At 36.0% G+C, this 72089-nt stretch overlaps 3 protein-coding genes and 1 long non-coding RNA gene across 7 annotated transcripts; all 4 read left to right on the top strand.

Annotated features, from left to right (window-relative positions):
* Window positions 1-16212: 16212 nt before the first annotated feature.
* Window positions 16213-48107, top strand: LOC114282885 (GDSL esterase/lipase At1g54790). The gene is made up of 6 exons (XM_082870123.1): window positions 16213-16775; window positions 17032-17232; window positions 17769-17935; window positions 18451-18721; window positions 45977-46248; window positions 47751-48107. Exons 1-5 carry the CDS (start codon window positions 16502-16504, stop codon window positions 46240-46242), a joined length of 1179 nt encoding a protein of 392 aa, XP_082726249.1. The 5' UTR covers window positions 16213-16501; the 3' UTR covers window positions 46243-46248; window positions 47751-48107.
* Window positions 29502-30069, top strand: LOC145790920 (uncharacterized). The gene is made up of 4 exons (XR_014330314.1): window positions 29502-29585; window positions 29707-29730; window positions 29812-29889; window positions 29979-30069. It is a non-coding gene; the product is annotated as an uncharacterized LOC145790920 (long non-coding RNA).
* Window positions 31031-31862, top strand: LOC145790376 (uncharacterized). The gene is made up of 4 exons (XM_082868109.1): window positions 31031-31048; window positions 31102-31280; window positions 31386-31467; window positions 31556-31862. The coding sequence occupies exons 1-4, from the start codon at window positions 31031-31033 to the stop codon at window positions 31661-31663; spliced, it is 387 nt and encodes a 128-aa protein (XP_082724235.1). The 3' UTR covers window positions 31664-31862.
* A 3699-nt stretch (window positions 48108-51806) lies between the features above and the next one.
* On the top strand, window positions 51807-57239 carry LOC114282877 (GDSL esterase/lipase At1g54790). 4 transcript variants are annotated; one of them, XM_082870124.1, is made up of 6 exons: window positions 51889-52014; window positions 52481-52624; window positions 53470-53670; window positions 54228-54394; window positions 55539-55809; window positions 56652-57239. In XM_082870124.1, exons 2-6 carry the CDS (start codon window positions 52591-52593, stop codon window positions 56912-56914), a joined length of 936 nt encoding a protein of 311 aa, XP_082726250.1. In that variant the 5' UTR covers window positions 51889-52014; window positions 52481-52590; the 3' UTR covers window positions 56915-57239. The 4 variants fall into 4 exon arrangements, with proteins under 4 accessions (XP_082726252.1, XP_082726250.1, XP_082726251.1 ...); XM_082870125.1 differs by having other exon boundaries at window positions 51926-52014; window positions 52478-52624; XM_082870126.1 differs by lacking the exon at window positions 52481-52624 and having other exon boundaries at window positions 51807-52014.
* The last annotated feature ends 14850 nt before the right edge of the window (window positions 57240-72089 follow it).

The following is a 72089-nucleotide window of genomic DNA, read 5'->3' on the forward strand; positions in this document are numbered from 1 at the left end:
AACACCATTGGCCTTGATTTTACAAATTGAGCTTTGAATCATGTTAAAGTATGAGTTTTGATGTGTTTTCTGGAAAATTAGCCCAAGAGGATCGAAATTTATGGTTTAAAACTTGGTTTTGAGCTTGAGGTTCAAATCTGGAATTTCCAGAATTTGGACTCAAGCTCGAGCGAGGTGATTAGCGCTCGAGCGTGGAAATCGTGCTCCCAGCATTTTTGTTCTGTTTTGAAGTCCGCTCGAGCGGAATAATTGACGCTCGAGCGGGACTTTGTGTCTCATGCTCGAGCGGGTGTCGAGCGCCCAATTGAGCGTGATTTTCACATATCCAGCACTTTTAACTGTTTTGCAGAACGCTCGAGCGGGTAAGTATACGCTCGAGCGGAAACCTCTGTCTGCATGTCCGCTCCAGCGGAGTAACCTACGCTCGAGCGTGACCCCTGTTTTCTGAAAATTCTGAAAATGCTTTTAAAGTGCATCTTTGCATCCTCATCTCATCCTAGGCATTATTAGGCCTAGTTTAAGGCATCTTAATGAAGATATAGATGTAGAACCACACCGAGGCAAATTAGGATTAAGTTGTTATCTCTCCCAACTGTGTAGCTTAGTGTGTGTTCGATCTGTAACTGTGTAGGGTTGGCGACTGGGGATGTGCTCTAGCTTTACCGTAGCCCAGAAACTCTGTGAGTAACAATTGTGCAAAGATATGTTCAAAATGATTATCTTCTGAACAATTGAACTGTACTGCTTTCTGAACTGATACTGTTAATTGAATGAATGTATGTCCTATATTCTGAACTGTATTGTGGCATCCTTAGCAACTACTGTTTACTGTTACTGTTACAGAGATCTCTGTCGGTTCCCTTGCTGGAACCACTACTGTTACTGACTGATGGCCATATTTACTGTTCAGTCTTTTAAGACCTACTGTTTACTGTACTGCTATGCTAATGGATGTACCACATATGACTGAATGACTGTTATACTGAATTAATTAACTGTTTTCGTTACCGTATGGACATTCATTCTTAACCTTTTTACGCATTGTGTTATTCACTGGGCTTTAGCTCACTGCTCATATATATATGTAGGTGTACAGGTACCAGACCGCAGCTAGAAGTGTCGGGGTAAACTCCAGTTTTGTTGAGCCAACCTATGTGCCTCAATGCGAGGTTCCGAGCCTGTCAAGTTTTGGCTTAGGGGTATTTTTAATTTCCCCCATTCTGTCTTTGTAACTGTTTTGTTTACTGTAATGTACTATTTAATAGGGATTGGGTCCCTGAACAGAATGATTGTATATGTGTACATACTGTTTTGTCTGACTGTATATATTTGAATGAAAAGTCTTTTTGTATACAGACTGTCACAGCTCATTAGACACTGTTTATTTACTGTATTGGCTTCCGCCAGCCCCTGTACTCTGTATTTCTGTATTACTGTTAAGCAAGCTTTCGGTAATCTTGGATTACTGGCCGATTATGGTGTTAAACCCATAGGGGCGGGTTTGGGTCGTGACAGAGTGGTATCAAAGCGATACTTACCACGAGTTATACCGCACACACGTGTCCAAATGAGCTATAGGGTGTCTTAGAAATGCAAATAGGGTATCACATGAGCATGATAAGTGTGTGGCTATGACATGACTGAATGTAACTGACTGTATGCTAATGTGTTAATTTGTTTAAACAAATGACTGCCTATGTTGATAACTGTTATAACTGCATATAGCGAAATGGATAATGAGAGAACTGCAAATGAATCTGAATCCTTATCCTCTGAGGCAAGAATGGCAACACTAGAAAGAATGATGGAACTGGTAACTGAAAGACTGGAACAACAACAGAATCAACAGCCCCCACCTCCTCCTCCGATACAGCAGGAACAGAATGTGAATGTTAATGATGGGGACATAATTGCTCTCACCCATAAGTTCAGCAAAATGAAACCACCATCCTTCCTGGGAGGCCTTGAACCGTTAAAAGCTGAAGCATGGGTTCTTGAGACTGAAAAATTGTTTGAGGTTTTTCCGTGCTCTGAAGCACATAAGTACTGTTGGCCACCTTTACCTTGTAAGAAGAAGCTAGAAGGTGGTGGATGCTTATCCGTAATGAAAATACTGTTATGACTTGAGCTCAATTCAAAGGAGCCTTCTTCGAGAAGTATTTCCCTCAGTGTGTTAGGGATAGAAAAGTGACTGAATTTGAACAACTGAGACAGGGCACAATGTCTGTTGTGGAATATGAAACAAAATTTACTGAACTTGCCCGTTATGCACCACATATGGTTGACACTGACTACAAGAAGGCCAGAAAGTTTGAAGGCGGCCTTAATGTTACAATACTGGACAGAATTAATGTTTTGAAGCTACCGAACTATGTAAATGTTCTTGACCGAGCCTTGATGGCTGAATCGAACATCGAAGCACTGAAAACTGAAACACCAGCGTCTGAATGGCGTGGTAAAAAGCAGGGTTTTAAATTCAAGAAAGGCAAGCATAACCCATTGAATAAGAAACAGAATACGGGGTCAACAACTAGCCCCAGCTAAGGGAGTGGTTTCATACCACCCTGTTCTGAGTGTGGCAAGAAGCACAAAGGGGTCTGTTACAAAATATCTGGAGCCTGTTACAGGTGTGGCAAGGTGGGCCACATGGTTAAAGACTGCCCCTCTGCTCCACAAGCCAATAGTAAAGCTGCACCAAGCGTGACAGCATCAACTGTTGCACCAAAACCGAACCCCAAAGCTACCGAGAAAGAACCTATGAGGCAAGGCCAAGCGTTCGCCCTAGTACCGGGAGACGTGCAGAATACCGAGACCGTTGTGTCAGGTATTCTCTCTATTTGTACTCAAAATGCTTATGTACTGATTGATTCGGGGTCTACGCATTCGTATGTGTCGCATGTTTTTTCGCGAAAACTGAATAGACCATTAGAACCCATGAATTATCTGTTAGCTGCATTGGGGAATCTATGACCTGTGCATATATGTACCCTGCTTGTGAAATTATTGTTGGAGATGCACATTTGTTTATTAACTTACTGCCTCTGAACATTGATCATTTTGATGTAATATTGGGAATGGACTGGTTAACGAAATACCATGCTACCATAGACTGTGTAACGAAACAAGTAATTTTCCGTCCACCGGGTGTACCCGAATTTGTGTTTAATGGGGTCGGAGTAGTACCTCCTCCGTATTTGATTTCATCTGTGAAAGCTGTTAAATTGATTAGAAATGGGTGTAAGGGGTATCTGTGTTCTATATTGACTGTATCTACTGATGATAATGCTAACGTGAACAGTATTCCTATAGTCAGAGAATTCCCAGATGTATTTCCAGATAATCTGCCAGGGGATTTGATTGACAGGGAGATTGAATTTACCGTTGATGTGATTCCGGGAACGCAGCCAGTATCTAAAGCTCCTTATCGAATGGCTCCAACTGAACTGAAAGAATTGAAAGTGCAACTGCAAGAACTGCTAGATAAGAAGTTCATCAGGCCTAGCACTTCGCCATGGGGCACTCCTGTTTTATTTGTAAAGAAGAAAGACGGCTCACTGAGACTGTGTATTGACTACCGTGAACTGAACAAGGTAACTGTGAAAAATAAATACCCATTGCCACGTATTGATGACTTATTTGATCAGTTACAGGATGCTCAAGTGTTCTCTAAGATCGAACTCAGATCAAGATACCATCAGTTGAAAGTTAAACCAGAGGACATTGACAAAACTGCTTTTCGAACGAGGTATGGACATTACAAATTTTTAGTTATGCCTTTCGGAGTTACCAATGCACTTGCTGCATTTATGGACCTCATGAACAGAATCTTTAAACCATACCTTAATGACTTTATTGTAGTATTCATTGATGACATACTGATTTACTCCAAAAGTATAGAAGAACATGAACATCATTTGAGACTTGCCCTACAGACCTTAAGAGAACAGAAACTTTATGCTAAACTGTCTAAATGTGAATTTTGGCTTGATCATGTTATGTTTTTGGGGCATGTTGTTAGCAAAGATGGAATTTCTGTTGATCCGCAGAAAATTGAAGCTGTAGTAAACTGGCCTAGACCAACAAATGTGACAGAAGTCCGAAGCTTTTTGGGACTAGCCGGGTATTACAGAAGATTTGTCAAAGATTTCTCCAAAATTGCTTTGCCGTTGACTCAGTTAACTTAGAAGGGGATATCGTTTGACTGGACTGACCAAAGGGAATCTGCTTTCCTAGAGTTGAAAACTCGACTTGTGACTGCACCGATTCTTACCCTACTTTCAGGTACGGATGGTTATAATGTATTTAGTGATGCTTCTCATAAGGGTTTGGGGTGTGTTTTAATGCAGAATGGGAGAGTTATTGCTTATGCTTCCCGACAACTGAGACCGCACGAAAAGAACTACCCGACCCATGATCTGGAACTTGCTGCAGTAGTATTTGCACTGAAAATCTGGCGTCACTATCTGTATGGGGCGACATGTGAAGTATATACCGACCACAAGAGTTTGAAATATTTCTTCACACAGAAAGAACTGAACATGAGACAACAGAGATGGCTAGAACTGATTAAAGACTACGACCTAAAGATTTTGTACTATCCGGGAAAAGCCAACACCGTTGCCGATGCACTGAGTCGGAAATCGACTGAAAATTTAGCCTGTTTGCTTACCGGGTAGAAAGAATTGCTTTATGATCCTGAAAAATCTGAAATTGAAATTGTTTTACGAGAACAAGGTGCTGCTATTTCTGCTCAACCAGCACTGATTGAAGAGATTAAAAAGAAACAGCAACTAGATGACTTCTTGAAGAAGATCATCGAAGAAAGGGAAACTAGACCAAGACCGGGTTTCAAATTTGAAAGTAATGTACTGAAATTTCAAGAAAGACTGTGTGTACCGAATGATACTGAATTGAAAAGAAGAGTTCTGCAAGAGGGCCACAATTCAAAATTTTCTATCCATCTAGGGAATACGAAAATGTATCAAGATCTGAAACTGAATTTCTGGTGGCCGGGAATGAAGAAAAAAATTGCTGACTTTGTATCGAAATGTCTTCCTTGCCAACAAGTCAAAGCCGAACATCAACGACCCGCAGGCTTATTGCAGCCCTTACCGATACCGGAGTGGAAATGGGAGCATATCACCATGAATTTTATTGTGGGATTGCCTCGCTCCAGTAAACGTATGGACTCAATTTGGATTATCATTGATAGACTGACTAAATCTGCTCACTTCTTACCTGTTAAGAGAATTTATAATGCGGACAAATTGGCTATACTCTATATTGATGAAATTGTTAGACTGCATGAAGTGCCTGTGTCCATTGTTTCTGACAGGGATTCGAAGTTCACATCAAGATTTTGGCAAAGCTTACAGACTGCATTGGGTACCAAATTGAGACTGAGTAGTGTTTATCATCCTCAGACCGATGGCCAGTCAGAAAGGACCATCAAGACTCTAGAGGATTTACTGAGAATGTGTGTCCTTGATTTTCAGGGGAACTGGGAAAGCCATTTGCCATTAGCTGAATTCGCCTACAACAACAGCTATCATTCAAGTATTAGTATGGCGCCTTTCGAGGCATTGTATGGCAGAAAATGTAGATCTCCGATTTGCTGGGCAGAAGTTGGAGATGGGCCTTTACTTGGGCCCGAGATTGTATACGAAACAACTGAGAAAGTAAAACTGATACAACAGAGACTGAAAACCGCACAGAGTAGACAGAAAAGTTATGCTGATGTCAGAAGACGGGATAGAGAATACGAAGTGGGTGATCACGTGTTTGTGAAAGTGACACCGATGAAAGGCCAGACTCGTTTTGGAGTCAAAGGCAAGTTAACACCGAGATATGTCAGACCATACGAGATTATTGAGAAAATCAATCCGGTGGCGTATCAAGTTGCGCTTCCTCCTGAAATGGAGCATATGCACAACGTCTTCCACATTTCTATGTTGAGGGACTACCTCCGGGATCCCTTCCATGTAATAGAGCCTACTCGTGTAGTGCTGAGTGATAACTACACTTACAAGGAACGGCCTATTCAGATTGTAAACAAACGGATCAAGAAATTGAGAAACAAAGAGATCCCGTTAGTGAAAGTTGACTGGCAAAACCATGGTGGCGTATATGCCACTTGGGAAAGAGAAGACGACATGGCTAAAAGATATCCTGAACTGTTTCCACTGAATCCTGTTTTCTTCCAAAACGAAGGTAACTCGAGTTTAGAGGACTAAACTCCTTTTAAGGAGAGGAGACTATGACAAGCCTTGTCACTGTTTACCGATTAACCACTGATTACTGCTAAACTGAGACTGATTGTGATTGATAACTGAAGTTATTGAACTGATTGAAATACTGAACTAACTGACTGAAATCTGAAACTGATTGATTGACTGTATCTGTTTAAATGCATTTTTATCTGTTGCTTGTTAATTGATTTGTTCGTGTTTTTATGGTTAATTTGCGAATTGAAGGCCTTATCGGCGGCCGAATCTGAAATTGATTGATGTTCTATGATCGTTAGAATTAATGTGAATTTATAGCATATTTATCTGATAACTGATTTGGTATGATTAAATTAGGTTAATTATTGATAAATTGCACAACTTAGACTTAATTGCTATTTTGCCATCCTTAGTGGCCACTACCTAGGACATCTTTGAGCCTTATTTCACTCAAACAAAAACATTTCCTCAGCCCCTTTGTCCTTGCTAGCCGACCAAGAGAGAGTGATAATGAGAATAGTGAATTCAACATAAAGATTTGGCTTGAATCTTGAAGAATTGAAAGCTTAAGTGCATAAGTGAGCCTTTAGACTTGTAATTGAGGAACCTAGGTATGAATTTCATCATTATTATTGTGTATTTAAGGTCCTTCTAGCATGGATCATGGTAGTTTAAAGAGCTAAGTCAAGAATTGGTTCATTAATGTTGGATTGGAGCTCATTCCATGCATGCATGTTTGAATTGTTGAATTTTGAGTTGATTCCATGGAGAATTGTCTCATGCATGCTCATGGTTATGTTAAGTCCATGTTTTCATCTTGTTTTTGTAAGAGTTAGCTCATTTGAGCTTGTATTTAAAGTTTTGAAATGATTTAAATTCATGCATATTTGCATGTTCTTCATATTCATGAAAATTGGTTTCAAATTGAGTTGTTTGAAACACCATTGGGCCTTGATTTTACAAATTGAGCTTTGAATCATGTTAAAGTATGAGTTTTGATGTGTTTTCTGGAAAATTAGCCCAAGAGGATCGAAATTTATGGTTTAAAACTTGGTTTTGAGCTTGAGGTTCAAATCTGGAATTTCCAGAATTTGGACTCAAGCTCGAGCGGGGTGACTGGCGCTCGAGCGTGGAAATCGTGCTCCCAGCATTTTTATTCTGTTTTGAAGTCCGCTCGAGCGGAATAATTGACGCTCGAGCGGGACTTTGTGTCTCATGCTCGAGCGGGTGTCGAGCGCCCAATCGAGCGTGATTTTAACATATCCAGTACTTTTAACTGTTTTGCAGAACGCTCGAGCGGGTAAGTATACGCTCGAGCAGAAACCTCTGTCTGTATGTCCGCTCGAGCAGAGTAACCTACGCTCGAGCGTGACCCCTGTTTTCTGAAAATTCTGAAAATGCTTTTAAAGTGCATCTTTGCATCCTCATCTCATCCTAGGCATTATTAGGCCTAGTTTAAGGCATCTTAATGAGGATATAGATGTAGAACCACACCGAGGCAAATTAGGGATTAAGTTGTTATCTTTCCCAACTGTGTAACTTAGTGTGTGTTCGATATGTAACTGTGTAGGGTTGGCGATTGGGGACGCGCTCTAGCTTTACCGTAGCCCAGAAACTCTGTGAGTAACAACTGTGTAAAGATATGTTCAAAATGATTATCTTCTGAACAATTGAACTGTACTGCTTTCTGAACTGATACTGTTAATTGAATGAATGTATGTCCTATATTTTGAACTGTATTGTGGCATCCTTAGCAACTACTGTTTACTGTTACTGTTACAGAGATCTCTGTCGGTTCCTTTGCTGGAACCACTACTGTTACTGACTGATGGCCATCATTTACTGTCCGATCTTTTAAGACCTACTGTTTACTGTACTGCTATGCTAATGGATGTACCACATATGACTGAATGACTGTTATACTGAATTAATGAACTGTTTTCATTACCGTATGGACATTCATTCTTAACCCTTTTACGCATTGTGTTATTCACTGGGCTTTAGCTCACTGCTCATATATATATGTAGGTGTACAGGTACCAGACCGCAACTAGAAGCGTCGGGGTAAACTCCAGTTTTGTTGAGCCAACCTATATGCCTCAATGCGAGGTTCCGAGCCTGTCAAGTTTTGGCTTAGGGGTGTTTTTAATTTCCCTCATTCTGTCTCTGTAATTGTTTTGTTTACTGTACTGTACTGTTTAATAGGGATTAGGTCCCTGAACTGAATGATTGTATATATGTACATACTGTTTTGTCTGACTGTATATATTTGAATGAAAAGTCTTTTTGCATACAGACTGTCACAGCTCATTGGACACTGTTTATTTACTGTATTGGCTTTCGCCAGCCCCTGTACTCTGTATTACTGTATTACTGTTAAGCAGGCTTTCGGTAATCTTGGATTACTGGCCGGTTACGGTGCTAAACCCATAGGGGCGGGTTTGGGTCGTGACAACTAATGTCATCTCTGCACAGCATCCCCTTTTTAGTTATTTTCGACCCTCCAGACTCACTAGTACACTCTGTTTTACCTAATTTTGCTCCTACAAGTCTGCTCCTATTTATTTAGCCCTACTCAACTATTATTATGGATCGTCATGATACCTCCCATCTGATTTATGTTCTTCTTAATGGTTCCAACTATATTCTGTGGGCCCAAGCCATGTCTTCCTTCCTCAAATGTAAGAAGCTCTGGTGTATTATCACCGGGGATGTGACCCAACCGGTGAAAGAAATCGATGAAATTGTTGCTACATATGAAGACCGACTTGAAGATTGGGACAGTAAGAACTACTAGATCATTACCTGGCTTCGAAATACCTCTATTCCCTTTATCAGTCTTCAATTTGGTCGTTTTGAGTTTGACTCTGTTACCACTCTTGCTAAAGACATTTGGGATTTTTTAAAAGAACGATACCAGACTACTGGTCTTGCCCATCAGTATCAACTTCAGAGTCAACTTCACCGCATGAGCCAAGAATCCAACCAATCAGTTAATGATTTTCTTTCTCAAATGTATTTTGTCTAGGACCAACTAACTCTCTCAGAACCGGCATGACCTTACCTTGAAGCTGTTGTTTTATTCACTACATATCATAATCAGCAGCAGTTGGTTCAATTTCTCGTGGCTCTTACTCCCTATTTTGAGCCCGTGCGTGCCTCTCTTCTTCATCGTCTTCCGTTGCCCACTCTTGAACAGACTATTTCTAAGCTAATATATGAGGAGACTCGTCTTGGTACTCCCTAAACTCATCATGTAGACTATGTTCTTGCCACTCCTCAGTTACGGCCCTCACCGACCCAGCGATCCACTACCTGCATCTATTATCAGAATCGGGGCCTTCATTCAACTCATCTTCTGGTTCATTGCCCTGTCAGATCCTACCGATACTGCAACAAACTTGGTCATGCTCATCTGCAGCAGGATTGTTTTTACAATCCATCTCAGTTATCTTCTACTAGCCACTCCTCTCGTGGTGGCTCTTCTAGGGAGAGCTCTCATTGTCCTAGGAATCAGTCTTTTCCTACTCATCGCACTGCTGCTGTCGCCTTTGAGGATTTCTCTAAGTCTCCTGCTCCGTCTACCCCTCTTTTTTCTCAAACTGATGTAAAGGCCATGTTCAAACAACTTATCTCCACCTTTGGTACACCTCCTCCTACTGCTTTGTCTGTGACTCTAGGTAACCCTTCTTGGTATTTTGACTCCGCCTATTGTAATCATATAACTTCCAGTTCTACTATATTTTCTTCTATCTCTTCCTCTACTCATATTCCCTCCATTGACACTGCTGATGGTTCTTTCATGTCAGTCAGTCATGTTGGTATTGTTTCTACATCTCCTCTATCTTTACCTCGAGTTTATCATATCTCTGCTTTAACCTTAAACCTTATTTTTATTGGTCAATTATGTGAGCTTGGTCTAACTGTCACATTTTCTGCTAATGATTGTTTGGTGCAGGACCCTCAGACGGAGCAGACTATTGAGATCGGCAAGACTGCAATTGGCTGCAAATGGGTTTACAAAATCAAGACTCATTCTGATGGCTCTATTGAACGCTACAAAGTTCGTCTTATTGCAAAGGGTTTCAACCAGGAATATGGCATTAATTATCATGAGACCTTCTCCCCTGTTGCTCGCCACTGGGAGCTCTTTCAGATGGATGTCAAAAATGCTTTCCTTAATGGTAATCTTCTTGAGGAGGTTTATATGCAACCTCCCCTTAGGTCTACCTATCCAACTCATAAGGTTTGCAAACTATAACGTGCCCTCTATGGTCTCAAGCAAGCCCCCCGCGCTTGGTTTGCTAAGTTCAGTTCCACTATTCATGACTTCGGATTCACTTCTAGCTCCTATGACTCTGCTTTATTTGTTCAGACTACTACTCATAGTACCACTCTTCTTCTTCTTTATGTGGATGATATGATTATCATTGGTGATGATGCAGCTAGTATCCTTCGCCTCAAAAGTTTTCTCCATCGTCAGTTTGAGACGAAGGACCTTGGTACTCTTAACTACTTTTTAGGGCTTGAAATCTTCTATGATTCCACTGGTTACTATTTGTCCCAAGCCAAATATGCATCTGATCTTCTGGCACGTGTTGGTCTTACCGATTGCAAAACTACTTCTACTCCAGTTGATCATTAGATTCGTCTCACTCCTCTCGATAGGGATCTTCTCTTTGATGCTACTCTTTATCGCCAGCTCATCTGCAGTCTCGTCTATCTCACTGTGACTCGTCCTGACATTGCCTATGTTGTTCATCTTGTTAGTTAGTACATGTCGACTCCTTACACTCCACATTATACTGCTCTACGTCGCATACATCGTTACCTCAAAGGTACTCTGTTCTATGGACTTCACTACTCTGCTTCATTCTCTCTTGAACTGTGTGCCTTTTCTAATGCTGATTGGACTGGGGATCCTACGGATCGATGCTCCACCACAGGTTTCTGTTTCTTCTTAGGAGATTCTCTTCTTACTTGGCACAGTAAGAAACAATCCCTCACTGCTCGCTCTAGTACCGAAACTAAATACTGAGCTCTTGCTGATACTACTCAAGAACTTCTCTGGCTTCGATAGCTTCTTGCTGATATGGGTGTTTCTTCTTCTGGTGCTACCTTTCTCTATTGTGACAATCAAAGTGCCATTCAGATTGCTCACAATGATGTTTTCCATGGTCGCACCAAGCATATTGAGATTGATTGTCACTTCATTCGCCAGCATGTTACACGCGGCACTGTTCTTTTTCTCCCTATTATTTCTACAGATCAACCTGCTGATATTTTCACCAAGGCTCATCCTCCTGATCGCTTCAGTGATCTCGTTTCCAAACTCAAGTTGGTTGATGCTTACCATCCTTGAGTTTGCGGGGGAATGTTAGTATATATTAATATATTGTATATATTAGCTGTCAAACCTTTAATGATGTTGTTTGGTTTGTGCTTCTTCTTTTGGTTCTTTCGACCAAAAGCCTCTTTGAACACTCTCTCATCCTCTATAAAAGAGAGTCTCTCTGAACATTGTATACACACTGAAAACACACATTCAATATATCAATACACTCAATTTATTCTCTCTCTCTACCGACTAATCTTACAAATATAACTTTTGCAAATAATTTATTAGGTAGAAATAGACTTTTTCAAAAGTTGGGAATGCGTGATTTTAATTTTTGTTTTCTGATTATCAACTTTTAATTTAAAATAATCTCCACCAAATTTGCAGCTTGGTGGGAATTTGTCCTCAACTTGTTTTGATTATTCAAATCATTCATATTATATGATTTATCAAATATATCATCAATAAAAAATAATAAATTAATTGGATTATGTAAACCCTTAATAAAATTATATTTATTTTTAAAAATATAAACAACTAATATGATTTTGATAATTTAAAAAATGTAATTTAAGACTTGATCATAAGTTATGGGTTCGTTTGGGAAGTGGATTGACTTTTTGATTTTTTTGATTATTTTAGCCTGGGGCTAAAAAGCCTAGTTTGGGAAAGGCTTTTAGCTTTTTTGGTTTTTTTTGTGAGAGAAAGAATGTAATGATTATGGGTTGGATGTGATATTTTGTCTTTTTGGACTAAAAAACTTATTTTATTTTTTGTGACTAAAATAGTCAAAAAAATTTCAACTTTTACTTCCCAAACGAAGCCTATATATGTTTAATTAATTTAATTTTTTTCTTCAATGATATATTTGGGAAATCACGACAAACTCTCACAACCCTGCGTAACAACCACCTCGAATAGATTAGCAAATTTGGGCGTTGCCCAAGATGAACACCTTGTTTTCCTTGAAACACCACCAGAAGAAACTAGTTCCCTGCTTATTGAAGACATGATTGGTTGTAGTGTGTTGAGAGACTAGTATCTCTCGGTTTGTTTCTGGGACTTGTTTCCTTGTGTTGCTTTAATTTCCTATAAATCAAAAAAAAAAAAAAAAAAGAACTCCCCCCAAAAAAAAACATATTTGGTTGGGGACCATTCTCAAAAAAATGTTCATTCCAAATTAAATTAATAATTTTAAAATACTTGCCAATTTCTTATGATATATACATAGAAAAAAAACTAGATAAATTTATATAAAATGACTAAATTGAAATTGAATTTAAAATTATATAAATTATTTAAACTAAAATATTAAGGACCAAAAAATATAATTTATCCTAAATCAAACTACCAATTAAGATGTTTTTTAATATTAAAATGGTTACTGGGACATTATTCAAATAAATTTATTCTACTAATTTGGTGTGTGGATGGTGTAATTTTTTTTATACTATAATGGGAAAATTACAATACAGTGGGACAGAAAAAAATTACAAAAATATATGGAGTGCAAGTGATATTGTAATGGAGTATAAGTAAAAAGTTATGGGGATGCTAGTGTAACTTGCACCCCTCCATGTTTGTGTAAAAAAAAATTGTCCTACTGAGATATAATTCCCCCTACTATAATTGAATAAAAAAAAAAATCTACCTATAATCCAATTCCTTTATTACTGTAACATTTATTTGTAATTTTTCATATAAATAAAACTTTTTAAGGTTCTGAAATATTGGATGAGTTTTTTTGTTTAAAATTTCTGATATTAAGATTTTATAAAATAAATGATATATAATATTTTCATAATAGTTAGGGTCACTTAATATTTTTTTACAGAAAATTCTCAACTATTCATAGAGAAATTTAAACTTGTCACAGAATAATTTATCTATGTAACAAGTTAAAAAAAATTAATAATATTATTGACGGAATTTAATTTGGATGTCAAATATTTTAAAAAATATTACAGAGAGCTTGAGAGCTTGGTTGATAGTGGGTTATTTTGGAAAATTAGTTAAAAACTAATTTTTTGATTTTTTTTTTAAATGTATAAAAAAATAAGGATTTGGGATGCTTGTTGCGTCCCCAACATAGTAGACACTGTAGTGTTGTCCTATGGGCTTATTTCGTAGTCTGTTTTGATAATCTGAACCGTTCATATTTTAAAGTACATCGAGTAGATTATACCTGTAAAAAATTAACTTAATCGGATATCGTTAACCATTTCATCCACTCATATTTGTATTTATTTTAATACATTAAATTACAGTGTTATTTATTTTTATATATACAAATGTGAATGGATGAAAGGGTTAACGATATCCGATTAACTTATTTTTTATAAATATGTTCTACTCGATATATTCTAAAATGTTAACGATTCGGATCATCAAAATGAATCACGAAATAAGCCCATAAAGCAGCACACAACACAACAAGCATCCTAAATTTAAAAAATAAAGAGATAATGTAACCAAAGATAAATTAAAAGCAAAAATTTAACTTTTAATCATATTCTCAAATTGGCACAGTGTCACCCAAATTCTCACAACAAAAATGTTTGGAATAACCAAAGGTAGGAACTCTCATAACTCTCAAAATGATATAGGTTAATTATGTATTTTTTTTTTCTTCTCGTTTTTTTGTTATAGAAAAATCCTCCCTACTCTCCCGCAGGTTCAAGGCAGCGCCCCTTGCAGAGATTACTAGGGTGTCCTGTTAGCCGTTCCGAGCGAGGAGACTATAACCTAAGAACTTGTCTCGATCTCCCAAAACAAGCTCCGCTTAAGTCAGGATTCGTACAGCGGGGGAGTATTGAACCCACACCAAGTGCTAATTAAACAACTTAAGGTCCAACCTCCTAACCAACTATGCTTCGCCCAAGGAGACTATAAGTTGAGAACTTGTCCCGACCTCCCAAGACAAGTTCTGCTTAAATCAAGATTCGCACAGCGGGGAGCTTTAAATCCACAATAAATGTTGATTAAACAACTTAAAATCTAACTTCCAAACCAATTATATTTCATCCAAAAAATTAATCCAAAAACAAAAAATTAAACACGTAACCTTAAAATTTAAACCCCAAACCTTAACAACAACCGTACCCATCCTTAGATTTTTCTTCCCGTTTCTTTCCTTCCTAAACCAATAATAAAAGTCGTAGGAGTTGTGCTTTTTTTTTGGGAGTATGTGCAGCATTGTCGTCCTCACAAGGCCGCGTGCACCATGCACGCATAAATAAACGTGACGTGAAGTGTTGAAAATGTTCTCAAATATTATTTTTTTAAAATAAGGCCTTATTTGTCATCTACTATATAATTCATCTTTTTATCTTTTTTCATCACATCACCTCTCTACTTTTTTGCACATTTTTTCGTAAAAAGATAAAAAGTACACTTTTTTAGTACACCCCAAACCAACCCTAATTATTATGTACATATTACCTTATAACTAAAAAATAAATTAATATAATTTTATATTTTATGAATTATAATTAAACGCGATTTGAAATATAATTAAAATAAATTTATGAATCATAATTAAAATAATATTATAATTAAAAAAATAATATAACTAAAAATACATAATTAAAATAATATTATAATTAAAATTTTATACTATATATTAAGTAAAATGAGATTTTTAACCCCAAACTTTGTGGGAGCTCCAATTTCTCAATCTAAATTGCATGATTTTTTGATTTAAATTTTTTTTTTTAGCATTTATTAACTTCTCCCAACTCTCAAGTCTTACCATCATAATAACACTTTAATACATTAAGAACAAGAATTCTTTGGAATCCAACACATGAATTTCTTAAAAAATCCCAACACATATAATTATTCTTCCTCATAACAACACTTTAAAAAAAAAAATCTTAACATTTATTAACTTCTCCCAACTCCCAAGTCTTACCATTATAATAACAATTTAATGCATTAAGGTCAAGTTTGGCTGCTACAAAATAATCAATCTTTTTATCTTTTTATCTTTTTTTCATCACATCACTTCTCTACTTTTTTGCACATCTTTTCGTAAAAAGACAAAAAATATACTTATTTAGGTCATCCCAAACAACCCCATAAAAAAAATTCTTTGAAATCCAACACATGAATTCCTTGAAAAGTCCCAACACATATGATTATTATCCCTCATATTTCTTGAAAAGTCCAATACATATGATTATTATCAAAATATTAAATTTTAATATAATATAATAAAAAAAAGACATTTAATTTCTTGAAAAGTCCAACACATATGATTACTATCAAAATATTAAACTTTAATATAATATAAAAAAAAAAAAATAAGACATTTAAAAAATATATATATTTAAAAATTATAATTCACATATATAAATAATTATAAATACAATTCGTACATAGCACGGGTGATATGATAATAATAATATAACTAAAAATACACCTGATAGACAAAGCTATGCATATGGAAAATGCTAGAAGTCCCAAATTTTCTACCAAATAAATGACCAAATATCTCACATGAGTGTGAGGTCCACAAAATTATGGACCCCACACCCATGTGAGACATTTGATCATTTATTTGGTAGAAAATTTGGTGTTCCTAACATTACCCTATGCATGTTACAATTTCTCCATCTTTTAAGGTCATTGTTATACAAATGATGGGACAAGCAATTAATCAGAATATTGAAAGCGACGGTCCATATTCTAATCATATTACTGTAATTCAAACAAATATATATCTTTTTGATTCATAGGAATTAGATTAGCAAACAAATATATGTTATAACTTTTAGATTATTTATTTGCAAACAAATATATATCATTTTTTATTTTTTAATATCAAAATTGTTGCTGAAGAACACCTCATTGATATAAAATTTTGCATAAAATTATGGGAAGAATGGGATTTTCTTACCTTTGCTCTGTTTAATTCCCACTAGACAAGAACGTGAAGATGAAGATGAAGATGAAGATGATGGAGATGAATCTCCTAATCCTTGTTCTAACATTGTTGTCTCGTTCAATTCACTCTCCTCTTCTTGCCAATGGCAGCGACTCCATAGTGGGTTTGAAGTACCCAGCAGTTTTCAACTTCGGCGACTCCAACTCCGACACCGGCGAGTTATTCGCCGGCCTCGGCGTACGACTCGGCCTTCCCTTCGGCAGTACTTATTTCCACAAACCATCTTCCAGGATGTGCGATGGCCGTCTCGTCCTTGATTTTCTAAGTAAATCCTTTCTTCACACTCTTGTTCTATTCTTCAGTCACTCATTTGAAATCTCTGCTTTCTTCACTATTTATTTTGGGGTCAAATTTTCTCTAGTTTGTGTGATCAATTTTGTGCTTTACTTTTGTACATTTTAGTTAAAAATCAAGGGCCAAATAGTCTGGAGATTCTATTTGCACACCACAAGACTTGTCAATTCATACCATTTTGATTTTTGTGTTTTGGATCATGATTTGGGGGGGGTGTTGTGTTGCAGTGGAAGCAATGGGGCTGCCATTTCTAAATCCATATTTGAATGCAATTGGGGCTCCAAGTTTCAGGAATGGATGCAATTTTGCAGCTTCAGGTTGTACTGTACTTCCAGCTACTGCACAATCTGTGTGCCCCTTTTCATTTGGGATTCAAGTGGCTCAGTTTCTGAGACTCAAGGCTGAGGTTCTTCAACTGCAATTAGAGAGTACGTTCTTAGAACTTTGAAAAATAACTACAGGAAATGACTCTGCAAAAATTGTTGGCTTTTAGGTTTACCATGCCTAAGAATAGAATTTCAACTGTGTTTGGATCATGAATTGGTGAAAGGAAAAGTAAAGTGAGGGAAAAAAATGAAGAGAATGGTTGTTTGGTTGTCTTTTCATTTTATTGTTTTTTCTCGAAAACAAACCAATGAAATGTTTGAAAGCACTCTTTATTTTTGTGCAATTACAGTTTTTGAAAATGCGGAATCCACTTTTTGCTGTTTTCTAAAGAATTAAGTTATTTAAAAAATAAAAAAAAAATAAAAAAAACTGAATAATTTTCAAAAACGGTTCACCAAACAAGTTTTATGTGATTTTCAGAAAATAAAAACTTAAAACGAAAACACAAATTTAATTCCTGTTTGGTTTTTGTTTTCCTTTCTCTCCATAAATCCAAGATCCAAAGATTAAAGCTAAGAGAAAATCTGGCATACAAGCAAAATACTATAATAATATTGTGTTCGTAATTTTGTTGCAGCCAAAGAACTTGACAAGTACCTTCCACCAGAGGATTTTTTCAATGAGGGGCTTTATATGTTTGATATAGGCCAGAATGATTTTTCAATTGACTTGGATTCCATGTCATTGCATCAAGTCCTTGCTTTGATTCAAACAATTTTAGCAGAATTTGAAGCTGGAATCAAGGTCTGCTTAACGCTCAATGTTTTCTTTCTTCATTTTTTAATGCTTGATATGACGGTAATTGATAATCAACGGTAAAACAAACTCATTAGGGCTGAAAAGTGGAGGACATTTTCCTAATCAAAGTCTTACTAATGCCACAACACTACCACCGCCACCATCACCTCCTCCACCTCACCACCACGGCCATCAACCCACCTCCACCACAACACCTTCAATACCCCATCTTCACCACCACTAGTACACTACCACTACCACCACCACACAACACCACCACCAGTACCCCGCCACCACTTCCACCACCGTCACCCCTCCACCACCACCACCTCACAACACAACCACTAATACGATCACTAGCATATCAATTTCAATGTCGCAACCAAATATATTTCTAAGGAAAAAGAAAAGGAAAATGTTTTATGCTTATTTGAGATCAGTAAACTATCGCATTGTAACATTTCATTTCATGCAACTAGATGTCTTAGATCTGTTAGACTAATAGAATTTTAGTTCCTCAGAAACTATATGATGAGGGGGCACGGAATTTTTGGGTTCACAACATGGGTCCTGTCGGTTGCATTGCTCAGATAATTGCTTATTATGGAACCGATCCACCGAAGCTTGATGAGCACGGGTGCGTGAGCTCACATAACCAGGCTGCAATAATTTTCAACCTGCAGCTCCATGAACTCTGCAGAAAATTGCAGAGCCAATACACGGAAGCAAATATAACATATACCGACATCTTTACAATAAAGTTTGATCTCATTGTTAACTATTCTCGGTATGGTAAGTACGTTTGTTTTAGCCTCGTTGCATTTCAAACAGACTTGAGTTTTTTCATTTTTGTTTGGTTAATACAGTGTTGATTCCTTTAGGTGCCGTTTGGTAACACTTACGTTTTCAGTTTTTTGTTTATATTTACAAAAATTTAAAAAACTCAAATAAAAACTTGTTTGGTAAAATTTTTGATTTATAAATCAGTGGTCTTAGTTTATAAATTTGGCCAAAAAATGAAAACACAAAAAATGTGTTTCCGTTTTGAGTTTTGAGTTTTTTTTTTTTACCACCCAACACTAGCCACCACCCGCCACCATTTTCCACCACCGTCTTCCGCCACCACCACCCACCCCCACCACCACCTACCACCACCACTCATTACCCACCTACCACCACCAGCCACCACCCGCCACCACCACCTACCAGCCACCCACCAGCCACCACCACCCATCACCCACCTGCCACTCACTCGCCACCACCACCCACCCCTCGTCGCCGCCACCACCACCACCACCACCACCACCCCCACCCCCACCCACCTACCATCCACCCTCCATCACCCACCACCCGCCACTACCATCCACTGCCTGCCACCACCACCCGCCACCTACTTGCCACCACCACTCACCACCCACCTGCCACCACTTGCCACCACCAGCCACCTGCCACGCACCTGCCACCACCACCCACCATCGCCACCACCATTACCCCCCACCCACCTGCCACCACCACCCACTACTCACCACCCACCACCGCCACCACCGCCACCCACTCGCTACCACTTACCAGCCGCCACCGTCACCTACCCACTACCACCATCCACCCGCCACCTACCAGCCACCACCCGTCATCCGTCACCCACCCGCTACCACCACCCACCACCACCACCCACTCGCTACCGCCCACTACCTACCACCGTCACCCATCCACCCACCATCACCACCCACCACCCACCACCACCCGCCATCCGCCACCCACCACCCGCCACCCATCACCCGCCACCGTCACCCACCCACCCACCATCACCACCCGCCACCACCCACCACCACCACCAGCCATCCGCCACCCACCTGCTACCATCACCCACCACCCGCTACCCACTCGTTACCACCCACCACCCACCACTGTCACCCGCCCATCCACCACCACCACCCGCCATCTACCCGCCACCACCACCACCCATCGGCCACCACCCGCCATCCGCCACCCACCTGCCACCACCACCACCACCCACCCACCACCACCAGTTATCCACCACCCACCGTCACCACTTTCCACTACCGTCTTCCGCCGCTACTTGCCACCACTTGCCATTTCTCACTCTTTTTTATATTTTTAAATTTTTTTTAAACATTTTGTCAATTACCAAACGCGTTTGTAGTTTATGTTTTTCTAAAAATAAACAAAAATCAGCTTATAAAATTTTTGTAAATATAAACTGAAAACGTAAACATTACCAAACACACCCTTACTGTTTGTTTTTGTTTTTGTTTTGTTTTGTTTGTCACAGAATCACAAAGCACTTTTGGTTTTCTAATACAGCTTTTGCACTTTTCGGTTTTCTAATACGGCTTTTGCTTTCTTGTTTCATATAGTTTCTATTAGGCAGGTAAGAAAAATCAAAAAAATCGACTAAATCGATTGAATCGGACCAAATCGATTATATTTTGTATATTTTTTAACAAGAATCGGTCTGTGTAGTTTTTAAATTTGATTTTTTTTAGTTTTCTATTCGGTATCGGTTTAAGCACCTTATGCACTAATCTAAACCGAAACCGACTGCGTCAACATATATTGTATTTATAATATATCTATATAATAAGGCAAGAAGGATTTTGAATTTATGTCAAAAATGTGTGTGAGATACATTTGATCCAATGGTCTAGATCAATTGTAATATCTATCCAAAATGGCTGAGGTTATATATACATTTGATCCAATGGTCTAGATCAATTGTATCTACACATTTCTGTTTTCTGTTTCCCGCCCAACATGGCTGTTTCTCCACTCCTCTCTCAGTATCTAACCTCTGTATCTGACCTCTGTCTTCCCATCACAAATGATTTGCCTCCCCATCTACCCTCTGTCTACCCACCTTCCCTCTCTATTTCTCTGCCTACCCTCTCTATCTCTCTATTCCTCTCCGTTCTTCTTCTTGATTTTTTTTCACAGCCTTCATCAAATTCAAATCAGAGCTTACATAGAGCTTACACACAGCCTTCATTAGAGTCTTCACCCTCTGTTCCACTCTCACCGTTGTTCACTCCGGCTCGACATCACTTCGGCTGCTGGGTTAGTTTATCGGCTGCTGGGTTAGTTCATCACTCCGGCTCGACATCACTTTGCCAACTGGGTTAGATCATCACTTTGCTTATTGGCTGCTGGGTTAGTTCACTCTCACTGTTTCCTGTTTTTTAAAAGAAAGTGCTAACAAAGTGCAGAGTTTAGTTGCTGGGTTAGTTCTCAGAGTTTAGTGCTAACAAAGTGCTAACAATTTGAGTGGAAAATTTGAGTGGAAAATTTGGCTGCTGGGTTAGTTCTCAGAGTTTATTTAATAACAATTTGAGTGGAAAATTTGTGTTTATATACTAAAATGCAGAGTTTATTTGTGTGGAAATGCAGAGTTTATTTACTAAAATGCAGAGTTTATTTTTGAAAATCTGTGTTTCAGAATTATTGTGTGTAATTATTGTGTGTAATTATTGTGTGTGTAATTATTGTGTGTAATTATTGTGTGTAATTTTATATAGATTATATTTATGTTCTGTCAATTTTATATTGATCATCACTTTGCTCTGTCATATTGATCATCACTTTGATCATCACTTTGCTCTGTCATATTTATATTGATCATCACTTTGCTCTGTCATATTTATGTTGATCATCACTTTGCTTATTCTTTTCCATTCTTTTCTATAGATAGATTAATTAGTCATTATTGACCACTGGTATTATATCTAATACCATAGATAGATAGATATAATACTAGGTACATAAGCAAGAAGCTTTAATTGCAAAAGAGGTGGCCTCCAATGATTTCAAATCTGTGTTTCAGAATTTAAGGGAAAAAAAAGGTGGCCTCCAGTGATTTCAAAAGAAAGAAGCTTTAATTTTTAAACTTCTTTACAAATGTATATTTTTCACATCTAAATCATCTCTCTCAGGTAGGAAATATAAATGACAAAACAATCTCACTACATTGTGTGTAATTATTGTGTGTAATTTTATATAGATTATATTTATGTTCTGTCAATTTTATATATAATTTGAAAATCTGGAAAGTGTTGATCATCACTTTGCTCTGTCATGTTTATGTTCTGTCATATTTATGTTGATCATCACTTTGCTTATTCTTTTCCATTCTTTTCCATAGATGGATTAATTAGTCATTATTGACCACTGGTATTATATCTAATACCATAGATAGATAGATATAATACTAGGTACATAAGCAAGAAGCTTTAATTTCAAAAGAGGTGGCCTCCAGTGATTTCAAATCTGTGTTTCAGAATTTAAGGGAAAAAAAAGGTGGCCTCCAGTGATTTCAAAAGACAGAAGCTTTAATTTTTAAACTTCTTTACAAATGTATATTTCCATAAAACCATATTTTATTGAAAGGGTATTTTCACATCTAAATCATCTCTCTCAGGTAGGAAATATAAATGACAAAACAATCTCACTACATGAAAACCTTCAGCTATCAGAAGCTTGGAAGTTCAATCACCCAACTATACCTCAAAGAGGTGCCTTCATATGTAATAGTTAGGTAACATATAAAAATGCAGCCGGCAGTACAGTTGAACATAATGACATCATGCAAAATAAAAAAGTCACACAAAGTGAATAAACAATGCCGCAGTTGATAATTTCGGAATACAAAAAATAAACAGACACACGATCAAAAAATATGAAAACGTCAAAGATTGAAAGGTTTTGTAAAGTGTAGGCCCCTGGTAAATATTGCCTACATTTTGTAAAATCCAATAAAGTGTAATCTCCATGTAGGCAATAAAGTGTAATCTCCATGAACCAAGGCCTACACTATACATATATGATATACACAAAAATATTACCTGTAACCTGCTTTTAAAAAAATTCATGCTAATGTATCCGTATCGTGTCGTACTCATATCCTACATCCTTATTCATGCTTCATACATTACATTTAAAGGTGCTTAAGTTGTACCAAAATCCTATCCCCAGGGTGTTGACACAAATTTCGCAAGTGCAACTGAATTTCGAAACTTCAGTCCACAAACATCTACTGTTTAGTTGTTGAACTAAACAATGTTGATTGTTTGTAGGCTCTCATTTCCAATCTGGTGCTCCAAATCATTAATTATTTGCTTTAAAAAAAAAAGCAACATCTCCAATTAATAGTGAACATAAATTAACATAAAAATAAATATTTAAAAGGAAATATATTTAAGTAGTACAAAAATTTAATTGACATCATACAATACAATAAAAGGGTTTGCAATCCTTTTTATCTATAGTACTCCATTTTCACCATGTTGAAGAAAAGCACAGACAATAAATTTGATTTCATTAAAGAGTGCAAAAGAGCTCCACATGACAGAAGCTTAGCAGATAATTTGAATTTAAACCGATTTATGAGAACATAGTTTAAATTTAAACGCAAATTTAACAAATCCAATATTTCTAGAATTGTCCTCTGCAGCCTTTTCCACAGTAGGCCCTGCACTTGAGTTATGTAGGTTTTGAGTTGTGTAAAACCAATATTTAAAGTGAAAATTTACTGCCTTGAAAAGTGTAAATATTTTATATTTACAAAATGTAGGCAATATTTACGCAATGAAAATGCAGGGCCTACACTTTACAAAATCCACCCTAGGGGCCTGCACTTTATTGCCTACACTTTACAAAATATGAAAATGTCTGCAGGGCCTACACTTTACACATGTAAAGTGCAAAGTGTAGGCAATATTTACACTTTACAAAATCCAATATTTCAATTTTCTTCTTGATATGAAAAACATAGATCTTACAGCAGATAGAGTTTCAGGATTGAAAACAAAAACCTGCATTCATGGCTTAGTATGTCTCAACTAAAGCGAATTGATTTTTTTCTTTTATATACATTACGAAGAGGTTTTAATCTACTAAAACTATGTTTGGGAAAGTGAATAAATTGGCCAAAAAGCCATACAAAAACGTCAAAGATTCATTATCATTCACTCTACTTTTTGCATGCCTTTCGGTAACAACCAAAAAGTCATTCCCAAACACTTTAATTTCACTAAAAAAGCTACTTCCCAAATGAACCCTAAGTGAAGCCTAAGTTCAACAAACATTAAAACCTTTGAATTCACAAGCAACACGATTACTCACTTTTCAAGGCAGTTTTATCATCAAAAAAGGAGGAACCAGGGTGCATTGCAAATTCAGCACCTTCCCCACCCTGGTGTAATTGGTCGGCAACAGAGTTTTCAATCGTACAAGCAGATTTCCGTTTATATGAGAGACGCTGCATTCCAGCATGCTCAAAGTCTCTATCATCCCGCTCCCTTTCCCTTCTCTCCTTTTCTTTTTCACCACGCCTTCGCTGCTCTTTGTCAGCTCTCAGCACTGCTTTATCATGGTCTAGATCCGGCCGGTCAACACTAAGGTCACGGTCAGCATGCGACACGATGGTATTACATATCATCACTTGGCACTTCATTTACCTGCCATGAAAAAAAAAAACAGGAAAGTGTTGACCACTGGTATTATATCTATCTATCTATGGTATTATATTTATGTTCTGTCAAGAAAGTGTTGTCCACTTTGTAAGTGTAATGGTGATTTTGATGACCCATCTATGTTTCTTTACTGATTGATTGTGTGTTATCTGAGTCTATCACCACTGGTATTAAGTTTGCCTTCAATGTGCAGTATTAGGTTAGATGTTTTCCCATATATATAAAATATTAAAAGAATTCATAGGTTTGTTTGAATTTGACAATTACAGTTATAGAAGGACAGTTTAGAAATGAGAAAAATTGTGACAAAAGTGTTCATACCATAGATAGATAGATAGGATAGAAGTATAGATATAAAAGTATAGTGTATGAGCCACTTTGGTGGGCTGGCATATAACAAGTGAGTTTCTTTTTTTTAAGTGTCACTTATTGTATAGTCTGCCTTAAATTGTTCAATTTTCCACTTTGAAGTTGGATGAACATACGTTTATTATATTTGCTAAATTGTTCAATTATTTTTACAAGTGAGTTTATTTTGTGCTTTCCTTTCACAATGCAAGTGCAGAAAAGCACCAATAATAAAATTAGTAATTAAACAATGAATAAAACAATACACATTGACTTGGTAAGTAATTGTTTTGTAACAAACTAACCATCATCTGTAGATTTTTCTCTTCAAGATGGTGTGTAATTAGCGTTAAGGGTATAAATACAATTGTTGCTCGATACATGGTGTGTAAGGTGTTGATTTCCTGTTAAATCACTCATGTTAATAACTCATGCTAAAATAAAGGAAATAGAATTTCAATAACTCATGGACAATTAATAAATCATGTTAATAACTCATGTTAATTTCAGAATTTCAATAACTCATGTGTTATCTCATGTTAATTTCAGAATTTCAATAACATGATATTATTTGAAAACATGATATTTGAAAACATGACTTTAATAGAGTTTTGAAAACATGATATTATTTAGTGTTGAAAACATGCTATTTGAAAACATGATATTGCTGGGTTCAATAGAGTTATTGAAAACATGACTTTAGTATTCTTCTTGAAAATATTAGGTGTATTATATAAAAAGATTCTGTATACAAATTGTGCATAAATTCAGTTTTAAAAAATTTGATTTGTTTGTTTACTCCATAATGTTTTCCCTTTCTATGATCACACTCCACCTCCATATGGTATTTTTATATTTTGGACCCAAAACTACCAGTTCTTTAATATAAATTTAGCTCATGATAGTATCCACTCAAAACCATCCTAGGTCTCATAGCTAGCTATATTTAAGGAGATGCTTGAAATACAAGTAGCCAAAATTGGAAAGAATAAGCCTTCTTGATCAGCTTTATATGTTCAGTGCACGTAGAATTGGAACAGCAAAGGACTTCAAATAAGAAATTAGAACCTGTTGTGTGCTCATTATAATAGTGTTGACTGAAATCTTTCTCTCACATATAGTAATTTTGGGGAGTAAAATTGATTATACAAATAAGAAAATTGCAAAGATCTTTAGTGCTCCTCTCTCTATTTGATTTTACACATAGATCTTACACAAAGATCTATTTGATTTATTTTTTTTAATCAGCTGTTGTTCATAGAAAATTGGCTAAACCTTTAAAGGTATCCTACTTCTTTAATATGTTGTTTGGCTTCCATTGGGAATTAAATTATTCAATTTTCTTTTAGTTTACGATTTATTTAAAAAAAATTTAATATTATCATTTGTAAATGTTTTACAATAATAGATAGATAATCTGCAATAATAGATTAATCTGCAATAATAGATTTATCCAGTTTAATGTAATTTATAATCTAGATTAAAATGTAATTTATCCAATTTAATCTTAACATTATGTTTCTTAAATGGATTTAATTTTTTAAAAGGTTTTGAATTTGAATTAATACTTGATGGGTTTTATTTTTTAAATGGGTTTTAATTTATTTACATTTTCTTGACAGTATTTAGTTCTGAGGTGTTGTGTGCTTTTGGATGATTTTCATTTCAAATAGCTTCGGGGAGTTGGTCTAACCAATTTGTTATGTTTACACTTGAAATTGGAATTACTCTACAAATTTTTCTGCATTTCAGGCCCTTAATACACTTGACAGTATCAAATGGAGAGTAAATAAAAGGGTTCTTGGTATCATAGACATAATATGTGCTAGCATTTTGATAGCAATTTGGTAGAATATCACATATTTCTGCTTCTTTTCTTTTTTTCATTACCAAGATGAGTTGAATGCCTACATTATACTGATGTGCTTTAGTATATAGATTTAGTATACAATAACTTTAGTTTCTGTCAGTGTATAGATTTAGAATATAGATTTAGAATATCACATAACTTTAGTATATAGATTTAGAATATCACATAATTTTCTTTTTTTTACTTGCTCTTATATTTTGATTTGCAATATTGGTGAACATTATAAATCTTATATGTTTATTTCTTAATTTGCATTAACATTAGGGAGAGTTGTTATTTTATTTGAGTTTTGTACAGCATGTAATACAAGCAAAAATGTTACAAGTTTTTTAAGAAAAAATAAATAAATATATTTTATATAACTGCATTTTAATCTTAAAATTATTTACATCGTGCCTTCTGTCAATTTTAATTAAACATTGAGCAGAATTATTGTGAACCAAATTTCTCTCAGACCTATGAAACATTGAGGAAATGTCTCTCATCTCCAAATTTCTGTCAATTTTTAATCAGAATTATTGCCAATTTTTTTAATAAAAAAAAAACATTAAGCAGAAATTATTTTTTCATCAAAGAATTACTGTCAATTATTTGAACTATTAAGCAGAAATTTGTACCATTCAAATGTAGTATATTTGTTGTGTGATTATAAAAAGAAAGAGACTGTTTTTTGCATATATATTTTTTTTAATATCTAGAGTTCCTAATTAAAAGAAAAATTTGAAAGACTTGGCATTTTAATATTTATGTGTAATATGGCAAGAGAGTTTATGTTTTTTTTTTTTTTGGCACCGTTTTAAGGGAGTATAGTATTCTATGTTATATTTCAAAAAATTTTGGTAAATGTATATATGTGTGTATTACTTTAGTTGTGTTCATGAAAAAAAAAAATGTATTAAACTTACAAGTATTTAACTTAACACAAGCATTTAATATTTTGTTATAAAAAAAAAATTGTACCATTCTAAAAAGACTTGGCATTTTAACATTTATGTGTAATATGGCAAGAGAGTAGATGTTCCTTTTTTTTTCCCACCTTTTTAAGGGAGTATAATTGAATATGTTGCATTTCAAAAATTCTGGTCAATGCATATGTGTGTATTACTTTATTGCTTATAAAATGGCTTTCTTATGTGGTGATTTTTTTTTTTTTTTGGCATAAATTTATGTTTGGAGTTTCCAAGTCATAAATGGTGAACTTCAAAATATTTATGATTATAATGGGTTTTAATTTTGGTTTTAATTTCATCTCTATAAAATTGAAGTCAGTTAAGAAAGATAAAAGTTCAAATTCGGACAATTATTGTGCTCGAGTTTTAATTTATCATTTTAATAATGTGATTGTTAAAAAACATCTACTCTAAATGCTAGGTTGACTCAGAAAATGTGAGTTTGATTATGGGTTTCTCAAAGAATGTAGGGAGAGAGAGAGAGAGAGAGGGAGAGAGAGATAGATATAGAGATAGGTTATTACAGTAAGGAACTGTTTGTTTGGAGCTATTTAAAAAAAAATTAAGGGTGATTTATTTAGTTGATCTTCCTGCAACAAAAAAATTAAACTCACACTCAAAAAAAATTATTTAACATTTTATTTGCTGTGTAATATATTTATTTGGTTGTACCATTCAAATGTAATATATTTGTTGTGTGATTTTGGTTTTAATTTCATCTTTATAAAATTGAAGTCAGTTAACAAAGAGAAAAGTTCAAATTTAGACCATTTTATTGTGCTCCATTTTTAATTTATCATTTTAATGTGACTGTTAAAAAACATCTATTCTAAATGCTGGTTTGACTCAGAAAATGTGAGTTTGATTATGGGTTTCGCAAAGAATGTAGAGAGAGAGAGGGGGAGGGGGAAGGGACTGTTTGTTTGGAGCCATTTAAAAAGAAAGTAAGGGTGATTTATTTAGTTGACCTTCCTGCAACAAAAAAATTAAACTGACACTCAGAAAATTTTATTTAACATTTTATTTGCTGTGTAATATATTTATTTAGTTGTACCATTCAAATGTAATATTTATTTGCTGTGTGATTCTAATGTATAGATGATAAATATTTTTCATTTAATTTTTTTGTGAATATCTAGAGTTCCTAATTAAAAGAAAAATTTGAAAGACTTGACATTTTAACATTTATGTGTAATATGGCGAGAGAGTTTATGTTTTTTTTTTTTTGGCACCGTTTTATGGGAATATAGTATTCTATGTTGGTATAAACTCAACATAATATTCTTCATGAACACAACATAGAATATTCTATGTGTAATATTCTATTTTTCATTTAACATTCTATGTTTTTTTTTTTTTGCACCTTTTTAAGGGAATATAATTTTGGTCAATCCTTATGTGTGTGCGTATTACTTTAGTTGTCTTCATAAAAAAAAAAATGTATTAAACTTACAAGTATTTAACTTAACGCAAGTATTTATCATAAGGATTTTTGTTTTGAATCAAATTCACCGAGTATTTAACTTAACCCAAACAAATGTATTAACATTTTGTTATAAAAAAAAATTTTAAAAAAATTGTACCCTTCTAAATAGAGAAGGCACGTGCCTCTGGTATCTGTTGACCTTTTTCTTTTTCTTAGAAGTTTATTTTTATTTTTCCTCTTATTGTACCCTTCTAAATTCACCAAGTATTTTTATTTTTCTAAATAGAGAAGGCACGTACCTTTTTCTAAATTGTACCCTTCTAATTTTGCTCTTATTTTTATTTTTTTTTTCCTCTTGATTGTAACCCGTTAAGTATTTTCTATTCATGGCAGTTATTTATTTAAATAAAATTTTGAATTTTATTATTCGATTTGGTAGCAACATATTTAGAAATAGCATTTCATTGCCAATGAAATCCATGTTAACTTTTATTATTGCTAATTTTTTGTTTCTTTGTGTCTAAAATTTTTAGGTTGAAGTACAACAGTTATGAACAATATCACTATTTTTGGTCAAGTAAGTTTTTTTTCTTCTTTTTTCTCTTAATATAAATGTAAGTACCTCTCTAATAAATTTAAGTACAACAGTTATGGACAACATCACTATTCTAATTATTTTTTTTCCTCATGCTTTATAGGTGGATGGGGACTTACACCGAACCGTAATATCTCCTCCCTTTACTAATTTTCTTATTTATGTGTATGAAGTTTTATTTATTACTCTAAAGTTTTTGTATGTATAGGTTCGATTTCTTCAAGAAAGAAATGTTAATGTTGTTATTCGCGATGAGCGTGACCTTAATACTATTCGCATTCATGAGGTAAGCATAAAAGTCACTTGAACATTGGACATGTATTTTTTTATCATTTTAAAAATAATTTATAAATATATTCTACGTATTTTTTACAGGCAAAGGCAAAGGAAAAAGACAAAGCAATATCAAAGGAAACAAAAAAAGCTATTTCTTATGGCAAAGGAAAGGAAAATGCACATCCCATGGTATGGTTTCTCAACAATTTTTAAAAGTTTCTTTTTCGAATATTATATAGATTTTTTTTAGGAATTGCGTAGTGTCATATACTATTTTTTATGTACATTTTTCAAAAGTTTCTTTTTCAAAAATTTATTCAATTCTTTTTATTGAATGTGAAATGTTTTTCTGAAGCATGTTAAAGTAAGTATTTGTACAACATGCTAATGCATTTGTATGAACATTAATTTGAATTTTTAATATGTTTGTCTATTTGTATGATAAAAATATGTTGCATTTGTACAATATGTTGCATCTACAACATAGCATAATAAAAATATAATAGAAGAAAACGAAAAAGGAAAATAAGAAGAAAGAACAAATATGTGATGAAAAGAAAACTACATAATATAATTTTTTTTTAATTTTTATTTTTCTTATAAGAAGTTCTTAAGGAAAGAAGAAAAAGACAAAAATGTATTTTAATATAACAGAAACAACAAGAAGAGAGAGGTAGGCCTAGATTAGGGGACGGGGTAGGCCTAGATTAACGTTGACTAGCGTTATAAATAGAGATATGAATCTACTTAATTTGACTAATGAAATGGCCTTTGATAGGGCCGCGTGGAGAAGAAGGATTTATGTAGCCGACCCCATTTGATGGGACTTAAGGCTTGGTTTGGTTTGGTTTGGTTTAGAAACAACAAGAAGAGAGAAAAGGAAAGTACAAGACATTACACGCTAATATTCACATTTTATGTACCCAATGATCTAATATTTACCTTTTCAACGTACATTTTGTAAAGAGATGGGTAGTGTCTTAAAACCAATAAGTGCGTGCATAGTGAGTTTGCAGTTTTGTGTGCTTAATGTGTTTTCAAATTATTTTTCCCTTCCTTTTTAAATTTCATAAATACATGCATTGGTTCTTATATGACTAACAACTTAACCGAGTGAAGAGAAAAAGTTAGTTAAAAGGAAGAAAAAATACATGATGAAAGGGAAGCAAGTTAGTTAATATTCACATTTTATGCACCTTCTTATATAATATTCTTATTTTAGGCACACAATAATAATGTGTTATCAAAAGCTGCATTGGCCCAACGTGCACGGCGAGAACGTGAAAAAAATCAAAAGCCATGTTCTGCATACCAATTGGGACAACGCTTGCGACGAGAACGAGAAAGAGAAAGATCGAAGGAATGTATTAACCCAAGACAACCTTCTTTAACACCAAATTGGTAAAAATAAAAAGATTTTTTACCCAAGACAATCTTGAATTTTTTACTCTTACTATTACCACTTTATTATATAGATTTTAATTTGTTCACAATCTATTTCTGTAGGCCTCCTCCTACAACTCCATGTAGAAATGTTGGTGTAGTCATCCGTGATGAGCACGACCTTAATGTTATCCGTGTTCGTGTGGTAAGTACAAAATCAAGTCAAACATTATATGTATTTTATTTATATAAGATTTTGACAATCTTTTCAATATTTTATTTATATTTGTTAGGCAAAAGATAAAGAAAATGTCAACCCAATGTCTAAAGGAAAAGAAAAGATGGCTCCTTCCGGCAAGAGAATGACAAATGCATGTCATGTGGTATATATTCTTTTTTAAAAATATGATGCAAAACTAATCAAAATTTTGAATAGTTAAAATATATGAGTGTATAAAATGAATTTATTGTATTATGTTGTTTTTGTAGAATGATTGTAATATGTTTTCCTGTAACTTGCTATTATTTGTATGTATCTTTTAAATTTATTTATTCTTATTTTGCATGGATACATGTGTATTTATAATGTACCGTCCATAAGTTGCTACTTATATAAAGAAAATAGGAAAAAAGAAACGAAGAAATATTGAAAAAATATATAAAGAAAGGAGAAACTAAATAAGATAGGTTTTTAATTCTTATTTAATATATAAAATAGAAAACAAAGAAAGGGAAAGGGAAAGGGAAAGGGGAGAAATAAGAAGATAGAAAGGGAAGAAATAAGAAAAAAAGAAATAAAGATAACACTATTAAAGGTATAAAATAAATAAAATAGAAAACAAAATTAAGAGAAAGGGAAGAAATAAGAAGATAGTTTCATTTTAAGCACAAAATATTCACATCTTTTGCTTCAATGATAAAATATTTTCTTTTTAGGCACAAAATGATAATGTAATATCAAAAGCTGCATTGGCCCAACGGGCACGGCGATAGCGTGAAAAAATTGAATTTCAATGCTTGCAACGAGAGCAAGAGGGATTAGAAGAATGTGTTCAACTAAGACAACATTCTTTAACACCAATTCGTCGCGATCGCACTCACTTGGAGTGGGAAACAATAACTGAAGATTCTCAGTCGGCACAAAAACGATCAATGGTTACCCATCATTCTACATGTTCGTTTTCTATGCCAAGCACATCTTCAAATTCACAAAGGAATCGGTAAACTACTATGTCTAATCTTGAAATACATACTTTTACTCATACCGTTTTGTTTTACAAAATCTTATTTATACACAAATATTCGTAGGTCTACTCCTATAAATCGATTTTTTCAACCAGATCTATGTACTGATGATGAATTAGAAGATTTGCCTATGAGTATATCAATTGAGGCCCGAGCACACAAAGATTCTTGCCGCCATTATCTTGGCAAGATGAATGTATTATGTCCTTATTGTTCAGCCTTACATTGGATGGATGAAAAATTGACAAAATCATCTATAAAGCGTCCCCTATTCGGAACTTGCTGTTTGGAAGGAAAGATTAGGCTACCTTTACTTATTACACCCCCTCCACCACTTCAGGCATTGTATGATGGGAATAATGATCAATCAAAATCCTTTCGAAGTTATACTCGAGTGTACAATGCAGCCAATGCTTTTACGAGTCTTGGTGCTACATTGGATCCTAGAGTACTCCGTGGAAGGGGCCCTACATCATTCACAATTCATGGGGAATTGCGACATCGAACAGGATCACTACAACCACAACCAGGGCAGGATGCGAGTTATGCTCAGCTGTATATCTATGACCCTTATTCAGCTTTAGAAATTCGTAATCGTAGAAATCCTAACTTGAGAAGGGATGTTCTCAAAACTATTCATGATAGTTTGTTGCAAGTCAATGCATTTGTAGATAAATATCGCCAGGCTCATGCCATTTTACATCAATTAGACTCGGCAGGACACAATCTACCTGCTCATCTTCATTACAGTTCAACAACTGATCGACGTCGGTATAACCTACCAACTACAGATGAGATTGCAATTGTAATACCAGGTGATGGAACAGAGGTAAATGGAATGGGAGATATTATTTTACATTTCCGAGGAAATAATGAGTTGATGCAAATTAATGAATGTCACCCAGCATACTTGCCATTACATTATGTTCTATTATTTCCATATGGTGAGCTTGGATGGGAACCTGAGTTGAAATTGTGGAATGTTCAGTATGATCGACCTTCAACTGATCGACTTACTCAAATGAATTTTTATAGTTATCGTTTGTTTGAACGACCCACAGAGTATTCAACAATTTTGCGAGGTGGGAAACTATTTCAAGAGTTTTTGGTAGATGCTTGGGCTGCAACTGAGCAAAATCGATTGACATACTACAAGCTTAATCAAGGGAAACTTCGAGCTGAGCTTTACCAAGAGTTGTCAGATATGGATCCAGATTATGTGCGACCTGGACAAATTGGTCAAAGGTTTGTTTTGCCATCTTCATTTACTGGTAGTCCTAGACATATGTTTAAAATCTTTCAAGATTCAATGGCTATCACAAGATACAACCAACACCCAGATATTTTTCTTACCATGACTGCAAATCCCAATTGGCCAGAAATTACTTCAGCATTATTACCATATCAAAAACCTATTGATCGTCCTGATTAATTGCCCGTGTTTTTGAGTTGAAGAGAAAATGTTTGATGAAGGAGATAGAAAAAAATAAAGTGTTTGGAAATAAAGTTGCACATGTTTTTACAATTGAATTTCAAAAACGAGGCCTCCCTCATATGCATGCACTTTTATTTCTCAAGAGTCCAGACAAAATTCGGACATGTGCTCAAGTAGACAAATTGGTCTGTGCAGAATTTCCAGACCCAAAAGATGATCCTATACTTTTTGAAACTATCAAATGTTGTATGGTACATGGACCATGTGGTGCTCGAAATCCGCAAGCACCATGTATGGAAAATGGTAGATGCACTAAGAGATACCCTCGAGCTTTCACAGAAACAACAACTATGGATCAAGATGGATACCCTATCTATCGTCGTCGCAATAATGGTCAAGTACATATTGTGAGAGGGCAAGAAGTTGATAACAGGGATGTCGTACCATACAATGCATATCTTTCAAAACTTTTCAACTGTCATATAAATGTGGAAGTTTGTGCCGGAATGAGATGTGTCAAGTACATACATAAGTACATTTATAAGGGTTATGATCGTACAACGATGGTGTTAGGAATGATAAATGAGATTCAACAATATCTCGATGCAAGGTATATTGGACCTCCAGAAGCTGCTTGGCGAATATTTGGTCATCCTTTACATGCAGAGATGCCAACAGTTGTACGATTGGCACTTCATTTACCTGGAATGCATCGTGTTGTTTTTAACTCAGAAGAGTCATTACAAACGATTCAATCTAGAGCTGGTCAACAAATGTCAACTCTTACTGGCTTCTTTGCATATTGTGCTGCCAGTGAAGATGAATGTCCATTCACTTATCAAGAATTTTCGCAACATTTTGTTTGGCTCAAGTCAGAAAAGAGATGGAAATCAAGAGAAAGGGGATATGCAATTGGTAGAATGTACTTTGCAAGCCCTAATTGTGGCGAAAGATTTTATCTACGTTTGTTACTAACCGTTGTCAAAGGACCAAAGTCGTTTCAGTCTTTACGCACGGTCGATAATGTTGTGCATGATACATTTAAATTAGCATGTGTTGCAAGGGGGCTTTTAGAAGATGATGAAGAATGGATACAATGCTTGAAAGAGGCTGCAGTCATAAAAACTGGATATCAATTGAGGAGATTGTTTAGTATTATTCTCATCCAGTGTTCTCCACTAAATCCATGTGCATTATGGAATCAATTTTCAACGCATATATGTGATGATCTTGCACATAAGATTTGTACATTGTTTGTCATTTCTAAACCAACTGAGGCTCAAATTGAAGATTATGGTCTCCATCTTTTGAATCAAATGCTTCATGAATCAGGCAAAAGTTTAATTGACTTCCCACCCATGCCACAACCTACCGCAAATTGGAGTGCAGTAGTTGGTAATCGATTGATAGTTGAACATCAACAACTGCAGAGTAAGGCACAACATGAAGATCCACAAATTACTATTGATTGTCTCAATAATGGACAGCGGAATGCTTATAATACAATCACTTCTTCAGTTTTCCAAAATAAAGGAACTGTTTTCTTTCTGAATGGGGGTGCAGGAACAGGGAAAACATTTCTATACAATACGATTGCATTAAAATGTCGTAGCCTTGGGCATATCGTTGTTACTGTGGCTTCGTCTGGAATTGCATCATTGTTACTGGTAGGAGGTCGCACTGCACATTCAACATTTTCCATTCCGTTAGATGTATTGGAAAATTCACTTTGTGGGTTTAGCAAACAATCATTACAAGCTGAGTTATTTAGAGAAACAAAACTCATAATTTGGGATGAAGTTCCTATGCAACATAGACATTGTGTTGAGGCGGTTGATCGTACATTGAGGGATATTTGTGATAGTGAAAAGCCATTTGGGGGTATTACTGTTGTTCTTGGAGGAGACTTTCGACAAATCTTACCAGTTATACCCAAAGGAGTTCGTGAGCAAATTGTGAATGCATCATTAAGACACTCTGTTCTATGGAAGCATATATATATCTTGACTTTGGATTTGAATATGCGCTTGAATCATGAAGGCCATGAAAATGCTAATTTTGCAAATTTCTTGATGGAGGTAACACTACTTTAACCTGTATTATATAGATTATTTTAAATTAATAAATTGTGTTTACACTTACTTTTTTATTGATTTCATTTTTTTTTAGATTGGGACCAATCCTCAAGAAATCGTTAACCTTCCATCAACAATACACAAATGTCAAGATTTGAATGAATTACTCTCTACAGTTTATCCACAATTGAATATGATAGAGACGTCAACCCCAACATTTTTAACTGAACGCACAATTCTGTCTGCGCGTAACGATGATGTTAGTGACATTAATACTACTGCGTTGAATATATTTCCAGGGAGATTATATACTTATCTTGCAGCAGATAAAATGTCCGAAGATAATGAAATTGATCCTGCCATTACAAATAGATATCCTAATGAGTATTTAAATTCATTGGATCCTCCTGGGTTGCCAACTTTTAAGTTAGAGTTGAAAGTGGGTTGTCCTATAATATTGTTGAGAAACATTGCACCGAAAGATGGACTATGTAATGGTACAAGATTGATGGTTACTAGGTGCGGCACTCGCATAATTGAAGCTCAAATTTTAACTGGAGAAAAGTTTGGCAATTTGGCATTTATACCAAGGATATCTTTGACACCATCTTCTTCAGAAATGCCTTTCCAAATGACAAGACGTCAATTTCCAGTCCGATTGGCATATGCCTTGACCATTAATAAATCTCAAGGACAATCTGTGAAATTTGTTGGGGTTGATTTGCGTATACCAGTGTTTAGCCATGGGCAATTATATGTGGCATTGTCTAGATGTACATCCTTTGATCGTATAAGTATTCTCCTCCCTAAAGATAATTTGGATTCTACTACAAATATTGTTTATCCTGAAGTATTGCTGTAGTATTCTATGCAGATTAAATGACGTTTTTTTAGAAGGTAACCACGTAGATTTATTTATGTTGATTATATAACTTTTTAAAAAATTTCAATTTAATAATAATTTGAAATTTGGACTTTTGTAGGATTGGACCGAAAAATCCATAGAGCTTAAAAGGAGAAATACGACTACCTTGCTTCGATGGGGATGTAATAAGGTAATTTCAATCTGAAAGTATTTTTACATGTATATTTCCAACAAATGTACTAATTTATATTTTTTTTTGTTTCCACAAATTACCAGATTGTTGTGCATATTCCTCATTGGGGATACATAAAAGTTGATACAAAGACTTTTTGGAAAGTAATGTGGAGGAAGTTTGGGCAAACGCAAATTTGAAAACATGTTATTGACACATCTTTTGTAAAGCATACATATTTTTTGTGTATGACAATATAATTTTTGGTGTATGACATGTTAGTGACACATCTTTTGTAAAGCATACATCTTTTGTAAAGCTTTAACCCACTTTTTGTAAAGTTTTAACCTACCTTTTTGGTGTATGACAGTATAACTTTATTTCTGTTTTTTATTCAGTGTTTACACTTTTTTTTACTGCCTTTTATATTTTGATATGCAATATAACTTTAAATCTTATATGTGAGTTTCTTAATTTGCATTAAGATTAGGGAGAGTTGTTATTTTATTTGAGTTTTGTAGAGCGTGTAATATAAGCAAAATTGTTATAAGTTCTTTAAGAAGAAAAATATTTCAATATATTTTTTCAGTATCTTTAACAAAAAATGACACAAACTTTATAAATCTCAACATAATACGTATAAATTATAACTACATTTTAATCTTAAAATTATTTACACCGTGCCTTTAGGCACGGGCATACGCTAGTATTTTGATATGCAATATAACTTTAAATCTTATATGTGAGTTTCTTAATTTGCATTAAGATTAGGGAGAGTTGTTATTTTATTTGAGTTTTGTAGAGCGTGTAATACAAGCAAAATTGTTATAAGTTCTTTAAGAAGAAAAATATTTCAATATATTTTTTCAGTATCTTTAACAAAAAATGACACAAACTTTATAAATCTCAACATAATACGTATAAATTATAACTACATTTTAATCTTAAAATTATTTACACCGTGCCTTTAGGCACGGGCATACGCTAGTATATATATAATCTAATAATATAATGATATTAATAAGTATAATAAATTATTAATCTTAATTAATTAACTTTATCATCTTTATAATATAAGTTTGTAAACTCTTATTATATATAATCTTAACTCTAACCCATTATTCTTGAAACCTTAGTATTTTTAAACTTCTTTTGTTTTTTTGTTTATTTGGTTTTGGTTAATTTAGGAATTAAAAAGTATGTATTAAATGGATGGATTAAATATGTTTGAAATGGTAGACAAATAACTAATTTAATGTTTTTATATAGATTAATTATTATATTTAACAGTGACTCAAGTTTAAAAAATTTTAAACTGATTAAACTGCACCAAACCGAACCGTTTTAATCGGTTTGATTTGATGCGATTTGATGGAAGAAATGATCTATATCGATGTTTAAAATAATAAAATCGACATAATCGATTCGGTGTAATTTTTTACCTAGTTTCTATTAATATTGTTTCTGTGTCTTACACAATTAAAATAGCACACCAAGTACTGTTTTACCAACAAATGTTACCTATACCGACATCTTTACAATAAAGTTTTACCTCATTGTGAACTATTCTCAGTACAGTGTGTCTGTTTTACACTCCACAAGAGAGTTTTTTTTTTACTTTCGTTTTTTTGGGTACAGCGGAATAGAAAATAAATCAAATGAAACGATTAATGTATATTATATAATATAGTGCATTGCTTTCGGCTAATATAATATGTATAATGCAGTGTCTTGCTTTGCTTTCGGCTAATATAATATGTATAGGCACCGTTTGGGAAGTAAGTTTATGAGTTTTTTTGGTTATTTTAGCCACAAAAGATAAAATAGGCTATTTTAGCCATAACAAATAAAACATCACATCCAACCCATAATCATTACACTCTTCTCTCACAAAAAAAGTCAAAAAAGCCAAAAAGTCAAAAAGCCCTTCCCAAACCAAGCTTTTTAGCCCAGGCTAAAATAGCCAAAAAAGCCAAAAAGCCAAAAAGCCAACCCACTTCCCAAACGAAGGCATAATGCAGTGTCTTGCTTTCGGCTCTTTCCATCATTGTCCATTGTCCGTAAGAATTGTCCTCTCCTATATAAGGAACCTGTAACCATTGTAAATACATCAATTCAGTACACAATTTATTTATCTCTCGCCTGTATTTTTTTTTCTTACCGGCGGACAGTCGACTGGCAACCTTGCCTTCGCTGCCCGCTGAAGTTTTTTATACATATCTTCACTCCGCTGGAGTTTTCTACACATAACCTCAAGCAATCCATGGCGTCAGACATTTCCGGCCTCCGCCATAACATCCGGCTCGTGGCTGACGTGGAACCCGCTTCATCACCTCCGCCACGGCCATGCCCACGTTGGCTCGAGCGGTGGCTATCCGTTGCTCAGCGATTTCGGCTGCAACGTGCCGGCTCCTCACCCGGCAAGTCAGTTCATGACGGACTGGTTCGAGGCTCCGGCTTTGTACTCACATCGGCAATAGTAATCTTCAGTCCCAACATTTTCAAGCTTTAGTGTAGTTCTTGAAAGAATGAACAGTACACTTGCCTTCAAAGAAACCTACACTGCCCATCTCTTCCTTTCAACAAATCCACATCTGGCTTTGTTGAATCTGGGTTCAAATTCTCCAACCATGCCCATTTACTTGCTTCTTCTGCAAAACCCACTTCTCAGATCTCTCAATTGAATTTGTGGACACCCATTTGAGTTTTCTTTCAAACCCACCTTACAAATCCTCAGAGCAGCCTCTGGTACCCCAAAACATTGTGTTCAAAATCTACCTCTCTCACAAACTTTTGAATTTTCTTCTTTTCACTAATAATCAACTAACATGTCTCCACTAACTTTTGAATTTTCTTCTTTTTCTTTTGTTTTTTCATTATCATGACACCCACGTGGGCATGCCCTCCAGCTTTTGATAAATTATTTTTGGGCAAATTAGATATACCCCTCGAGGTTTAGCAAAATTATAAATACCTCCTTGAGATTTGAGAAATTACAGATATCTCCCTGAAGGTACTATTTGAATAACAAATTATGGGGCAAATTGTTATGAAAATATAAACCTCAGGAGACAATTCGTTATGAAAATATAAATCTCAGGATATATCTATAATTTCCGAAACCTTAGGGGTATTTGTAATTTAGCTAAATCTCGAGGGAGGTATATGTAATTTGCCCATTGTTTTTCTTTTTCTTCTTCTTATTTACGTATTTATCATTTTCCTTTTTCATATGTATTTATTTATTTTTATTCCACCATTGATTCCTCTCATTTATATACATACATATATATATATATATAAAATCCAGTACCAACATACATTTACATTGCCCTTACAGTCACTACATTTTCAAGTTCATCATTTCACAAAAACAAAAAAAAAACAAAAAAAACAAATAAGCAACAACAACAAGGGATTTATTTTCTTTTCCGATGACGGCCACACACCGACCTTACTTATTCTACTCTGCCGCCGATCTCTTCCTCTTGCCTCTATCTTGGGCGACTCTTGACGGCCCTGCCTCCATGCTTCCGAAGCCGCCAAGTGAGTTGACTCCCCGCTGCTCATCAGAAGCAGAGTATAGCGGCACTCCGAATTGGACCATAACGGCGGCCTTTCATTTCAGCTTTTTGTTCTCTGCCTTTAGTGCACAAATCTCTGCTCGCGCATCCTGGTACATGCGTTGCAGCAGAAAGAGTTGGACATTTATATAGCGACCCCGGTCTTTTCTCTTTAGATTATTGTATCCGGACTTAGGTTCCGTGGATCCTGTCATTACTTATTGGTTGTTGTTGTCCTTTAATCTCTTAGTATTTGAATTATAGGTTGTGTTGGGCGGGTCTGTTACAGGTTGGTTGATTGTTGATGCCAATAGGTGATGCCCAGATTTTGGCCTTCACGCTCGAGCGGAGGTTTTAACGCTCGAGCGGGCCCTTCGTTGTTGCTTCTCCGCTCGAGCGGGAGTTTTAACGCTCGAGCGGGATTTTCCATCTCCCAGTATTTTGCTCTGCAGTTCTTCCGCTCGAGCGGTAGTTTTTACGCTCGAGTGTGATCCCTTGTTTTTGCTCCTCCGCTCGAGCGGGGAGTTTGACGCTCGAGCGGGTGCAGCGCCTGCAAAACTTCTGTGAGGGTGCAATCGACGCTCGAGCGGCTTTCTTCACGCTCGAGCATGATTCTGTGTCTTACGCTCGAGCGGGGCTTTCTACGCTCGAGCGTAGAGTCGACTACATCAGTCCGTGATTTCACTTTTCTGATCACTTTTTGACCTACCTTTTCATCTCTTAACTTTTAAAAACCGCCCCTTGAGAGTCTCTCTCTCTACTCTTACCTTCTCTCCAAGATTTGATCTATTTCCGGTGGTCTTCTACCCTAGTTCCTTTGGAAGAAAGGTAGAGCTTCACGAGATCTTTCTTTTAATCTGAAAAAGAGAGGATTTGGAGCACTTTGGATTTTGGGTCATCATCTCCATCTTCTCTATTTTAGTTGTGATCTTCAAGGTAGGGATTTCCTACTCTATTCTATAAGCTTTGTTCTAAGTTTTGGTATTTTAAGATGTTGAGGTCACTTAGATAATTTTGGGAAAAACCCTAGTTGTATTAATTAATTAATTTGTAAAATTAATTTAAGGGAATTGGGGAATTTGGTTAAATTCATGAAATTGATGAATTCATAGATTAAATGGTGTAGTTGGATGATTTAAATCACTCACCTATTAAATTGTTGACATATTTATTTCCAGTCTAGAAATAACTGTTTTGGGCTATCGGTGGAGGATAGTCGTGATTGTTGTAGACATTGCATGTGGATTAGGAATAACTGAAACTAATCACATTGGTTAAGTCATTAATTTTGACTATTGATTTAATACTGAAAATACGTGTATTGGTTGAGCATTGCATTTGCATATTGTGTGGGAGGAGATAGGGGATGTACTCCACGGTTTAGGGGAAGATAGGGGATGGACCTCTAAACCGGATTTTTTGTTTGGGAGGAGATAGGGGATGGACTCCATTAGCACCATTTTTATGTGTGCTTATTATATTGAAGTGTTTTTACATGATTATTGATACAGCACTAAAATGTGTATCAAATGGGAAGTATGAAGTGTTTTGATATGAGCATGAGTCTCATTTGTTTTGTTGATATTGGAAGTAATGCGACTATGATATATAATTCACTGTTGTACGTTTGGCCAGGTTCTGAGCCATGTTGATAATAATGGAAAGTGAAATGTGTCTTAGACATTAGTGTCATGAGACTGTTTAATAATAAAATTGATTATCTTGATTAACCATCTATTGAATGCTATAGCTTTATTCAATGCTTATATTTGGTTTAGTATTTTTCTACTGGGCTGTGGCTCACCCTTTATGGGAACATCATTTTCAGGTTCAGGTGATAAGCTACCTCCACGGACATAGCCTGGAAGGATTTGATGTTTGGGATTTTGAAGACTTGTCTTTAGTTATATGTTTTATTTTGTTATTTTTGGGATTTCATGTAAACATTCAAGCCTAGGGCTTAACTTGTAAATGAGTTAGTACTCATCTTTTTTGTGTCCAAGTGTTAGCTTGGAAAGATGTAAGCCCTTAGGGCATTTATTTTGATGTTGCAGGATGTTACAAGTAATGTCTGTCAATAAGAATACTCTGATGACTAACTCAAATGATTCGTTTTCTTTTATAAATGCATGTTGATGTTATGGCTATTTTGGGTTTATTTTGAGGGCGTTACAATTTAACTGTTATACCTCACTTGTCCTATTCTGTAGCCGGTGAGACAAGTTAGTAACCGCAGTCATGGTCTCCACACATGACTTCAGCGTATAGTGGTTGGCCTCAATGTCAGATTGAGCTGCCATTATTTGCTCAACTGACAGCATAGAAAAGATTAGAAGAGTAAAAGCAAGGGTAAGGGCACTTTGTCCAAGGGCGCTTATCGATTCATTCAGGTCTGTAAAGAGGGTGAGTGAACCACGGGAAGACGAGGCCATATCAGAGGATGCACAAGCAAGGGGTAGTAGAGTAGAAGAAAGGGATTGCAGAGTGATTTCAGATTGGTTCGTCATTTTGTTTGGCTTTACCTCTCTATCTATCCTCAGCCTCGATTTAAAGAGAACGAAGAAGACAGAGAGGGCACGAGACCTGAGGCAGGCACGACGCTCTATCGGTCATGTAAACCACGCCAGACACGCTGCTCGACACCACAATGTCCTACGTGACTTTTAAAGGCTCGAGCGCGACTTTCTACAAAGACGAGACATACATATATATATATATATATATATATCTTTGGGCAGCCTATATACACGACCATACAGTGTATTCTATAATGATCTAACACGACCACATAGCATCTTCTACACCGGTCTGATACAACCACACAGTGTCTTTTTCAGCGGTCCAACACGACCACATAGTGTCCTTTACAGTGGTTCTACACGACCATACAGTGTCCTCTATAGTGGTTCGACATGACCACACAGTGTCTTCTACAACAGTCACGATCACACAGTGTCTGCTACAACAGTCCGACACGACCACACAGTGTCTTCTACAACGGTCTGACACGACTACACAGTGTCTTTTACAACGGTTCGACACGACCATATAGTGTCTTCTACAATGGTCTAACACGATCACGCAGTGTCTTCTACAGCGATTCGACGCAACCATATAGTTGGAAGAAAGGAATTGTAGAGTGATTTCAGATTGGTTTGTCACTTTGTTTTGCTCTGCCTCTCTATCCATCCTCAGCCTCAATTTAAAAAGAATGAAGAGACGAAGAAGACAGAGAGGGTGTGAGACCCGAGGCAGACACGACGCTCTGTTAGTCATGTGAACTATGCCAGACACGATGCTCGATGCCACAGTGTCCGGCGCGATTCATGTAACCGATAAAGTGTCGTGTCTGCCTCGAGTCTCGTGTCATTTATGTCTTTTTCGTCTCTTCGTTCTCTTTAAATCGAGGCTGAGGATGGATAGAGAGGCAGAGCAAAACAAAGCGACGAACCAATCTGAAATCACTCTGTAATCCCTCTCTTCCACTTTGCTACCCCTTGCTTGTGCATCCTCTAATATGGCCTCGTTTTCCCGTGGTTCGCTCGCCCTTTTTCCAAACTTGAATGAACCAATAAGCGCCCTTGGACAGAGTGCCCCTGCCCCTGCTTTTACCCCTCTGAACTTTCATATGCTGTCAGTTGAGCAAATAATGGCAGCTCAATCTAACATTGAGGCCAGCCACTATACACTGAAGTCATGTGTGGAGACCATGACTACGGTCACTAACTTGTCTCACTGGCTGCAGAATAGGACAAATGAGGTACACCAGTTAAATGCCCAACTCTCTCTGCTGCAGCGCATGTACAAGGATGTGCGAGTAGAGATTTGCGCACTGAAGGCGGAGAACAAAGAGTTGAAAGTAAGGCACTACATTATATATATTATATTAGTCGAAAGCAATGCATTACATTATATAATATACATTAATAGCCCCTCTCAAACTCAAGGAGGATAGGAACCAACTTGAGCTTGGAAACAAGTGACAAAACGGGAAAATAAAATAAAATATGATAGGAGACACTGTATGGTCTTGTCAGACCATTGTAGAAGACACTGTGAGGTTGTGGCAAACCGTTGTAGAAGACACTATATGGTCGTGTCGAACTGCTGTAAAGACACTGTGTGGTCTTGTCAGACCGTTATAGAAGACACTGTATGGTCGTGTCGAACCGCTGTAGAAGACACTGTGTGATCGTGTCAGATTGTTGTGGAAAACACTGTGTGGCTGTATCAGACCATTGTAGCAGACACTGTGTGATCATGACCATTGTAAAAGACACTGTGTGGTCGTGTCGAACCGCTGTAGAGGACACTGTGTGGTCGTGTCAGACCGCTAAAGAAGACACTGTGTAGTCGTATCAAACTGGTGTAGAAGACACTGTGTGGTCGTGTCAGACCGTTGTAGAAGACATTATGTGGTCGTGTCGAACCGCTGTAGAAGACATTGTGAGGTCGTGTCAGACCATTGTAGTATGGTCGTGTATATAGGTTGCCCAAATATATATATATATATATATGTATGTATGTATGTCTCACTTTTGTAGAAAGTCGCGCCAGACACTGTGGCGTCGAGCGTCGTGTCTGGCATGGTTCACATGACCGACAGAGTGTCGTGTCTGCCTCGAGTCTCGCGCTCTCTCTGCCTTCTTCGTCTCTTAGTTCTCTTTAAATCGAGGCTGAGGATGGATAGAGAGGCAGAGCAAAACAAAGTGACAAACCAATCTGAAATCACTCTACAATCCCTTTCTTCCACTCTGCTACCCCTAGTTTGTGCATCCTCTGATATGGCCTCGTCTTCCTGTGGTTCGCTCACCTATGAAACATGCAAAATTGAGCTATTTCAACAGTTGATGGTGTAGCTTCTTTTTCCAATGGAAATTAGAAATAAAGATATGTCAATGAGAATTTAAATTCTCTTCTTCTAATTTTGGAAGCATTTTAGCAGTTTACGGATGCAATACAGAGACAACTCCCTTCTAGAAGTATCCGTAAACTTTTGTGGACTTAACAGAGTCTTATTTACCCTGCACTTTGTGTGGTAAATTATAGATTATTTCCCTATCAATTTTTTTAAATTTTCTTGTTCTGAAATTGATGGATGTGTGTGGAAACACATGTATGAAAAATATGCGCATGTTTCATCGATTTCACTCTATTTTGTGGGCAATCTTTTATCCCCAGCCCTTGTACCAATTCCAAATAACAATATGGACATTCATAGATATCTAGGTTTTAGTCCTTCACAATACTGTTGTTTCTTTTCTATTCTAGATAATCTTCAATCCCATGTAACTCTCGTACTCAAATATCCGGTGACATTCAAAGAGAATTGATTTTGTACGAATATAATAATTTGCAGGATTTAAGCAACCAATAATGGCATGTTGCGGGTATGGAGGTCCACCATTGAACTATGATAGTCAGATCCTGTGTGGTCAAACACGATTCTTCAATGGGAGCTCAGTCACAGCCCAAGCGTGCAATGATAGTACTGAATATGTGAGTTGGGACGGATGTCATTTAACGGAGGCTGCAAACCGGCGTATCTCATCACAAATTCTGACGGGAAAATTTTCTGATCCACCCTTCTCAGCAACGATGCCTTCCCTTTTCAACAACTTTTGAAAACCAGTATGTATATCATCATTTTTTTTTTTATTCTCTTTTCCAATTCTAAAATTATTAAGGTTGCGTTTGGTAAAGTTTTGTAAATATGATTTGAGAGTATGAGTTGTATTTTGAGTTTGTGAGTTTTGAAATTATGATTTGAGTGTAGAAAATTTGTTTGGTTATGGTTTTTGAATAAAGTGTTGAATTGAGTTTTGAAAGTTTGATGTGACATGTGAAATAAGAAAATTTGTTTGGTGATGAGTTTTTAAAATAGTTTTCAAAACTTAATTCAGCCTATAATTGATAATCAAACATACAACTCATAAATCGATGTCCGTATTTTTTATCAACAGTCATAACTAAACTATTTTTAAAATACTTAAATAAAAAAAGGAATTTTTTTTTCAATTAATTATTTTTAAGCAATTTTTTTGAATAATTTTTTTAAAATAACTTTTATGTCAATTGTTTTATGCCAATTCATTTTTTAGGCCGGTAAAAACATTAAAAATATTTTAAAATTATTTAGAAAATTAAAATATTAAAAATATTTCGAAAATTAAAAGATTAAGAATATTAAAAATATTCCGAAAATCAAAATATTAAAAATAATTTTTTTTCAAAATAAATATTAAAAAAATAAAATCATATTATTTAAATAATTTAAATAACTAAAAAATTTAATAACTAAAAAATTTAAATAAATATTCAAAAAAATTAAATCGTAAAAATTTAAATAATTTAAATATTTAAAAAATTTAAAAAATTTAAATTTTTAATATTTTAAATTTAAAAACAACTCTACACTCAAATCGTAACCAAACACATAAAACAAAACTCAATTAAGAAATTATTTTTAAAACTCATAACCGAACACATAATTCGAAACTGCAGACTACTTTCACAACTCTGCACTCAAATCGCAACCAAATACATAACAAAAAAATTAAAATATTTAAAAATATTTTTATAAAATAGAGTTTGAATTTATTTTTATAAAATATTTTAAAATTTAAAAATTAAAATCGTAATATTTAAAAATTAAAATATTCAAAAAATATTCAAAAAATTAAAAAATTAAAAAAAAATCGTAACATATTAAAATATTTAAAATCTTAACAAAATTAAAATATTTTTAAAATATTTAAATATTTAAAAATTTAAAAATTAAAATATTGATTTGAATTGAGTTTTGAAAAGAGTTTTGAATTATGTGTTTGGTTATGAGTTTTGAAAAGTAATGATTATGTTTTGAATTGAGTTTTGAGAAATTGGTATAGAATTATGATTTGAAAGCTTAAAACAAACATCACACTCAAATCAATGGGTGAAACTATAATTTGAGAGGCTTACCAAACGAAGCCTAAGTTTCCTAAATTTGTGTTGTTTTAGTTTTCATATTTTATGGGTTTATTGTTCTTCAAGAATTGGATTTAGTTTATTATAAATAATGACGTAAATATTATGGCTCAATTGTTTTCGTTGAGAGCTTTTTCTACAAAATTTCATACATGTTTTTTTAGAGACATTTCTTGGATGCAACTCGCTACTTCTTGGAAACACGAGCATGGTATTGTGCAATAGGAACAACGAAAGCGATCACTAATAAACCTGCAACTGCAAGACCGAACTGTCAACACTTTTCTTCCATCTGGTTTTGAAGTTGGGAGTTGGACTTTCTTATGTTGTCTTTGATCCTTAACCCTTCAGGATTAATGTTGTCCATCAATGGCATCTACTAATCGTTTGGCGCTGCTAAAAACTGCTCCATTGTACTTCTCTTCTTTAGCCATGACTGTATTTTCTATGATCTTCGCAATGTTACAAGAATTACAAAAGAATTTCAGCTAATTAAATAATCCTTTATGGTATTGTTTTCATTTCGTTTAAGTTTGTTTGGTTTTGGTTTTCAGAAAACAGTTTTCAAACAGTTTTTCTTTTTTATTTTCTTTATTTTAATTTTTTAATGAACATTTTTAATATTTTAAGCTTTTTTTTTTGACACAACTAACAAAAATACACTTAAAAAATATGATATTTGTTAATTTTTTTTTTAAAATACACTAAATACCAAAAAATACGAAAATTCAATACATTTTTGTATTTTTGTGTATTTATTAATTTTTTAAAATATTTTTTCACAAATGTTTTACTATTTAGATACATTTAAATAAGATGCATTTAAAAAAATTATTTAAAATTTAAAAAATATTCACTAAAAACAAAAAAAGGCAAAAAACAAAAAACTTAATTTTCAAAAAACTGAACCTAAATATACTATTTGATTTTTTTTTTATTTTTTTTCTTGTTTTTGGAAACAAAAACAATGAAAGTTCAAAACACCTATCTTTTATTTATTTATTTATTAATGTTTGGCTAATCTACATTATTTCCCATTTGGGTTGCACTAATGAAGAGTTGAATTTTGAGTAAATTACACCATTAGTCCTTATAGTTTAAGCGAAGTATCACTTTTGTTCCTGTCGTTTCAATTTGAATAATTTGGTTTTTAAACTTTTAATTTTGTTACAATATGATGCTTTCGTTACTTACTATTAGAATTTAAAACGGAAAAATATCATGGGTAAAACCAAAGTAAAATTCAAAAGAAACTAATGGAATCACCGGTATAATGACTCTACAATTTATTTTGAATTTCACTTTAGTCTCTAATTTTACGCATGATTTTTGTTTGTTAAAAACTGACGGAGAGATTACATTGCAACAAAATTGAAAATGTAGAGATAAGGTATTCAAATTGAAATTATGAAGGCCAAAATGAAATTTCACTCAAATTAAAGAGATTAGTAATAATTTTACCTTTGAATTTTCTCTACTTTTGAAATTTGGTTTGAGAATCTAAATAGCCTCGTTACAATTCTTCTACACATTGTAATTTCTGTAGTAGAAACTCTCGTAGGATTTACCGCCTTCTTTTTATTTGGTGCCAAGCATGAGGAAATGGCACCCTGATATATATTTTCATACTCTATTTCATGGGACCATCATGAGTTTATAATGATAATTTGAAATGTTGATCTAGTAAATTCAGCAGTAAAAATGAATTGCGTAAAAAATTAATTTCATCAAACATTACTAGATATATAAATAGATTATGTATATTTTTAAATAAACAGTAATTATGAGTTTAAATTTAAATTGATTATTTTATAAAACAAAGTATTATTTGTTTATTTATTCATTGATATTCGATGAAATTGATATTTTATATAGACAATCTTTATGGAAATTCTAATATACATACTTTAGAAAGAGGTGTACATATGCACTCCTAATTATGTCATTTTTTTATTTAGTTATGATCAATTTTCTTTTTTAATTATATCTCATGTTGTGTTTAGTTATGACATTTTTTTTATTGAAATTATGTTTTTGTTTTAATTATAAAATGCATATAGTATACACCCATAGTATTTTTCCAATCTTTATTACAAAATTAATGAGATGAATAATTTAGGCCATCATTGTGTTATGAGTTTAAAATATATAACTCACAAAATAAAATAAAAAAATGCCATAAAGAGAAGTCATTCCCTTGTAACAAAAACTAAAACAACAAAATTCACTTCATTATCAAGTCTCCTCATAAATTTGTAGGATAACAACTAACATGAAATCTGACATTGTCATTGTTTGTACATGAATTGACTACAAACAAGTGCATGTTTGCTCCGTATTAACAGAGAAAGCTAATTTTTTTTTTGAGAAAAATTAAGGATGATGAAAATTTTGTTATGAAAATGATCACGAAAAATTTGTGATTCTTGAATTACCTTGATTAGTGTGTGGTACTTTATTCTAAATGTAATTCAAGAGTCACAAAACTTTCATGATTATTTTCATGAAAGGTTTTTCATGACACCTAGCATTGCTGAATTTTTTTAGCAATTTTGATTCAGTAATAATTTAGTGCATTAAATAGTGAGCTCTAAATCCACCACTAGTGAGGTGGTAATTGAAAAAAAAAAAAAAACAAAGCATGGCACACACTGTGGCAGTGGGTAAAACCCAATGCTACATCCATAATGATATCTCTAATTAGTGGTGTCACGCATTATTGATTTTCATTTTGAAAAAACATTTTTTCATCATTGTGAAGGACGCAAATGAGACTATAGTAGATTTGTTTAAGTAAACTTTCAAAACTTATTTTCTTTTGTTTAATTTTGAAAAGCTGTTTTAAATTTTTATTTTCATTCTTTAGTAATTTTTTTCTTCATATTTTAGTAAATTATATCTATTTTTATACTTTTTAAATTCACACAATCTAGATGCAACTTAAAAAGTAATAGAATTGTGAAGGAATTTGAAAAAGTTTGAACTCTTTTCATGTGATTTGTTTACAGTTTTTTTTTAAAAGTTTTTTAAGTGCATTTGTATTAGATATAAAATAAAATAAAATAAAAAAAATTAAGTAAGATGTGAAAAAAAGAATCATTAAAAAAAAAAAATCAAAAATAATGTTCAAGTTTGAAAACCAAACACAATTTTTGAGTTTTTTTAAACGAACCAAACTTAAAAATTTATAAGTTTAAAAATAATTCAAAGTATAGTTTAACAAAACTAATATGGAACAAGTTTTTAACTAGGCAAACCTCAAAAAGTTTTTTTGTTTGATTAGAGTTTTTCAAAAATACTTTTTAGAAAATTTTACTTTCTTGTTTTTCGTTTTTTTTTTGTTTTTACTGATTTTTTTTAATATTTTGAGCAATTTTTTTAATTTTTAGACATATCTAACATAAATATACCTAAAAAATAAAAAAAATATTAAAAAAAACCTTTTAAAAATTCACTAAATACCAAAACTACAAAAAAAATATGAGAGTTCAGTACATTTTTTGTATTTTTATGTATTTATTAATTTTTTAAAATATTTTTGTACAAATTTTTTACTTTTTAGATACATCTAAGTAAGGCGCATCTAAAAAACTAAAAAAAATGTTTAAAATTTTAAAAATATTCACTAAAAATAAAAAATAGAAAACAGGAAAACCAAAAAACTCAATTTTCAAAAAACTTAATCCAAAAAACTTAAACCAAACACACTTCTTTTTGTAGGTGTAAAATGTTATTTTACGAAATACAAGGGAGCCAAGTTAAATTTTGCAATTAAGATCATCTCTAATGGTCCATCAATTCTATCATTAAATTTTAATTTAACGAAAAATTATCATTTTTCCTACGTCAATAGTTTTATCAAATTAGTATCAAATCGAGGATATAAAAAATCTTTCACTAAATTGAGGACGCCTAGGACCTTTTATCATTTCATTGTTCATAACTGTTATATTTTCACCACAAGATGTCTTCCAAATGACTACTTCTTTGCAAAAATTTGTAAAAAAATTATCCTAACCGGTCGATCGGCCAGAACCTTTTATCATTTCATTGTTCATAACTGTTATATTTTCTTCATAAGATGTCTTCCAAATAACTACTTCTTTACAAAAATTTGTAAAAAAATTACCCTAACCAATCGATCAGCCAAACATCTACCCAATCATTTGTCCGATCGACCTGTATTTCATAAAAGTTCAACATACCTCTTTAAAACACTTGATACCAAATAGAGTTTTAATTTAGGGGGAAAAAAAAAGCAACTTTGAAGATTCTCTAAAAAGGGGGTTGAAGGTGTAATTTTACAAACCTCTTAAACCCCTCAAACGCATGAGACGCCATAGCCATGGCGGAGAGAGAGCTCTAGCTCAGTGTTTCTCCTGCATGCCTCGACCTTTTCTCGGCCTTTCTCGCCATGGAACCATCCAGGTAATCTCTGTCAGCCTCTTCTGGTTCTAATTATTGTTAAATGTTGTTGTAATTGCATATCACATTTATCGAATTCACGACGAGTTTGATTGTGTTTGTATCTTCTTGATCTCCATCACCATAATTGTCTCGTGATTATAATTTTAATTTCTTTAGATGAAAGAGAACAAAACTTCGTAAAAGTCTCTTCAATTTGAATATTATTGTAGTCATTTTCCAATAGTACAAAAAATTATACTTTTTAATATCAAAAGTCCCACCAATACATATGAAAAATATGGAATAATGGGATTTCCCTAACCTTTGACCTTTGCCCTGTGCCTCTGTTTTTTCCCACTAGACAAGAACTTGATCTTGAAGATGAAGATGAATCTCATAATTCTTCTTCTATCACTATTGTCTTGCTCAATTCTCTCTCCCCTTCTTGCAAATCCCAACTCTATTGTTGATTTCAATTTCCCAGCAGTTTTCAACTTCGGCGATTCCAATTCCGACACTGGCGAGATTTCCGCCGGCCTCGGCGTCCACCTCAGCCTTCCCTATGGCTGCACTTATTTCCACAAATCATCTTCAAGGATGTGCGATGGCCGTCTTGTCATTGATTTTCTAAGTGAACCTTTCTTACTCTCCTTCTATTCTTCAATTAATCATTTCAAATCTATGTTTTCTTTTTTTCACAATTTTTTTTGGGGGCAAATTATACCTCTTGTTTCTGTAATTTAGTTTCAATTGTATCAATTTTGTGCTTTAATTTTGGCATTAGCTCCTCCATACCTCATCTCTCCATACTCCTCTTGCGGGTTTTAACCTGGGCACACACAGATATTTGAACCGACTATCTCATAGGTCTTGCAATGAATGTTATCCACACATGAACTTCATGTGTTTATAGTTGTCCGATGAAACTGATTTTTTGTGTGGATAACCTTTGCTGTGAGTCCTATGAGATAGATGGTTTAGACAAAAGGGGTATGGAGGGGTGTAGAGAGATGGGGTGTGGAGTGGAGCTCATCCCTTTAATTTTACACGAAGTGTCCATTTAGAACAGCTGATAACATTGGTTAAAAAAGTAGTTAAAAATCAAGGGCCAAATAATCGGTAGTGTCCATTTGCACACCACAAAACTTCTCAACTTACACCATTTTTTTGGTTCACCGAATTGGAATTTTGTTCGGTAGTTGATATCTGAACAATTGATTGTATGAATTGAGAAAAAGGTTAGCGTTCAAATAGAAGCTCCCAACCCCTCAACCTCAATTACTTTGAGGAGAGTCAAATGACAAAATTTAATGGGGCATTAATTGGACTGAATTGACACAATATTAAAAATGTAAGAGTAAAATTGATGCAATTAGAGCTATAATAAGCAAATTGATATAAGAGAAAAACTACTGGGATGGGACTACTAATGTAAATTTTTTATTTATTTTTATTTTTTTTCGGGTTGTGTTGCAGTGGATGCAATGGGGCTGCCATTTTTAAATCCCTATTTGAATGCAATTGGGGCTCCAAGTTTCAGGAATGGATGCAATTTTGCAGCTTCAGGTTGTACTGTACTTCCAGCTACTGCACAATCTAATTGCCCCTTTTCATTTGGGATTCAGGTATCTCAATTTCTGCAATTCAAGGCTGAGGTTCTGAGACTGCAATCTGAGAGTATGTTCTTGGCATCTTCAAAAAAATTAGAAGTAATGACTAAAAAAATTATTGGATTTTTGGTTTGTTATGTGTATGATTAACATTTCTATTGTGTTTGAATCATGAATTTGTGAAAGGAAAATTAAAGTGAGGGGAAAAAATGGTTATTTGGTTGTCTTTTCATTTTTTTTTTTCGAAACAAAACAATGAAAAGTTTGTACACAATTTATTTTTGTGCAGTTGCAGTTTTTGAAAATTTGGAAACCACTTATTGGTGTGTTCTAAAGACTTAAGTTATTTAAAATATGAAAAAATCCCGAAAACAATTTTCAAAACCGGTTCACCAAACAAGTTTGATGCTCCTTTTTTTGTCTTCTTCTTTTTTTTTTTTTTTTTTCAGAAAATAAAAACAAAAAATGAAAAACAACCTTAATTCCAGTTTGGTTATCATTTCTTTTCCCTCTACAAATTCCTCCATCAATCCAAGATCCATACATAACATTGTAGCTAATAGAAAATCTGGCATACGAGCAAAATACTAGAATAATATTATTGTATTCTTAATTTTGTTGCAGCAAAAGAACTTGACAGGTACCTTCCACCAGAGGATTATTTCAACAAGGGGCTGTACATGTTTGACATAGGCCAAAATGATCTTAGAGTTGACTATGATTCCATGCCATTGGACCAAGTTCTTGCTTTCATTCAAACAATTTTAGCAGAATTTGAAGCTGGAATTAAGGTCAGCTTAATGCTCCCTTTGTTTCGATGGAAAATATTTTCTTCTTTTTTTGACGTTTGATATGACAGAAAATCATAATCACTGTTGTGGTCAATTGAAAGCAAACTTATTAGGGTTGAAAAGTGGAAGACATTTTCCGCATCAAAATCTTACTAATGCCACCACACTACCACTGCCACCATCACCATCACCATCACCATCACCTCCTCCACCTCAAAACCACCACCGCCATCAACCCACCTCCACCACCACCACCACCATTACCACACCTCCACTACATCGCTTCACCACCACTACCAGGCTGGCCTTGGGCCAAGGCAACAAAGGCAGTTGCCTTGGGCCCCCAACTAATTTAACACTTGTATCATTAATGGGCTAAAAAATAATGATTCAGTTCAACTTATATAAGTTCACAATTTAAAGTAAAGGACCTTTATAGAACATGTAGTCTTTTTTAATTAGTATTTTGCATTTAAAAATATGAGAAAAGTAAACTAACTGATACCTTCTTGTAGTTGGTTCAATTTTTTATTTAATATTACAACTTTTGATTTATTTAATTTTTAGATTGGGTGATTTCTTTCTTGTTGTAAACTGGATTTTGTTAAGATATAAGACCATTATCTTTTTTGAGTTTTTGTAATGATTTTTTTATGTCTTGATCTATGTAAATAACTTTAGTATATAATTTTAGTCATTTATGTAAGCAGAATTTGTATGGGTATTATTGGCAAATAAAATAAAAAGTATAAGTACTTGCCATTTTAACCCAAAAATAAAAATAAAAATTTGTGATTATGCATAGAGGGCCACAATTCAAGAATTTGCCTAGGGCCTCCAACAACTCAAGGTCAGCCCACCACTAGCACCCCGCCACCACTTTCACCACCGACACCCCTGGACCACCTCACCACCACTGCCACCAACACTTCCACCACCCACCACAACCACCACTAATACAATCACTAGCATATCAGTTTCAAGACAGCAACCAAACATATTTCTGTAAAAAAAAAAAAAAAGGATTTTTGTGGGAATTTTTTTTTGGCTTATTTGAGATTAGTAAATTATCATATTGTAATGTTTCATGCCATGCAACTGTATGTCTTAGATCTGTTAGACTAACAGAATTTTAGTTCCTCAGAAACTATACGAGGAGGGGGCGCGAAATATTTGGGTTCATAACACGGGTCCTCATGGTTGCTTGGCTCAGATTATTGCAAAATATGGAACCGATCCATCGAAGCATGATGAGCATGGGTGTTTGAGCTCGCATAACCAGGCTGCAAAAATTTTCAACTTGCAGCTCCATGAACGCTGCAAAAAATTGCAGAGCCAATACTCAGAGGCAAATATAACTTATACCGACATCTTTGCAATCAAGTTTGATCTCATTGTTAACTGTTCTCGGTATGGTAAGCATGTTTGTTTTAACCTCATTGCATTCATACAGATTGTGAGTTTTTTCTGTTTCTGTTTGATTAATACACTGTTGATTCCTTTACTGTTTGTTTTTGTTTAGTTTCGGCTCTCTCACATAATCACAAGGCAGTGTATGATTTTCTAAAACAGTTTTTGCTTTCCTGTTTCATATAGTTTCTATTATGTCAATCTTGTTTCTGTTTTCTTACTTATACCAGCATCTTTATAAGAAAGTTTGACCTCACCGTTAATTATTCTCGCTACGGTAAGTATGTCTGTTTTACACTCCATGAGAGAGAGAATGTTTTACTTTCACAATTTCAATGAATCTGTGAAATGTGCAAAACTTTGTTTGAATTTTACCTGTTTCAATGTTTGGTGGTGTAATTAGGTACCTTTTTTGCTTCTTTTTCAATGGAAAATAGAATTTAAGATTTTAGATCCTTCTTCTAATTTTGGAGGCATTTTAGCCTTTTACGTATACAATACATATACGACTCCCATCTAGAATTATCCGTGCACTTTTATGGGCTTAACAGTCTTGATTACCCTGCATTTTGTGTGATAAATTATATCAATCCTTTAAAATGTTCTTGTTCTCAAACTGATGGATGTGTGTGGAAACACATGTATGAAAAATATGCACACGTTTCATCAATTTCACTCTATTTTGTGGGCAGTCTTTTATCCCCAGCCCTTTTGTCAAGTCCAAAAAACAATATGGACAATCATAGATATCTAGGTTTTTGTCCTTCACAATAGTGTTGTTTCTTTTTCTATTCTATCCGGTGACATTCAAATAGAATTGATTTTGTATGAATATAATAATTTGCAGGATTTAAGCAACCAATAATGGCGTGTTGCGGGTATGGAGGTCCACCTTTGAACAATGATATCATGTGTAGTCAAACAAAAGTCTTGAATGGGAGGTCAGTCACAGCCAAAGCGTGCAGTAATAGTGCTGAATATGTGAGTTGGGACGGAGTTCATTTAACAGAGGCTGCAAACCGGTATATCTCAACACAAATTCTCTCTGGGAAATTTTCTGATCCACCCTTCTCAAGCAAGATGCCTTCCCTTCTCAACCTCGAGTTTTGAAAACCAGTATGTTTATCGTTGTTTTTTATTCTCTTTTCCAAATCTATTGCATACTCTAGGTTGATGATGAATTTATGTTCTTACAAATGGCATGGAATTACTAGTTTCCTAAATTGTGTTGATTTAGTTTTCATATTTTAGGTGTTTTTTGTTCTACAAGAATTATGTCTAGTTTATTATTAATAACGAGGCAAGCATCATGCCTCAATAGTTGTATAGTTTATAATTACTATAGATTTTCATTCAGAGTTTTATTTTTTTCAATTATTCTGATAATCTTTGGATTCAACGGAGTTAAAGAAGAGTTATGGTGTTCTTATTGCTACATATTTCGCTTTTACACTTTTCTGCTACGGCACATACTTAGTAACTTCTGCAAACCTAAAAAGACATATGATTATTATCAACAGAAATGTTAGGCGAGGAGAAGACTTGACTTGGAATGCTGTAGTAAATATATATATATATATATTTAACTGAACATATAGTTATTGACAAAGCGGTATGTCAAAAAATAATTCATGTAACTGATTCCAACAGATCTAGACACTAGGCTTAGTTTGGTTTGATTTATTTAACATATACTTCAAAATTTCGGTTCCTATTGTTCGATTGCAAATTTCTCATCAACTGTGTGTTCTACATGGCCATTTCTACAAAGTTTTGTAAATGTTTTTCTGGATTTATTTCTTGGACACAACTCACTACTTGGAAACATAAGCATATACCACAGTATTATGCAATAGGAACAACGAAAGCGATCTCCAACAAACCTCTGACTACAAGAGCGAACTGTCAACGCTTCTCTTCCACGTCTTCTCTGGTTTTGAATTTGGGCTCTCTTTTGTCGCACGCTGCTAAAAAATGCTTCAATGTACTAGCCACCAATGCTGCAATTTCAAACAGAAAAATGATCTTTGACAGTGTTACAAGAATTACAAAAGTATTCAGGTAATTAATTTGTTTGGTATTGTTTTCATTTCCTTGGATTTATTTCGAGTGCTGCTAGTAGCACCTACCAAAATTCTTTGGACTGTCCATTTCTTTGGACCTCAACCCTAAATCCTAAATTTTAATAATATTTTGTTGGACACCCCACTTATTACCAAATCTACCCATATTCATAATATTTTCACAATGAAATACACACTCACCTAATTTTTCATCCCTCTCCTTCCCCGACTCTCCTTTGACAAATCAAAACTCGCGCCTTTCATTCTCATCTCTTGAATCCACCTCGTCATTGCTCTGCCATCGCTCCTCTCTCTCTCTGTAACTCTCTCTCCACTTTCCAGTACCTCCAGAGCTTAATCTGAACCAAGAAGATCACAACAATCGAAACCAAAACCGACAAAATCGATGGATCTCATCATTTTTCACACAAAGATTTGTAATCATTTTGGTTTTTGGTGGTTGAAGTGAAGAGAATGATTGAGAATAAGAAGTGGAAAATGAAGAAGAAAAAACACAGTTGGAATATTTCTCTTCCAATTGTGTCTTTTCTTGTTTTTTTAATTGTGATTCGGCGAGCACAGAGGTGTTCTTCTCTTTGCAAGAGCTTGAAGAGTAAGAGGTGACCCGGGCTTTGAGAGATTTCCATTAGTGGGTGGTTTTGAATTGTGGAGATTAGTTTGTGGGGTTGGTGTTCTTTGTCGATTGGGATTTCGACGACGTGGGTTTTTTTGGAATTTGCCATTGATTGGGAAATTCATATGAGAAAGTGAAGATTGATGCACATTGTAGGAATAGAAAACAATGTATATATATGGAAAACTAATCTCCATAATATTTCCATAATATTTTAGAATAGAAAACTAATCTCCATAATATTTTCACAATGAAATGCACACCCACCCAATTTGTTCACCACTGTGTAGCGGAAAAAATGTATTTTGTTCAGAACTGTTTTGTCGAACAATAATGATCATGTCAGCACTGTATGTCTGAACAAAATTTGTTCATCACTGTGTAACTTGAATCCATTCCAATTCACAACTTAAAATAACATGAATTAATTTCATTCAAAATACACAACTTAAATCCATTCGAATTCACTCTTTTCCATTCTAAGTTAGTTTAACAAAGAAAATTACATAACTGACTATTTGCATTAATGTTCGGAACTTATGTATTGAACGAAAGGATTATGTTCAGTATTGTATTACCGAACATAATTATAACAGTCAGCAAACCAGTACCAAACAGCACGAACGAAACAAGAACGACCGAAAATGTTAATATAAGACAGATAAACTTATTAATGGAACGCCGGTCTCACTAGAATTGTTGTCCTCGTCCTCCATTGCTCTACACAGTGAAATAAGTGATGAAGTATACGTTATACTTGAAGCAAAACTTTCAAATTCAATAGCGTTGATGATGGTGATGAAGATGACACATTCAGGATTTAAGATGATTATGAAAAATAATAGATTTAGGGTTTATATTAGTTGGTTATGAAAAGTAATAGGTTTAAGATTTGCAAACATGGAATACGTATAGTTGTAGTTGGAGTTGGAGGTAGGGGTGGGGGTGGGGGGTGGGTGTCCAATATTATAGAGTATTAGTTCTTATTGATAGATGGGTGTTTCATTTAATAATGTCTTTTAATGTAATTTTATTTTATGGTATAATTGTAATAAAAAAAAATTATAAAATGGGGGGTCCAAAGAATTTTGGCAGGTGCAGCGCTCTTTATTTCCTCTTATTTTGAAATTTGGTTTGAAAAACAAGCCCAGTACCATTCCTCTGTATTCTGTAGTAGAAACTCTCCGATTTACCATAATACAATATTATTACACTTAATTATTATTTTCCTTTTGATTTTGAATTTTTTTCCCAAAATTATTCTCCAATCATGAAGGTTTTGTATCAGTTTAAGAGGTATAAGGAAAGTGAAAAAGGTGCAAACAATTACCAGGAAGGTTTCATGAATAAAACAGCCAAAAATTATCACAATTTGGAGAGTGAAAAAGATGCAAACAATTAAAGTGGACAATAACTACGACTTTAAATTTAAATAATTCATTTTATAAAATAAAATATGATTTGTTCATGTAACACTTTGTACTTTTGGATTTAAAATTGATATGAGATGTAATTGAATGATGTTAAGGATTGATAGGTATATACATATTGGCCTCGTTTGGGAAGTGGCTATTTTAGAGATTTTTTGATTTTTTTGCTATTTTAGTAGGCTATTTTAGTTTTTGTGTTTGGGAAGATGAGATAAATTTTTATTTGAGTTGTTGTATTGAAAAATGTGTTGAAATGATGTTTGAAATTAAAATGACAAATTTGTCCTTAAGATTACAATTTTTTAAATTGATATAAAAGGGCAAAATCGTAATTTATCAGTTGATGTAACAATTTGTCAATGGACAGTGTAGGCTGTGCCTACACTGCCAGCAGCTGCAGCCTATTTTTTTTTTTTTTGAAAACTTTGAACAGTGGGGCTTTTTGGCTTATTTGTAATTTGAAGCTATAATAGCCTCAACCCTTTCTTCCCAAACAGCGCCATTGTTACTGTTATGCCTGTAGACGTCTCCGAACGTCCCGGGAGGGAAATTCCCCCTGTTTTGTTCATTGGGCTCACTACAGTTCAGGACTCAATGTCACGGTCCTGTATCTAATCTCGCAGAGTGCAATGCAAGACCGATGAAATCATCAAAGAGTCCAAATCCGGCAAATCGTTTTTGAAAACAGATTTTTTGAAAGAAGTGCCAAACATGGACTGCTTTGCCAGATACAGAGTCGTCACCTAAATGTTTTATTTTGGGAAATTTAGGAAACCCTGACTCGTTGCCTAAGGCCACGTGTCCGTCATCACCAAAGTTGTTTCGGCTCGGGAACTTGGGTACGATTGGGGAAGGTCACTTCGTGAGCACCCCTGCTCGCCCGATCAAAGATCGGCCTCTACTAACCATGATATTTAGTTTTGAAAATATTATGCGTTCTTATTCCGGTTATTAGCCTAGATTTACTATGTGATGCGCACAGCATACAAGTATAGACCGGGTCGCCTGAATTGGAACAACACATCTCATGTTTGTTTTAAAAAACGGTTTGCTACTCGCAAGTAGGCTAAAACGTGGATTTGCCACCCTCAGGTGGGTTTAGAAATCAAGATGATTTGCCACTATCTAGTGGGCTTAAAACTCACATTTGATGAATTGTTCCAATTCGGATAACCCAACCTTCACCCACAGGCATTCAGGCAAGTATATCATATAAGCACATAGCCTCATGGTAAGCATGCTATCATGGCAGTCACTCACACATATGCAAAGATGCTAAAGCGTAAAACTTACCAAGTACTCCAAGCCAAAACAAAAGCTATGTTAGAAATTCATGCATGATCCTAACTATACAGAAATGCCTAATGCAACGCATGCAAAATGCAACTAAGATAGGCTCGGCTATTCTAAACATGGCATATGATGATGCTACAGCTAGCACATATTCGATTTGGAATTTGAAATACAAATGCAGTTAGTATGATGCGCCGAGCCCGATGCATGCAAGACAGATGAATGAATACAGACATGCTATCATACTGTATGCTAATTGAAACATGCCCTAATCTAACCATCATAAGCTGGTAAATAAAAGGGAGAAAGACGTGGGGTTGGAAGACATACATCACACTCACGCACACTTATTACAATTGTGCCCTCACTCGGAGGGTCCAAAAGAATAATACAGTCTGAATGAATAATACAGTCCGAATAAATAGAAAACCCTAATTAATTAACAAATTAATCTAGGAAAGCAGGTAAATTAGCATGCAAGCCTATGGACTGCCTCAGCTCTGTTCCGAATGATGGGAGATGCATGCTTGAGTTGCCTGGCGCAGAAATCCATTGCAATGCCCCGATTCGCCTCTGTTTGCAATTAATGCCGGAATGCTGTGCAAGGCTTTAGAAAGCTGCTGATTTCTGATTTGCTGCAACAGAGAGCAAGAAAAGGGCATGGCAAAGTATTTCACATATGTATGCATGACTACTCTTCAGGGAGTGTAGTCCTCGATCCTCGTGCCACCAATCACGCATATCGATGCATGATGGCCGAGGAGTCGAATTGCACGACTCGATATGAAATGAATGCACATAAAAGCACAACGAGACCTAAACTTCATCATGGGTAATCCGGAGTGTTGGCGACAGGGAATTGAGATACGTTCCGTCACTCGGAGTACGAAACGTCCCTCGTTTCCCGTGCTTAGGCTAACTCCTATCCCAAACACAATGCAAATGAGATGGCATACATAATGTGACTAACATACAACCTAGCATACGCAATGCTATGAGATGGCATACACAATGCTCGATGTAACATGGCATACACAATGCTCTAACATGCAACCTAGCATACGCAATGCTATGAATTGGCATATACAATGCATAATGGACTTACACCAACATGAGTGGACCTTAGCCACACTCACATCAGTGGCCATTAGATGAAAATGAGACAACCGAAATGCGTGCACACATGCACGCATACCGAGGACCGAACCTAAGGCATCAAATGCCACTCTACCAAAGTATGGCAAGGGATGGAAGATGGCCTATGAACATGTAATTTCCAGCACTAAAATATGATGCTAAATGATCCCAAAACATGGAAATATGGCACTCGATGTATGGAATAAGCCCTGAAACTCAAAAGTAGTCCAATGCATTGAACCACAAGTATACAAAACAAGCATTATTTGATCATGAAGTCTAAAGACAGAGCCAAGTCAGTCCCAAAACATGCACATTTCTAGTTTAAAGCATGGCCAAAAGATGTTAACATGATGGACTAAAATAGCATGCAACATTGGCTAGTAAGTATGGGTTACATGGCATGTATATGAAGCAAATGAAAACTCATCAAACCAGCCAAAAAAAGTGAATAAAACATGTCAAAATATGCCCAAATAATCACTGAAATGCAGTCAATGCATGCAAAAATGAGGGGCTTCTTTGGAAGGCCATTCAAGGGGTTGTTAAGCACATATAAGATAGACACTTAGCATGACCAAACCAACTCTTGAAATGAGTTATGATAGCCCTAAAATTCACAAAATAAGCCCTGAAATCAGTCTAGGAAACATGCAAAGAAAGGCCCCCTCAAAAGGCCTTGAATGGAATTGTTCTACACATGCATTGTAGGTATAAAATATGGCCAAAAGGGCCTTGGACAGAGCCAAGGCAGACCCCAAAACTCACAGAATGAGGCCTGAAACAAGACCTCGATGCATGAAAAATAGGGTCCCTTTGGAAGGCCCAAAAGACCCCCAAACAAGACAAGGAGAGAGGGGGGGTCACTCCCCTCTAATTTTGGCCCTCAAAAATGCATCAAAGCCACTGAAAATCCACTGGATTTCAGAGGCTAAGAGGCCAAACCATGGCCAATGCAAGTGCTCTAATGCATAGCCTTAATCGTGAAGAGATGAAGCATGCATAGGGGGAAGATGACCCCAAACAGAAATGGAACCTTAACAAAACTTGAAGAGGATGTCAAAACAAGACTTTTTCCAGTTTATAGCAAATCTCGAAAATGCTCACAAGTAAGGCTAAAATAGGATGCAAAAATAGCCCTAAAAGAGAGATAGAGGATAAGGGGAAGTAAATGACCTCAAACGGCAAAGTGCCCTTAAACAAAGTTGAAGAGGGGGTCAAAATAAGACACTTTACAGTTTGGGTCGAAGCTCATAAATGCTTGTAAATAAGGCTAACCAATCATGCAAAAAAATGCAAGTTTAAGGGAAATGGACATTTACCCTTGAAGAGCCGACCTCCAGCAGCTTTTGGACCAAGTTGGTGAGCTTTCAACCTTTGCAAATGACTTCCAAGGTACTGGAATGGATGATGGGGGTGTGGTGCTAAGGGTTGTAGTGCAAATGGACCAAGAAAGTTAGGGTTTTGGAGCTTTGAGTAGTGACAATGGAGGAGGGAGGTGATAAGCCTTAAGCAATTTTGTTCAACCATTAGATATGAAGAGGAGGGCCTTTCTTATAGAGAAGAGAGGTCAAAGCTTCTCTTGGAAGCTTCAAAGATCCTCCATACATGTGTATGGAGGATGCCCTAAATGCCCCCCAGCTGGCACAGCTGTAAAGTATTTAGAGAGGGCAAAAAGCAAGAAGCAGGCCGGCCAGTTCAAGTGGCCGGCCGGCCACTCCCCCTGGTCGGCCGACCAGGGGTCAAAAGGTTCAAGCCCCAAAGCTGGTCGTCCATGAAGCCCTTGAAGTTAGCTTTCCAATGCCGCAAACCTTGCATTAAAATTCCTCCTGTGCAAAAAGTTATACCAATTTTGGTGAAGCCGCGCAGATTCGGTCCAAACGGACTTCAACCAACCATATCTCCCCCACTCGGACTTGTCCTTAGGAGATTCTTGAGTGAAAAATGAAGCCCCGGAAGTAAGCTTTCCAACGGTGGTGGCCTCATATCCTAATTCCTCCTGTGCAAAAAGTTATGCCCGTTTCGGTGAAGCCGCGCAGATGTTTTCTCTCATTCCCGGATTCATGCTGAACCACTTTTGACCAAAAAAGCTGGTCGGCCATCTGATTTTCTAGTTTTCCATGTGGCCACATTGAAGCCCCAGAAGTTAGCTTTCCAATGGTGCCAACCTCGCATTAAAATTCCTCCTGTGCAAAGAGTTATGCCCGTTTCGGTGAAGCCGCGCAGATTTGGTCCTATCCGGATTCATGCCGAACTTCTCCCAAACTAGTTTTGCTTCTCTCCTTTCCTCTTTTCTTCAACTCCAAACCCCTAGACAAGGTGTTTTGAAAGATTTTTCCAAAGATTTCATCTCTCTTTCGTTCATTTTCACTTTGTCCTTGCTCGGTTTACCGAAAAGCGCAACATTTGACAAAATGCGAGCCTTGGAACATCGTAAAAACTTTATTTCAAAAACGTTTTGAAAGAGAGGGTTTTAAGGTCTAAAATCTTTTGATCAAGATTGTTTTGGTCCAAAAAGGGGTATGAAGTTGAGATTTGACTCTCCTCTTACCGAAGAAATCGACCCTTTGCACTGCACAACTTCCAAAACCATCAGTCGCGTCCAAGTCTTAAAGGCGGTAAAAAATGGGGTGTCTACAATGCCTTGTTATTAGATTGGGTTTTGTTGCTGTATTTTGTTATGGTTTTGAGAACGCATGCAATTTTGGGGACGAAATTTCTTAAGGAGGGAAGATTGTAGCAATCTAGAATTTTTCCTTCCGCTCGAGCAGGGGAGTTGACGGTCGAGCGGACTTGTGAGGCTTCCAGTATTTTTGCGGTCTGTCCGAAATTCTGAGAGTTGTGAATTCCCACTCGACCGTAGGAGTGGTCGCTCGAGCGGCCGACTTTGTTGGTCTGAGCGCGAGATTGGGCGCTCGAGCGCGAGATTGGGCGCTCGAGCAGTCTGCCTAGTTAAGTTTGACTTTTTGAGACTAGTGGGATTGTTTTTTTACCCTTTTATTATTGTCTTTGGAGCCTCCTAGTTTTATTTTGGGTCATTGATCGAAGTGGTAACATGATGGTAAAGTAAGATTGGATCAAAAACTTTAATTCGGATAATCTTCCTACGAACAGCCGTCACTCTTTTGCCCTTTTCTTTTTCCACATTTTGAATTTGGATGTGAGGCTAGAACCATTGGAAAGCTTATTTTCGGGACTTCAATTTGGACACAAGAACGACCTAAAACGGAGTCCGAATGGGAAATTTATACCTCTTCGAAGTTTCAGAATCTGTGCTAGAAGCAGGTACGCTCGAGCGAGAAAATGGACGCTCGAGCGGACTGCGCGAGTTCAGCAGCTTTAAAACGTGATTTTTATATCATTTCTTACATTTTCTTTTCCCTTCTTCCTTCCTCTCATTCTAGGTCCGAAAACCTAGCCCTAAAAACCTTGATTTCCTCCACTTTTATCAACAAATCCACCATGGATCTTGCATTAAGGATGGAGAACAAGAGAAGATCAATATTTTCAACCGATTGAAGCTCGAATTTGTGACGGATTCTCATCAAAGCATCGCTCCTTTGCTTGATTCTTGAGGTAGGGTTTCTTGTTCTTCCTCAATACTTCCATAAATAGATAGATTTGTGGTATTTTGATTTTATACATACAAAACCTACATTTTTGGGTATCTAGAGTATATTATGAGAATTGGGGATTCAGGGTTTGAGATGTTGGGAGTTCAATTGATGGGTTAAAATGATGGATTGTGAACCCTTGGTGTATAATCAATGGGAAAGTTGGAATAAAAAGTAATTGGTTAAGAAATTTGAATTTTTTCTTGAAATTTCTAGGTTTTCTAGAAACCCTAGGTTGATTCATGATGATAATCAATGATTTGGCCCAAATTGAAAGTAGAATCATGAAATCGGTAGGTTGAATTATATATGTACAAGTTTAATTGGAATTTGGTTATATTTGAAAATTATGTTTAAAATTTGCGAATGAACTTTGTTATGAGCATTGTAAATCATGTTACAATGAGAAAGGAAATTGGGGGAAATGATTTATTAATGATATAGATGACATAAACTCGGTTATGGAATGTTGAGATGGGATTTAAGAATTTACCTTGAATTATGTTGAATTATATCTAGTGGTGTTGAATTGAATCATGTTAAATAGTGTTGATTATGTTGAATTGTGTTGACTATGTTGAGTTGTGTTGAATTAAGTTGAGTAATGTTGGGTTGTATTGACTTTGGGTTGATATAAATAAAGGAAGTTTTGCCCTAATTGGATCAAATTGTTATTTTGTATAAGCAATTAAAATTGTCAGTGTAAATGTGAAATCAGAGGATTATTAATGATGATGATGGAGTTTGATATGCGTTATCACTCCCATATGAGATTTTGGAAAAAGCATATCTTCAAAGGAATTTATATATCGGTTTAGATGTATTTGTTTTGGGTTATCGATGGAGGATAGCTGTGATTGGTGTAAAAATTGCATGTTGACTAGACAAACCGGACTATTTATAAATCATGCATATCATGGAGAATGCAATGGATTTTGAGGATTTAAACTGTATGTTTTGGAAAAAGATTTTGGAAATTCTTGTGCTATGTTTAAGAGCACTTGTTTCATTTGAAAATCATAATTTGGATCACATGTATTGTGCTAGTTGAAAAGAGTAAATAATATGATAAGTCTGAGAAATGGTTGTCATTGAATATGACTGTGTGTTTTAATACATTGCATATGTATGATTGTTTAGGAGAAGAAAGTGGATGTACTTCATGTGTGATTGTGTGATTAAATACATTGTATATGTATGTTTGTTTGGAGGAGGAAGTGGATGGACTTCATTGTTTGGGAGGAGAAAGGGGATGGACTCCATTATAACTAAATTGGCCGGAGTGTCCTGGGTGAAAGTCCCGAAATTTATACATGGGTGCCGATCTCGCGGACGAAATTTCCGTAAAATGGCAGTTTGAAGTGTTTATGTATATTTTGTATGATTGGGAAAACCACTGAGTTGTAGTATCAGTTTGGTTGTTGTGAAATAATGAAATTTACTCATGAATTGAGAAGAATAAATGAATTGAAACTGAACTGAAGGAAAATGGATTAAGGATTGAAATTGGCATTATGTGGGTAATTGGATTAAGGGCTAGTGATAATGAACTCAATGGATTGCTTGTGACAAAAGGGAAGACTTTGAGCTTTGTTTTGTAAGTAATTGGGAAATTGAATTAAAAAGGGTTTGTGATTCTTGTGTTATGTTTGAACTCTAATCCTTTGGATTTTGATGTTATGGAGTATGGTAATTAGAAATGGAAATGAAATGTGTAATGTTAGAATGGAAACGAAATGTGAAATATTAAAATGGAAACAAAATGAGGAATAATTTGTATTCGGGTTAATAAATTTAAAATGATGTTCTTTCTTTAGTGTACTTGTTTTCAAAGAAAATTTATGACTTCTTAATGATGAGAGACTACATTATGACAAGGAGTTTTCGTAAAAGGTTCAAGTGAAATTTTAAGAAAAGATACTTTTTGGTATAATATTTTGAGCTTACAAAATGTCATCTTAATATATGATATCACTCTGCATGCATGATCATTTCTATCTATGTAGTTGCTATTGTTGTAGACCTATGAGATTCCTACTGGGCATTAGTGCTCACCCCTTGTTGTTTTATTCTTTTCAGGAAGAGAATTTCAGATTCATTAGTTGAAGAGTATGGATTTTAGGGAGATTTATGAGCTGAATTGGGCCGTGGCAATGGCCGGGCAAATTGTGGGCCGTGGTGATGGCCGAGCAAATTGTGGGCCGTGGTAATGGCCAGGAAAATTGTGGGCCGAACACAATTGGGCCGTGGTAGCTTGGGCCTATCCGCAAGGGTTTTGCTTGGTTAAGGCACAGGGCATGTGGGACCGAGCTACTTGGTTTGTTGGTGCGGAAGCCGGTCTACTGGGAGTTCGGCCGAGATGTCTGTCTATCTCCGTGGGTTCCACAATTCATGCGTTAGCTCGGCAGGAAGACCGACGGCTAACCGGTTCGACCTACCTCGAGCTCGGCTTGTTGGAATGCAGCCGAGTTCGATTGTACAGGAGCTCGGCGAATGGTTCATTAAGGTATGCCGCTCAGCGCGGTCAGGAGAAACCGAGGAGGTTCCGCCGGTCTGCCGAGCTCCGCCGAGGTATCCTAACAGTTTGGTTAGGTGGTGATTGATGGATTTGTGCTGACAGATGGGATAGCAGCACCACGTGTCGAGAGACTAATGAGAGTAGATTTGGGGCGCAGAAGGTATATAAGCGAGTCTGCGCCCCCCATGCCTGGGACAGATGAATATTTGGTGAGATTTACACTAAACACAACTCAGTCCTCTCTTTCTCTCTCTATCCCTGTGTGTATGTCTAACTTGATCGTCGGAGGGATTTTCCGGCCACACACCGCCGGGTAGCTCACCGCTGTTGTGCTCGCAGGTCGATCAGACAGACTGGAGCTTGGAAGAAAGGAGTGCGGGCTTGCCTGTATATTTGCTCCCCGCACAATTGGCGCCGTCTATGGGAACTTTGAAAGACAAAACCTTGTCTTCCAGGCTCATCTGATCGCCGTCCATGGCGAACAACGACGAGATTCCGTTGTCTGCCATCGACGGAGTTACCCCAGAGTCAGGCAGACGGAGAGAAGGACATCCCGCCATTCCTCCTATGGCGAACCTGGAAACTTCTCCTGGAGGACATTCAAGAGATGCGCGAGATAAGCGCGGAAGAAGCTTTGGACATTCACGGAGTCCAGACGGTCACCGGCGGCGGAGAGAATCGCACGCCAAGCGACTGGAACACAAGCTAAGGGACCAAGACGCCGTCATCTGGAGAATGGTGGCGGAGATGGAGGATTTTAAGCGACATGTCAAAGGAAATGGTGTAGCTGGAGTGGGAGACCACAGTGAGCGCACCTAACCCCGCCGTTCATGCAGTCAGAGCCAGCGGCATACTTCGTCCATCTCAATCACCAGAAGTTACAAGGTTGGAGATTCCGACGCGCACGTAGAGAAGTCCCGCGCGTAAGACAGCACCTATCAACCCTCACGTCCGGCGACAATGTCGAGCTATTCTTATTCCACTCGTTCAGAGGATTTGTGGGTTGTCTTGAAGGAACGGGCTTGCCGGCGGGAGGCTCAAAGGGTGCCGGCGTTCCAGCGGCTATCCTATGGGGTTCACGCTAGTGAAGAGGTCGGAATGCCTCCACCTCGCCTAGCTACGCCTCTCCTTCTAGACACAGACTTGGCAAGGCTGAGCGCTACCCCTTTCTCCGTGGAGATAGAAACAACACCGCTTCCCGCGGGCTTCCACCAGCCTAAGTTCACACTCTACGACAGAAAAACCAATCTCTATATGCATGTAAGCCACTTCCGACAGGTCATGGCCGAACATAGGCGGAATGACGCTCTTGTGTGCCTTATCTTCCCGTCAAGTTTGGGCGTGCTGGGCTTGAAATAGTTTGAGAGGCTGCCGGAGGGGAGCATAGAAAGGTGGCAGCAGTTGGCCGAAGCCTTTGTGGCGCGCTTCAAAACCAACACCAAAACGTCAAAGGAAGTTGACCACCTTCTCAGTGTTAAGATGGAGCCGAGCAACACACTAAAGGCATACAACTCCAGATATTGGGAAACTTTCAACGAGATCTTGGATTGCCCGGTCAACCTGGCAATCACCCAATACAAGCGTGGTCTCCCGGTCGGATATAGACTGAGGGACTCGCTTACAATGAACCAGCCGCCATCCATGGGGCAACTAATGCAGCGCATCAATGAGCACATCCGAGTAGAGGATGATGCAGCGGCGTCTACCGCGAAGACAACCCCGGTGGCAATAGACAAAAAGGCCTTACAAGATAACCGATCTGGCGGGTAAGGGGGCATACCACTTAGAAGATTTGGAAGGCAAAGGCGTACCCCGGCCATGGAATGCGGCTAACCTCAAACTATTATATTCTTATCGTTCTTAAGTAATTTTTTGAGGAAGAACTTGTTTCCCCTACACTTCTGAATGTGATACTCTTTTTGTCAATGTGATAGAAATGAATTACTTTTGCTGAAGAACTTTTCTGATTAAGCCGAGATGATTTACTCCGGCCAAATGAGTTGATGATTAGCTCAACTCTGAAGTTTCAGCCGAGATGATTTACTCGGGCCAAATGAGTTGATGATTTGCTCAACTCTGAAGATTCAGCCGAAATGATTTACTCTGGCCAAATGAGTTGATGATTTGCTCAACTCTGAAGTTTCAGCCGAGATGATTTACTCCGGCCAAATGAGTTAATGATTAGCTTAACTCTGAAGATTTAGCCGAGATGATTTACTCCGGCCAAATGAGTTGATGATTAGCTCAACTCTGAAGTTTCAGCCGAGATGATTTACTCGGGCCAAATGAGTTGATGATTTGTTCAACTCTGAAGTTTCAGCCGAGATGATTTACTCCGGCCAAATGAGTTGATGATTTGCTCAACTCTGATGATTCAGCCGAGATGATTTACTCCAGCCAAATGAGTTGATGATTTGCTCAACTCTGAAGTTTCAGCCGAGATGATTTACTCTGGCCAAATGAGATGATTTGCTCACTCTGAAGATTCAGCCGAGATGATTTATTCCGGCCAAATGAGTTGATGATTTGCTTAACTCTGAAGTTTCAACCGAGATAATTTACTCTGGCCAAATGACTTGATGATTTGCTTAACTCTGAAGTTTCAGCCGAGATGATTTACTCTGGCCAAATGAGTTGATGATTTGCTCAACTCAAGGCTCTAGCCGAGATGCTCTATCCCGGTGGGAAGCTCAGAGGATGGCGGTGCGAACAACCGTGGAAAAGATCTAGGGAGTTTGGTTTTGGAAGCCGTCAGTCAGAAGGCCGAGGAAAAGGGGCAATTGACAATCATTTTGGTGGAAAGACCAGAGTTCCTTGTCGAGCTGATCTTGCTCGCCAAGAAGGAAGTCGCGGAGCGGACCTTGCTCGCTTTCTTTGGAGTACCTTGCCGAGCTAATCTTGCTCGCCAAGAAGGAAGTCGCCGAGCGGACCTTGCTCACCGACCTTGGAGTTCCTTGCCGAGCTGATGTTGCACGCCAAGAAGGAAGTCACGGAGCGGACCTTGCTCACCTTCTTTCGAGTTCCTTGCCGAGCTGATGTTGCTCGCCAAAAAAGAAGTCGCGGAGCGGACCTTGCTCGCCTTCTTTGGAGTTCCTTGCCGAGCTGATGTTGTTCGCCAAGAAGGAAGTCGCGATGCGGACCTTGCTCGCCTTCTATGGAGTTCCTTGTCGAGCTGATGTTGCTCGCCAAAAAGGAAGTCGCGGAGCGGACCTTGCTCGCCTTCTTTGGAGTTCTTTGCCGAGCTGATGTTGCTCGCCAAGAAGGAAGGCGCAGAGCAGACTTTGCTCGCCTTCTTTGGAGTACCTTGCCGAGCTAATCTTGCTCGCCAAGAAGGAAGTCGCCGAGCGGACCTTGCTCGCCGACCTTGGAGTTACTTGTTGAGCTGATGTTGCTCGCCAAGAAGGAAGTCGCGGAGCGGACCTTGCTCGCCTTCTTTAGAGTTCCTTGCCGAGCTGATGTTGCTCGCCAAGAAGGAAGTCGCGGAACGGACCTTGCTCACCTTCTTTGGAATACCTTGCCGAGCTCATCTTACTCGCCAAGAAGGAAGTCGCCGAGCAGACCTTGCTCGCCGACCTTGGAGTTCCTTTCTGAGCTGA

Source organism: Camellia sinensis, chromosome 5, assembly GCF_055761805.1.
Source record: "Camellia sinensis isolate YWXY chromosome 5, ASM5576180v1, whole genome shotgun sequence".
NCBI lineage: Eukaryota > Viridiplantae > Streptophyta > Magnoliopsida > Ericales > Theaceae > Camellia > Camellia sinensis.

Excerpts from the sequence above, each read along its gene's own strand:
- LOC114282885 (XM_082870123.1), top strand. The coding sequence starts at position 16,502 with ATGAAGATGAAGATGAAGATGATGGAGATGAATCTCCTAATCCTTGTT. Across the intron at positions 17,233-17,768 it reads TCTTCAACTGCAATTAGAGA|CCAAAGAACTTGACAAGTAC; the intron begins GTACGTTCTTAG and ends ATTTTGTTGCAG. Across the intron at positions 17,936-18,450 it reads AATTTGAAGCTGGAATCAAG|AAACTATATGATGAGGGGGC; the intron begins GTCTGCTTAACG and ends TTAGTTCCTCAG.
- LOC114282877 (XM_028225645.2), top strand. The coding sequence starts at position 52,375 with ATGAAGATGAATCTCATAATTCTTCTTCTATCACTATTGTCTTGCTCA. Across the intron at positions 52,625-53,469 it reads TCTTGTCATTGATTTTCTAA|TGGATGCAATGGGGCTGCCA; the intron begins GTGAACCTTTCT and ends GTTGTGTTGCAG. Across the intron at positions 54,395-55,538 it reads AATTTGAAGCTGGAATTAAG|AAACTATACGAGGAGGGGGC; the intron begins GTCAGCTTAATG and ends TTAGTTCCTCAG.
- LOC145790376 (XM_082868109.1), top strand. Across the intron at positions 31,281-31,385 it reads CCTTCTTTAACACCAAATTG|GCCTCCTCCTACAACTCCAT; the intron begins GTAAAAATAAAA and ends CTATTTCTGTAG. Across the intron at positions 31,468-31,555 it reads ATGTTATCCGTGTTCGTGTG|GCAAAAGATAAAGAAAATGT; the intron begins GTAAGTACAAAA and ends TATATTTGTTAG.